Genomic DNA, 72089 nt, shown 5'->3' on the forward strand with positions numbered 1-72089 from the left:
TAAGCTATTTGAATAGTGTAATGTTAAAGCCTAGAATTAACATGTGATTGTTTTGAAGGGGTGATAAGGGAAATATCACAAATTTTGACCCCCTTCTGGGGTAAGTCTGTGGATTCATGCATAATAACTCATGTTGCTAATTGACTTGAATGCCTGGTTGTTTTTACTATTGTTTTATTGCATTGGAATCATGTTAGAAATTTAAGGTTACCTAAGATGTTCTTATGTTTTTTTAAGAATTCTGAAAGCAATAATTTGTATTTTTTGAAGATGGCTAGTAGTTAATAGTTTATGTGTAGAAATGTCTAACTATATATGTAAACTGGGATTAAACTATAGTTATTTGCTTTGAGGGAAAAGTACCTATATAACATGATAATAATTTGAGATTTCTCTGACAATCTCTAATCAATTGTTACATGAAAAGTATGGAGATGATGGGCAACCTCCTAGCCAGAAGATGTTTATTTCTTTTAAATATAGTTAATAATTAAATGGGTTCATTGTAAAAAGGCGATTCTGTTCATATATATCTATATATATATATATATATATATATATATATATATATATATGAATTAGGATTATTGTTTTCACACCTCAAGATTTGTTTATTGCATTTCAATTACAGCACTGTCCTTAGCTACATGAGCAACAATTGAATTAGGATTTTCTTTTTCCTGGATCTCTTATATCAAAATATAGCCTGGAACACTCTTGGTTCTCCTTAGTGCTCAAACCACCTGAAGCTCTGGTTATAGATAATTGCTATATTACAACATATTGATCTGCTTGACATCAGGTATGATAAAATAGAAAGCCAATATGCCAGTGAAATCATTTAGCCCTATGGGGTTTGATGTTCAGAAGTGACCTTTGAAAGAACAGCCCTAACCTCAACTAAGGTAGGATTCTTTTAAAAGTTCTCTCACCTGGCCCATTGAAAAATATTGTTTGTATGACTTCAGAAGGCAACACATCCTGGTGTCCCTCTCTCCTTTGTAATAGCAAATTGCCATCATTCCAGGTGCATCATAATTAAGTATGAGAGTGAGCCAGTGGATCAGGGTAATGCCTATTGACATATTTAACAGCTTTAAAGGAGAGATCGATTCTTCAACTAGAATTTTTGTTCATTCTAAACATGGCCAAAGCAAAATAGAAAATTTTGTTGCAAATTAAATATTTGACATGTGCAGTTTTTAAAATGCTTTTTCAGTACATTTATGTTTTTACAACTTATGTGGCATCCATCACTGAATCTGTTATATTGAAACTCATATTCTTATAAAAGGTATTTTGACACTGCCTTAGGATCATAAAGTATAATTCTTTCCCTTTATAGATGTTATACTTTTCCCCCTAATTATTGGACCTCTGTTAAATAGCCTTCTCTGTTACAATATCTCTGGTTTTTACTTGCTCAATTTTTTTACCTTGAGTTTTGTTTCTCTTAGCTCCAAGATCAGCCTCTGTAAGATGCCAATCAGCTATGCCAGCCAATCATTCCCTTTACTCTGCCTCAATGAATCCCTTGCTCTAATAGATTCATCTCCAAATGGACTCAGAATGGCCTAGAAGAATCTTGTCCAAAAATAATTTGAGGGGAGAATGATGCAGGGGAAGATGAAGAGAATTTGAATGTAACAGAAAGAATTTGGGTGGAGATGTAAATTGACTTGAAGTAGAATATTATGATTGTGACAGAAATAATTGTAATCTTGAGTAGAGACCCACCCTATTCTCAAAGTACCATTGATTACTTGTTTAATATAAAAATTGTATCCTTATCTCCTTTGGTTTTACCCTCTACCTAATTCCAGGTCTAGTTAGAAGAAGAGAAGTTCACCTTTTTCTCTCCAAAGGCAAGACATAAAAACCTGGGTTGGACCCTGGTTCAAAGTTGGTTCAGCCTTCTCTGACAATGGCCCAGCCATCACTACTTGACTATTCTTTTACTTCTCTCTTTCTCTCTCTCTCTCTAGCCCTTCCTATGAGTAACAATTAATTTTGTGGAATTGATGCTAATTTAATATGTTGCACATGGAGACCAATAAATGAAAAGAAGCAGACAAGGACTTCCTTTCTTTCTTCCTCTAGTTTTCTTCCTTTTTAAGAATTTTTTCTTTTATTTCCACACCCCCATCAAATCAATTAAATAAGCATTTATGAAGCAAATCCTCATATGCCAGGCATTAGGGATTCAAATATAGCCAAAAAGAATTACTATCTTTCCCTTCATGGAGCTTATATTTTAATACATGAAGATATCACATAAATGGGAGCTGAAAATTCTACATAGAGGGAAGCTGAAGAGGGGAGAAGTCACTCATAAGGGTGAGTCAGTAGTTAATCTGAGCTGAAAATCAAGAATGAATGTCTGGAATTCTTCAAGAATTGTAGTTTAGAGTGGAATGCATTTAGTGATAGAATGAACCAGGAAAGGAGAGGAGAAATTTATATATTGTATAAATTTCCACCACCCACTGTAGGAGAGGGTGGAAAGAAGGAGTGGGAATGAGTAACCCTGAAATGAATAAACTTTTAAGGAAATAATAGGTAGGAGATATTTGTACTTAACATAAATAATATAACAGTAGTAGTAATAGCAACAAAAATACTATAGATAATTAAATGCTTTAAATATCCATGGTACTTGAAATATTTTAAAGCTTTTTACATACATTATTAAATTTAATAAGTAGCATTTATAAAATATTTTTAAAGTTGCAGTTTTATGTATATATTTGCATTTGAACATTACCTCAGAACAACTCTTAGAGATAATTATTGTAAGTATTTTAATACCCATTTCATAGATGAATAACAAATGTTCATAGAGGTTAAGTGGATTGTCTAAGATCACACTTAATCAATGACAGAAATAAAATTTGAATACAGTTTCTATTGACACAATTCATTTCTTTAGTCTTGTACTACCTTGATTGATACTCATATAACCCTGTGAGACAGATAGGGCCAGACATTCTTCCCTAATTTAGAGATAAGGAAAATAGAACTCAGAAAGACTGAATAATTTGACCAAGACTGTACAGTAAAGGTTACAGCAAAAATAGCTCCTGTTAATATTTAAATGAAGAGTTTTTGAATGAAAAGAATTTCATTAAAAGTTCTATGTAAAGAGCTCACTTGCCTCAAATATCCATTTAAAATATTGATTTATCAATATGTATCTCTAAGTACGATGGTAAGAATTTTATGGGGGAAAGTACTATATAAACCAAAAAGTACTATATAAACCAAAATCATTGTTAATAAAAATATCTCTGAGGGAAAATGGCTCTTTTAATAAATTTTTAATGAGTAATAATTAATTTTATGGAATTGATGCTAATTTAATAGGTTGCACATGGAGACCAATAAATGAAAAGAAGCAGATAAGGACTTCCTTTCTTTCTTCCTCTAGTAGTTTTCTTCTTAAAGTATGCCATTTTCCATTAGATTCTGAAAGCTCCTCAAAAACTGGTTGAATACAAATATAGCAGAATTTTGACCAATTTAATTATCTGGTATAAGTATAGCAAGTAAAACAAAATGAATGTGCACACATCTAATTATGGGATTTACGGCCTTAGTTTTGCATAGCAGATGTGTTAGGAGAGCTGAGAGTAAGGAAGATACATACTTTTGTGTCTACTTTTTCTTCCAGAATTTTAAAAGGTTTGCCTACTATCTTCTAAAAAAGCGCTGTTCATTCCATTAGGGAACATTTGAATAATAAACAATAGGATGCTTGTTGGGCTAAATTCATTGAATAAACACAACCTTATTTAAGAAAAAAGACAACTTTTAATTTCTATCCCAAACAAATGCCAGACAGTGCTTTCTCTAGGTTGAGAACATATCCTTTAACTGTACTCATAAAGTTACACAACACAAAGGCATTCATGAAATAAAGAGTGAAATGGATGATTTCTCTTCTGTGTAGTAGGATTTACCTATTAATTGTGGAGGATAGGTCTAGGGCTGACATATATGTATGTTGGAAATTCTTTGACCAATTAAATAGATAAAGGAACAGGACTGTTCATAGAGATGGTGAAGAAAATTTGTCATTTGTTGTTTGTTCTCTAGGAAAAATGCAGAGAGAAAGGAAGGAAAGGTGAACAGAGGTGGGGAAAAAGTAAAGCACACAAAGTCATAGCCTTATTTGATTGATTATAGCAGCAGGGAAAAAAAAGGAGAAAGAGTCCTAATATTTCCAGTAAGTCCTTGCCAGTAATCAAGATCTATTTAGATCATACAAGAATCTCCTATTCAAGTATAGCTTAACTTCTCCTGAGAGTTATGAGTAAGTTCATACTTTTTGTATTCTAAAGTATCAGGAAATGTGGCTAGTATAACACTAAATTGACTTTTAAAGGAAAAATAATTCTCAAGAAGGTAAACCCTTCTATATAATCTGGAAAATGTTTGCTCCTTGATCCAGTCAATGTGCCTCATTTGAAATTACCACAACAATAAACATGGGGAAGAAAGAGTCATTATAATAACTCCCTCAGTTCTGTTCAAACTGACATTGTCAGTGTGAGATATTGCTAAATACGATTAACCAAGGATGAGTTGTCTCATTTATTTAAAGAAATTAGTAGAAAACAACATATATATATATATATATATATAGTATAATCAATCTCTTAAACATTACCATTAATTTATGAAAAATAAAGAAAACATAAGAAATGAAAATTGTTTGTTGCCATCCAGGAGATTCCCATCATTTACTGGAAAAAATGCAAACCCCAAATAAATGACCCATATTTCCAATATTTTCTTTCTTTCTTTGCCTCATTGATGTCAGGGAAATAACATTGAGTTTTCAAGGGTTAAGTTAATAGAATATAATCTCTAGTGAAACAAACCAAGATTCAGAGGTTTTATATAATGCCTGGTGACAGTCTACCTAATGACATATCTACCTAAGTTGAGAGATGCTTCCAATTGGAATGACCTCAATACAATAACCAAAAATTTCTTGGCTATATGACTTATGGAGAACTTTTTTATATGACTGTTGCAAAATTACTTATACTCATGAAAGTAAAGGGTTTTTTTTTAAATATTTAATTAAATCTAGAAGGTTTAACAAGAAGGTTTACCAGGTTGCTGCACTATCAATATATGTTTGCTGTACCAATTATGATTGAAGATATTTTTAATCAAATCACTAGACTGGAAGTTCTAATTTTTCTACATATTATCCCTTAGAGAAGATAGGTCCATGATGAAACTGACAGTAAATATTTGCTAATTTGAGCACCCTGCGTTTTCAATGTTTGAGTCTTCATGACTCCCTCATCACCAGTTGGAAAACGAATTATACAACTTCCTGATTTTTATTTATTGTCTTCTATGGGAAATAATCCCATTATATTATGTTATTTTTGTTTTATTTTTTGTGCCTGAGCTATCCATAATAAGACATCCAGGATGTCTCATTTTTGCAATTTCTTGTTCATTTCATGATTAAAGGCAGCAGGCAAAATCATGGTAAAACTAGCAGTGATGATATGGTAATAGTTCTCTTGACCTATTAACTCAGGTGCCCTTATTTCCCTTTATTTTAAGGTGTGTTCATATGAGAATCTAAGGGACAATTAAGCTATTAAAAGTACTGAAAAGTTATGTATTTTTTCATACTCAGGTACTCCTGAATCCAGGGCCGGTGCTCTATCCACTGCACCACCTAGCCGCCCTGCTAAACTGTTTTTTAACGTGCTATTTTCTTCAGCATTTTTTTGGATCTCCTTTACCAAGCTGCTGACTTCATTCTTGTGTTTTGCCTGCATCTCCCTCATTTCTTTTCCCAATTTTTCTTCTATCTCCCTTACTTGATTTTCAAAATCTTTTTTTAGCTCTGTCATAACCTGAGCCCAACTTCTATATTTCTTGGAGTCTTTACAGGCAGAAGCTTGGACTTTCTCATCTTCAGATTGAGTATTTTCATCCTCCATGGGACCAAAGTAACTGTCTATGGTCATGTTCCTTTTTTTACTGTTTACTCATTTTCCCAACTTGTATCTGCTTTTGGGGTGCTTCCTGAGCGTTTGAGGTTTATTGGGACAACCTCCACGAGGAGCTCAGTGTGTGAGACTCTGACTACTCTCCTGGTCTGTGAATGACCACATGCTCACCCCTTTGACACAGAGGCTATGGGGAGGCAGGGCTCCCTGCTCTATGGGGGTGCCTAGACTGCTACCATGGTCAGAGTGTGGTCATAGCCCCAGAGTCCTGTTCTAAGGACAGAAGACAGACCTCGGCAGTCTCCTTCCACTCATTTACCTTCCTTGGACTGAGCACTCAGGGAGAAGCTGCCTGGAGGCTCCTGCTGGGTGGCTCCACAGACCTGCTGGTATCTGGGCTGTGGCAGCTGCACTTAATGCTGCAGCTGTGCTGAGGGCTTGGGCTGCTCAGAGTGCTGAGGCTGTGTTGAGGGCCTGGGCTTTGTGCTCCCTGTGACAGAGGTCTCCCTGCTGACCTTTCAAGTTGTGCTTGGTGCTCCCTGGGGTGCAGGTTAGGACACTGCTTCTGCTGTCTGGAACCTGCACTCCCAGGTACCCTAGGACTGTTCCTAGGATGCTGAAGGTTCTTCCCTCTGACGAGGTGCCACTCTTCCAATCACATGGAATAGAATTCCCACTATTTTCCAGGTTACATTGGGCTGGAGAATTGTCTCACTGGATCTTTCTGTGGGTTCTGTCTCTCAAAAATTTAGTTAGGGTCATAATTTTAAGGTTTTTGAAATATTCTGGAGAGAGCACCTAAGAGGGGCTCTTCTTCTGCCACCATCTTGGCTTTGCCCCCCTCTTGGCTCCCCATTAAGTAATTTAAAGGAAATAACAAGTATTAGTTTTCTCTGCCTTCCATTTTCCACAACTACCTACCACTGCAGAAAACAAAACAAAACAAAAACACAAAACCTTGCAAAAAATAATTATAGTTTTGTAACACAAATTTCCGATTGATCATGTCTCCAAATGCCTGCATCATTCTTCATATTGAGTCTGCCATCTATTAAGAGGTGAGTAACATTCTTTGTTATTGATTCTCTAGACCCATGGTTGGTCATTGTATTGACTGGAATTCTTAAATCATGCCAAATTATACTTTTTTTACAACATTGTTAATATTTTATAACTTATTCTCCTGATTCTGTCACTTCCAAATATAAAGGTATATTAATAGGCAATAAAAATGACAAAAACAATATTGAATCATTCCAATCATTCAGAGGGCAAGGGGTCTAATTTAAAGGAGTCTCATTAAAGGACTGAGAAAAAGGCATTAAATATTCAGGATTCTTTCAATGATTTTTTTTCCCAAATTCAACCGTTCCCTTTCAATAGTCACTTAAACCAAAGACTTTAGGCATTTTATTGGAAAAGGGCTATCAACTTGTTATTTTTGGTAAGAATTTAAATTCCTTATTTATTTACATGTATAGTCTTTTTGCCAAATAAAATGTAAACTTTTTGATCAGGACTATTTAATTGTTATATTCATATCCCTTGAAATTATCCATTAATATAAGGCTATTAATTGATTGTCTATAAGATTGTAAGAATAAAAATGAAAAAACAAGAATTTGCAGCCATTTTTCTTATGTTACTGTGAAAAGGCTGATTCATCAATGGAACACTGGTTTGCAAATGGACATTTAAACAGTTTCTACAAGATCAATTATATTTTTAATACCCCCCCATCAAAAACTACTAAGCTTTCTGATTTCTTCTTCAAGATGAATTTTTATTCAATAATAAAGTTCTTCACCAAAAAAATCTGACTCAATTAACAGCTCTGTGAAATTTCCTATAGTTGCCTTTGTCTCCACCAACACATATTCTCACACACCATTTTGTAGTATTGTTAAGTAATGAAATATAGACAGGCACTGGCAAACTAAATAATAAATTCCCATAAAATATTTAAACTTCCTTCCAATGCTCAGTCCAACATATTGGCCTCTTAGCTAATTATTCTCCAGTTTCATATCTACATTTATTTAAGAAAGATAAGTAGATTTCCAATGGTTCAGTTTTCTCAATTGAACATTGAAAATGTTGTAATTCAAAGTGGTTGACAGTCTAGTTTCTTAGAGGTAATATTTATAATCTAAACTAATAATTATATTTAAGACTGTTAAGAGGTTACTAAGTTATTACAATTATTAAACATTTATTTTTTAAGAGCAATTACAAATGTAATGCTTAATACTTCATCCCTACTCAGTAGTATTTTCATGAGTTTCACAGATAGTTTGACACAAAACACACAAACATACACAGTCCACACACATATATACACACCAAGAAAAGAAAGAGTATCTTTAAATGCTTCAAAAAAATCCCACTAATAAACTCAAAAAACTAAAAAAGTCAGCAGTATCACAGTATCATTGTGAATCTACTCTAACCTTATTGCTTCCAAAAACATCCAGGAATGCTCTCTACAAGCTTGGGGTTATATATACATATATACATATATATATATATATATATATATATATATATATATATATATATATATATATATATATATAACAACTCTAACTCTGAAGCTTTTCTGCAAGTTGGTTTTGGATGTATTTTCTGTGAATTAATCTAACATTCCTTGAACCAAGGTTCATTTTATTTTCTTAGTGACTGATTTTTTCCCTAATTCATGACATCATCTGCAAAGTAATATTTGCCTACAATTATTCATAAATTACTTCCTTTAATTTTCAAACTCTCTTCTAGTTTTACAATACTAGGTGACTTAGTTGATCACCTTAGCCATAATCTTTACTTATAGCTCATGATAAGAAGCATTGGTGTCAATAGAAAGTGTCAAGAGAATCATAATAGCTAGCATAAATATATGTCTATATATGTCTCTCTCTCTCTCTCTCTCTCTCTCTCTCTATATATATATATATATATATATATATAGTACTTTATTATATCATTTTATCTTCACAATAATCAAGAGAAATTGGTGCTATTTTTCTTTTCATTTTACAGGTGGAAACATTGCTAGAAGATGTTAAATGACTTACCCAAGGTAACAAAACTGAGAATGCATTTGAATTCAGATCCAGGACCTTAATCATTGAACCTGGAAAGAGACAATTGACAGGAGAGAGAGAGAGAGGCAGAAGTAGGTTTCCTTTTTTTTTTTAACCTTATGTGAAATGGTTATTTGTATGAATACAGGAAAGAGGAAACCTCACAGATACTGAATCTTCACAATTGCAAAAAGGGGATAATTTTTGAACTGGAAATAACTATATACATATGCGTTATTATATTTATTTAGCCTTCACTTTATCAGAGTACTTCTAGATTTTTGTTAGTGAGGTTCTATAATGATTAGAACACTGTATCTAGAGTCAGGAAGACATGAGAGCATATCTAAACTTAAAATACCAAGTACCACTATAATTCTGGGAAAAAGTCACTTAACCTCTGTTTGCTTTATATCCTGCATCTATGAGGATCATAGGAGATCACATAATTAAAACCCTTTGAAAAAGTAGCTCTGTATAAATACTAGCAATTATTATTGTTATTATTATTAAAATAAATTAGAACAATTAGATAAATATGCATGAATAATATTTGAATTGTGCAAATAATTTTACAGAAAAATTAAAACCTACCCCACCCCAACCCAAAAAAAGACCTCACACACTCACTAGTATTTACCAATCTAGTTGCCCACGCACTACTTTCTAGATCTAGGGAAAATATTAAAGTTTATTTTTTGGAACAAGTATCCAAATTATTTAGAGAAGTAATACAGTGGGGTGGGACTAAGGAATGAATATTCCAAGAAGATTAATGACATAAAACGTTCCAAATACAACAAAATATTCATAGTGATATTCTTTGTGATAGCAAATAATGCAAACAGGATAAGCTATGATTGATGGGGTATTGGTTTTAAATGGTTCATTAATGTAATTGAATATTTCTGCATTATAAAAATAGATTTGAGAAATATAAACACAGAAAGATATAAAATGTGAAATGAACAAAGAATCCACTATACTTAAGGTAAGTTAATGTGTTCTAGGGTCATTTGGTAATATTTCCTGGATCATATTTTCTTAAAGATAATTTATATTAATAATCTCTAGATGCATTTTCATATAGTCATTCACATGGAAATTAATCTACCTCTTCATTGCTCATGTAATTTTTGAATTCTTCTGTTATTATGTTCTAATTATTTTTACATTTTCCTGCTAAGAAAACTTAGTGTTATCTGCAAATTGGAAAATGTTTTTCTGACTCAGGCTTTCAGATATTTTCACCTAAATTAATTAAGCAGTTAAATTTAAAATTAGCTTGTTTTTAAGAGACTTATCTAGCAAATAACTGGAAATTCCTCAGATAAAAACTTTTAAAACTGGAAAATATTAATTTTTGTTTTTTGTTACCAGTTTATGAACCAATATCTAATTCATTATAAAATATTCCCTCTCCTACTAATACAATGACTACTGTTTAGAATCTTCTCTGATTCTAAATGAATTATATCCTTATTGATTTTGTCCATTTCTTTTAAATTTTTGTTCATTAATTCAGTATCATTTTATTCTTCAGAACACCATAGAACATATTAAAACCAGACCATTCCTCTATAATTTCAAAAGCTCATGTTTATGGTCTTCAGAGCACACTTAAGTCATCTCATTCTCTGCCATTCTCTTCTTTTGCTATCAAGCTTTTCCAATATCAATCTTTTCCAATTAGTCCTGTCTTCTCATTATGTAACCAAAGTATTTAAACTTCAGTATATGTCTTTCCAATGTAAATTTTGAACTAAATTCTTTAAATATTAACTCATTTGTTCTTCTTAATATCCAAGGAACTCTCAAAAGTCTTCTCTGTCACAACTATTTGATAGTGCAGTTTATGTAGCGCTCAGCTTTTCTTATAATCCAACTCTCACAGCCTTATATTACTACTGAAAAATCCTAGCTTTCATTACACATACTTTAATCAATGAAGTGATGTCTCTGTTTTTAGAATGTGATCCAAATTTTCCATGACTGTATTTCCAACAAGCAAACATCTTTTAAATTTATGACTCCAGTTGTCATCGGCCGTGATCTTTGGAGAGAAGAATATCAAAATTTTATTTCTCCTTCTATTTGTCAGGAGATGATGGGACCAGTTGACAGGATCTAAATATTTTTAAAGTTAAACTGAAAGCCAACTTTTAAACTCTCCTCTTTCACTCTTATCACAAAACTTTTTAATTCTACATTTTATGCCATTAGAGTCGTATTGTTAGAAAATCCAAGACTATTGATATTTCTCCTGGCATCCTTAATTCTGACTTTTGATTCATTCATCCAAGCTTATTTTTTTTCTATACTCCTTTTAAAGAACTCATAAATTGTTAAAAATGATTTCAAAAGTACCTTGTCTTTCCTCAATGTGCAATATTTACTTAATTGTTTAATGACTATGCCACTGAAAAAAATCAAGTTTTTGAATCTACTTAATTTGTAATGTATTTATTCTTCCTGTATGAAATCTGTTTTTGGACAGGAAATCTACTAAAAATCTGTCAGTCAAATGCCTTTCATTTTTGTAAGTGTTCCAAAATTACTTGTTCTGAGACAAAAAATCATCTCTTTTGCTTGAAAACCCTATTTCCCCATTAGTATCTAAGTATTTTCATTGAAGTTTTTCACCATTGTAAATTAAGCAGTCCCTAGTTCAGTTAAAGTATCACAGAATTAAGAAATTTTAAATTTATAATGGATTCAAATGGTCCTCTATTGTGACTCAAACATCCAAAATCATTACATCTCTAACATATCCAACAAATGGTCATCACAATTGGAAGATTTCCAATCATGAGAAGAAAAGTATCCTCACCATTTAAATTCAATTTTGCCAGTTTTTGTCATGAATAGATTTTGCTTTTATTTTTGTTTGCATAAAATATAAATTTCAGTCCTTCTCATCTCAACCAAATTGCTGCTATTTCTTCCCTCTGGGGCCAGGTGCAGCAAATATAATCTTTTCACTGCATGCAAGTCTTCCATAGTATTGGAAAACATCTAATCTTTGATGACAGTCATCAAATTCCAACTTATTTTTATCAAGTGATTTACATAGTCATACGGTATACTTTTCCTAGCAAGATGCAGTTAAAAACAGGACAAAAATCAGTAAATGTATATTAAATATCTATTTTCTAACCAAAACTATTCTCTTTGGACTTTGAAGGTTCAAGAAATTATTTCTGGAGGTGAATTTTGTGAAGAGGAGAAATGGCAAGTATCTAAACAATCATAGAAAATTTATTAGTGGATGGCAAAGAGGTCAGACACAATTTTGAGTAATCCTGTCTTTCCCTTAGAAATGACAAGAATCAAGCCTCCTAACAGATCTTGGAGCAAAAAAACCCAAAAAAGAACAGAGGAAAACATCTTCCAGCAAGGGGGAGCATGGGCATGACCAAGACAGAGAAGAGAAATTGAAAGCAGTGCCTGCAGGGTAAGGTGGGGGATACCTGATATCCTCTGCAGGAGCAAAAGCCTTTCTGATGTGCAGAATGGGAAGGAAAGGAAGAGCTCCAGCTAGGCTGCTCAGGAGTATTCACCTAGCCTGACTGATCTGGACTGCTTGAACTTAGAACCCCTGGCACTCCCAAAGAAGCCCCCTCCCCTCCATTATTCTTTTGGGAAGGACTGGAATTCCCTAATACAAGCAGCACAGAAAGAGCTCCAGGTGTTTGCACCTTTCAAAAAGGACTAGGTATGGGAGATAAGTTTCTCCAGTGTTGACTATCCAAAATGAAATGGACATTTCCAGCTCTGCGGGTCTAGTCCAGTTACTGAGTTGTGTGAGGACAACCCAGATCTGGCTTCAGTTATAGGGAGTAGGCAGCTGATACCCCAAGACAGAGAATACAGAGAAAGATTCTGGCATTCCTTAGTGGTATTCCCCTGGATTTGCTGACTCCAGTAAGCGAAACCTCTAGGGTCTTCAATAGTCTATGAACAAGCCTCTCCCCCAACACAAGACCTCCCCTCCCCACCCCAGTCAAAGATAACATATTCAAGATAACAAAACTCTAGTATCCTTGGAGATTACTAATGCAAGAAAGGACAGAAGAGTAGCTAGATGTGAATCTTCAGAGAAGAATGTGATTTGACCTCCAACCCAGAAAGACTTCTTAGAAGAAATCTGAAAGGAATTAAATACAAGAGAAAATTAGCAACAAGCAAGAGAAACAGACATCTAGAGTGAAAAATGACAGAAGAAAACAAATCCTTTAAAAATTCAATAGGGCCAATACAAAAAGAAAATTATTTCTTCAAAAACACAATTGTTCAAATGGAAAAAGACAGCAACTCCTTTAAAAACAGAATTTACCAAAAGGAAAAGGAGATGCAGTAGCTAAATAAAGGAATTACCTCCCTGAAAAATGGATTGGGACTAGTAGAAGCTAATGACTTCGAGAGAAACCAAGAATCTACTAAACAGAAAATGAAAACTAGAAAAGAAAATGTAATATACTCCATTGGTAAAACAACTGACCCTGGAAAATAGATCCAGGCGAGACAATATATGAATCATAGGACTTTTTGAAAACTTTGAATAATAAAAAAAAGAAAGCCTGGACTTTATTATTCTGGATATAGTTAAAGAGAAGTGATCTGATATCCTGAAACCAGAGGAAAAAAATAGTAATTGAAAGAATTCATTGATCACCTCCTGAAAGGTATCCCAAAATGAAAATACCAAAGAAGATTGTAGTCAAACTACCAACTTATCCGATCAAGATGAAAATCCTGCAAGTGATCAGAAAGAAGCTATTCAAATACCAAGTAGTTACAGTAAGGATTACACAAGACTTGGTTGCATCAACCTTAAAGATAGAAGGGCCTGGAATATGCTATTCCAGAGAGTAAGGGAGCTTGCTATCCAATGAATCAGCTATCCAACAAAACTGAACCTTCTCTTTCAGGGGAAAAGATGGACATTTAATGAAAATGGCAACTTTCAAAATTTCCTAATGAAAAAACCTGACGTGAACAGAAAATTTGATCTTCACAGAGGAGATTTAAGAGACACATGAATGGGTAAACAGAGGAAAAGGTAAACACTGCTATCCAATATGATTAAACTGGTTACAACTCTACCTATGAGAAAGATTCTAATAACTCATTAGAATTGTTACTATTAGGGAAGAATTTATTTGGGTTGAAGGTATGAACAGTCATGGTGTGTCCATGAATTTGATGGAATTATAAAAAAAATTAGAACATTAAACAAGGAGGGGGACTGTAAAGAGATGGGAAGAAAGGGAAAGAAGAATGTGGTAAATTACATCAAATGAAAAGGTGTAAATGATTTTTTGCAAGAGAGAAAGAAGGGAAACAGTGTGAATTGCCTGAATCTTGCTTTCATCAGATTTGACTCAAAGAGGGATTAACACACACACACACACACACACACACACACACACACGCACGCGCGCACGCGCACGGACACAAAAATACACACAAAGTTGAGTTTATAGATTTATTTTTTCATTCATATATTAGGAGGGGGGAAAATGCAGAGAGGAAAGAAGAACTGATAGAACGGAGGAAAGGAAGAAGAGGATCAGGGAAAAGAAAAAGGTAAGTGAAGGCTGTGCTTAGCAGTGGGGACCACATTGAGGGAGGCAGTATTCAGAAGCAAAACACTAGGTAGGAGGGATAAGATGGGGAAAAAAAGGGGGAAAATATAAACTAAAAGGAGATATCCTGGCAGAAAATAGTCAGTAATTCTAACTGAGAATGTGAATGAAATGAATTAACCCATAAAGTGAAAGTGGTTAACTTGCAAGAAGCACATTTAAAGCAGAGAGACACACAGAGTAAAGGTAAAAGGTTGGAGCAGAATATAATATGCTTCAACTGAAGTGAAGATCAGGTATAACAATCTTTATCTCAGACAAAGCAACTGCAAAAATAGATCTCATTAAAAGGCATAAAGTAGGAAACTACATCCTCGTAAAAATACCATAGAAAACATATATACACCAAGCAGCATAGCATCTAGATTCTTAGAGGAAAAGCTAAATAAGTTACAGGAATGCATAGAAAGCAAAACTATACTGATGGGGGACCTCATACTTTTTTTTTTTGAAATTTACAATTTCCCTGCCAATTTTCCTTCCTTCTCTCACCCCCCACAGAAGGCAGTTTGATAATCTTTACATTGTTTCCATTCTATACATTGAGGAAAGTTGAATGTGTTGAGAGTGAAATCATATCCTTAAGGAAAATATATATGTACACACACACACACACACACATATATATATATATATATAAATGAGGTAGAAAAATTACATAATAAGGTACCTTTTAACAAAAAAATTCAATTAAAGGTAATAGTCTTTGGTCTTTGTTTAAACTACACAATTCTTTCACTGGATATAGATGATACTCTCTATCACAGATACCCTAAAATTGTCCCTGATTGATGCACTAATGAAATGAGAAAGTTCATTAAGGTTTATCATCACCACCATGTAGCTGTTAGGGTATACAGTGTTCTTCTGGTTCTGTGCATCTCCTTCATCATCAGTTTATGCAAATCCTTCCAGGCTTTTCTGAATTCACATCACTCCTGGTTTCTAATAGATCAATAGTGTTCCATAACATATACATACATACATATATATATATATATATATATATATATATATATGTATATATATATATGTGTGTGTGTGTGTATGTGTGTATTTATGTATGTATATGTGGTATATATACATATATGGTATACATATGTGGTATATATACATATACCACAATTTCTTCAGCTATTCCCCAATTGATGGGCATTCACTCAATTTCCAATTCATTACCACCAAAAATAGGACTACTATGAATATTTTTGTACAAGTGATATTTTTTACCTTTTCTCATAATCTCTTCAGGGTATAGACCCATAGTGGTATTGCTGGATCAAAGGGTATGCACATTTTTATTGCTCTTTGGGCTTAATTCCAAATTGCTCTCCAGAAAGGCTGGATGAGTTCACAGCTCCACCAACAATGCATTAGTGTCCCAGATTTCCCACATCCCTTCCAACATTGATCATTGTCCTTTCTGGTCATATTGGCCAGTCTGAGAGGTGTGAGGTGGTACCTCAGAGATGCTTTAATTTGCATTTCTCTAATAAGTAATGATTTAGAGAAATGTTTCATATGACTTTGGATTGCTTTAATTTCTTCATCTGTAAATTGTCTCTGCATATCCTTTGACCATTTGTCAATTGGAGAATGGCTTTTTTAAAAAATAAAATTTGACTCAGTTCTCTATATATTTTAGAAATGAGTCCTTCATCAGAAATACATGTATCCCAATTTACTATTTTTCTTTTGATCTTGGTTACAGTGGTTTTGTTTGTGCAAAAGCTTTTTAATTTAATGTAATCAAAATTATCTAGTTTGTTTTTAATGATGTTCTCTATCTCTTCTTTGGTCATTAACTGCTTCCCTTTCCATAGCTCTAAGAGGTAAACTATTTCTTGATCTTCTAGTTTGATTATAATATTATCTTTTATGTCTAAATTCTGTACACATTTTGATCTTATCTTGGTATAGGTTGTGAGATGTTGGTCTGATTCGAGTTTCTGCCATACCAACTTCCAATTTTCCCAACAGTTTTTATTTAAGAGAGAATTTTTATTCCAGATGCTCAACTCTTTAGGTTTATTCAACAAAAGCTTACTATAATCATGTCCTGCTATCTTTTTTGCACCAAATCTATTCCACTCATCCACCACTCTTATTCTTAGCCAATATCAGACAGATTTGATGCCTGATGCTTTATAATATAATTTTAGATCTGGTAGGGCTAGGTCACCTTCCTTTGCACTTCTTTTCATTAAATCCCTGGAAATTCTTGACTTTTTATTTCTCCATATCAATTTTCTTGCAATTTTTTCTAACTCAATAAAGTACTGTTTTTTTTGGTAGGACACCAAATATGTATTTTAATTTAGGTAGAATTGTCATTTTTATTGTAGTAGCTCAGCCTGTCCGTGAGCAGTTGATATTTGCTCAGTTATTTAAATCTGATTTTATTTGTGAGAGGAGTGTTTTGTAGTTGGTTTCATAGAGTTCCTAAGTTGGCTTTGACAGGTAGACTGCAAAGAATTTTATATTGTCTGTAGTTATTTTCAATGGAATTTCTCTTTCTGGCTCTTGCTGCTGTATCTTGCTTGTAATTTATAGAAATGCTGAGGATTTATGAGGGTTTATTTTTATATCCTGTGATTTTGCTAAACTGTTAATTGTTTCTAGTAATATTTAGATGATTCTTTAGGATTCTCTTGGTATACCATCATGTCATCTCCAGAGAGTGAAGGTGTTGTTTCTTCCTTCCAAATTCTAATCCTTCAATTTCTTTCTCTTCTCTTATTGCTAACATTTCTAATGCAATATTGAATAGATTGCTTATAACCGGCATTCTTGTTTCACTTCTGATCTTATTGGGAATGCCTCTAGCTTATACCCATTGCATATAATGCTTGTTGGTGGTTTCAGATATATACTGCTTATCATCCTAAGGAACACTCCATTTATTCCTATGTTCTCCAGTGTTTTTGTAGGAATAGGTGCTGTATTTCATCAAAGGCTTTTTCAATATCTATTGATATAATCCTGATTTCTGATAGGTTTATTATTGAGATAGTTAATTAAACAAATGGTTTTCCTAATACTTAACTAACTCTGCATTGCTGGAATGAATCTTGCTTGTAATGTATTATCCTAGTGAAAATTTGTTGTAATCACTTGGCTCAGATTTTATTTAAGATTTTTACAACTATATTCATTAAGGAGATATGTCTATAATTGTCTTTCTGTTTCAACTCTTCCTGGTTTGGGTATCAGGACCATATTCGTGTCTTTGAAAGAGTTAGGCACAGGGGAGGCTAGGTGGCATAGTGGATAAAGCACCAGTCTTGGAGTCAGGAGTACCTGGGTTCAACTCCAGTCTCAAACACTTAATAATTACCTAGATGTGTGGCCTTGGGCAAGCCACTTAACCCCATTTACCTCACAAAAACCTAAAAAAAAAAAGAGTTACATACAGTTCGTTCCTCACCTATTTTGCCAAAGAGTTTGTATGGAATTGGAACCATTATTCCTTAAGTGTTTGATAGAATTCACTTGTGAATCCATCTGGCCCTGGAGATGTTTTGTTAGAGAGTTCAATAATGGCTTGTTGAATTTCTTTTTCTGAGACAGGGTATTTTAAGTATTATATTTCCTTTTCATTTAAATTGGGCAATGTATATTTTTGGAAATATTCATCCATTTCATTGATTATGAAATTAATTGGCATAGAGTTGGGCAAAATAATTCTGAATTATTACTTTAATTTCCTCCTCATTGGTAGCAAGTTCATCTTTTTCATTTATTATACTGGTAATTTGGATTTCTACTTTCTATTTTTATAATCAAATTAGCCAGAAGTTTATCAATTTTATTGGATTTTTTTCCATAAAACCAACTTTTGGTTTTTTTATTCAATAGTTTTCTTGCTTTATATTTAATTAATTTCTCCTTTAATTTTTAGAATTTCTAATTTGGTATTTAATTATTTTAAATTTGTTCTTTCTCTAATTGTTTAGTTGCATGTTTAATTTATTGATTTCCTCTTTCTCCAATTTATTAATGTAAGCATTTAAAGATATAATATATATCTTGAAAACTGCCTTGGCCATATCTCATAAGTTTTAGTATGCGATCTCATTACTGCCATTATCTATGATGAAATCATTAATTCTTTCTATAATTTGTTATTTGATCTGCTCATATTTTTAAAATGAGGTTATTTAAATTCTAATTTGTTTTAGATCTATCTCTCCCTGGCCCATTATTGCATGTGATTTTTGTTGCATTATGACCTGAGAAGGATGTATTCACTGTTTCTGCCTTTCTGCATTTGACTAATAGATTTTTATACCCTAGTATATGGTGAATTTTTGTGTAAGTACCATGTCCTGAAGAAAAAAGGATATTCCTTTCTATCCCCATTCAATTTTCTCCAGAGGTCTATCACATCCTTCTTATTTATTTTACAGTTAGATTTATCTAAATCTGAGAGTGGGAGGTTGAGGTCTTCCACCAGTTGAGTTTTGCTGTCTATATCTTCCTATAACTCATTCTACATCTCCTCTAAAGACTCGGATGCTATATCACTTGGTGCATACATATTTAGTATTGAAATTGTTTCAACGTCTATGGTACCTTTTAGGAGAATATAGTTTCCTTCCTTATTTCTTTTAATGAGATCTATTTTTGCAACTGCTTTGTCTGAGATAAGGATTGGCACCCCTGCTTTTTTCACTTAAGCTGAAGCAAAATTTATTTTACTCCAACCTTTTTACTCTGTATGTATCTCTCTGTTTCAAATAGTTTTCTTATAAGCAGCATGTTGTAGGATTCTGCTTTTTAATCCAGTCTGTTATTCATTTATGTTTTATGGGAGTGTTCATCCCATTCAGATTCAAAGTTATAGTTACTGTCTCTTTATTTCTCTCCATGCTATTTTCCCTCTGTTTATACTTTTCCCTTTTTTTGACTTTATCAATATTTCCCAGCATTTTATTTCTGAGTATCACTACCTTCAGTGTATTTGCTCCCTTGTATCCAATGCCCCTTCCCTTTCTTTCTCCTTTCCCTTTGCCCATTCTTCCTTCTGTTAGTTCCTCTTTACCTCCCCCTTCCTCCTTTCCTCTTTTAATACTTGAAAGGTCAGATAAGTTTCTCAATTTAAGTGAGAGCGTGCATGTGTGTGTGTGTGTGTGTGTGTGTGTGTGTGTGTGTGTGTTAATTTTAGGCTTAATCTGATGACAGTAAAATTCAGGCAGTTCTCCACTCCTCCTTTCTTTCCCATTATTGCAATAGGTCCTTTGTACTTCTTTATGTCATGTGATTCACCACATTCAGTCTCCTCCATCCTCCAATCTCTTTACTGTCTGCCCTTTTTTAAGTAGGTACTTTTTAAAAATCATACTATCAGAGTCATGGATAAGTCATGAATGTCCATCACTTCTGTCTAAGTATATTCTCTCTAATAGAGTTACAGTTCTTGAGAGTTTTTCTCCCAGATGGGAATATAGCCAATTTCACCTTATTGGATAGCAGGGTTTTTTCTCTTTACCCTTTTTTTTTAACTTTTCAGGTGTCTCTTGAGTATCCTTTTTTTTTTAAGATTTTTGCAAGGCGAATGGGGTTAAGTGGCTTGCCCAAGGCCACACAGGTAATTATTAAGTGTCTGAGACTGGATTTGAACCCAGGTACTCCTGACTCCAGGGCCAGTGCTTTATGCACTATGCCACCTAGCCTCCCCTTGAGTATCCTTCTTGATGTCCAGATCTTCTATTTAGCTCTCTTCTTTTCATCAGGAAAAGTTGGAATGCTCCTGTTTTGTTAAATGTCCATCTTTTTACCTGTAGGAGAAGGCTGAGTTTTGTTGGATAGTGGATTCTTGGCTACATTCCAAGCTCCCTTGCTCTTTGGCATCACATTCCTGGTCCTTCTATCCCCTAATGTTGATGCAGCCAGATCCTTTGTAATGTTTATTATGGCTCCTTGATACCTAAATTGTTTCTTTCTGGTTGTTTGCAGAATTTTCTCTTTTATAAGATAGTTCTGGAATTTAAGTGCAGGTTCCTTTTCTCTTCAATGGTTTTGTGAATCCCAGTGATTCTTAGGTTGTCTCTCCTGGTTCTATTCTGCAGCTATGTGGGATAGGCCCTGAGGCTATGTAGTTAATCTCACTATTCAGCTGAGGGAGCACTGCTGTCCAGGCTTGATCCTGGAGGGGTAAGGGTTGGGGGGGGGCTGTTACTGTGTTTATTGTGGGAAAATGGCTCTGCTGAAATTATGGAGTTCATGGCCCAAGGCAAGCAGATCCAAGTCCCGCAGTACTCTGCAACTCTTTGTTCTGGAACTCTCCTTCCAGCCTAGCTGGAACTTCCAGACCTCTACTCCCACAGGCATAGTGTCTGTGGCCAATGCTGGATCTCTAGCTTCACCCCACCTCTGCCCTTGGCCTGGTTCTTTTCTTTCTCCTGGGGCACCCACAGTCCCCTGAGACAGAACTTGTTGGTATATGTTCTTCTCCTATCTTCTTTTCTGGGTTTTGGTGATTGAATTTATGTTAAGAGGTTTCTTCAATACTATTTTTGAAGGGAAACCAAGAGACCTTAGCCCAGTGCTTGCCTTCTTTCCACTGTCTTGGTTAGAAGTGCCTCTCATTTTTTATAATGATGAAATTAAAGTAATAAATTCAGAACTATTTTGCCCAAGTTTATACCAATGAATTTGATAATCTAAGTGAAATAGATTTAGTCATAAAATGGTAATATTAAAAATCAATTAGGTGGACTTCCATCTAAGATGGTAGAGAGAAGACAGGCACTGTGTAGTTACTCTCTCTTTCCACTCAGAAATAACATGAAAGAAACCTCTTGACAGAAATTCGATCAACAAAACTCAGAAAAAGAAGGTAGTAGAAGAGCACCTACCAAGAAGGTCTGTCTCAGGGGACCATGGGTGAACCAGGAGACAGGAACAGAAGATCAGTGCAGTGATGGCAGCTGGGGGAAGCCAGAGGGCCAGCCTCATTCATAGAGTTTTCAGTGAGTAGCGGGTACAAGATCCAGCTTTAGCTGCAGAGTCTTTGTGGGGGGGGGGGGGAGCTACAGGTGGGTGAGAATAATCATCTGGGCTGGGGACCTGAGCTCCATACTTTCAGCAGAGCCCTTTGCCCAGAACAAACAATAAACAACCCCTCCCCACCACAACCCCCTCAGGGCAACAGAGTTCACTCAACAGAAAGAAATCAACCCCCTCCACCAAGGCCCATCCCAGTGTTCAAGGTCAACTCAGTCCTTGCTGCTGAGGACCTCACTCCAGAGAAAGCAACCAGAAACCCCATTGGCTGGCCCTTGGGATTACTAAACCAAGTGAACAAAGCCACTAGGATCTTCAAAAGCAAAACTCTGAGAGCCAACTCCCCCCCAACACAAGATGACAAAAGGCAGAGAAAAGGGGGGGGGGTGGTCCTTGGAAAAATACTTAGAAGGGACAGATTCTAACCCAGAGAGATATAACACTGCTGAGGAGAATATAAATTGGTCTCCAGCCTGGAAAGACTTCCTTGAAGAAATCAGGAAGGAGTTTTAAAATCAATTGGAAAAGTTGGGAAAAGAAACTCAAGAGAAAATTAACATCATGCAACAAGAACACAAATCCTTGGAAAATCCAATTGAACAAATACAAAATGTGAATAACTCAGATTTTCAATTGGGCAAATGCAAAAATAAAATGAATCTCTCAAATCCTCAACTGGGAAAATTCAAAAATGATATGATTCTCTCAAAAATACATTTGGGAAAATAGAAAAGTCCTTCAAAAATAGAATGGACCAACTAGAAAAGGAGTTGCAAAAGATGAATGAAGAACAATCTTCTTCTCTAAAAAAAAATGGAATCGACAGAAACTAATGACTTCATGAGATAACAAGACTGTTTTAAACAAAACCAAAAGTTTGAAAAAATAGAAAAAAAAATTTAAGATACCTCATAAGCAAAACCACTGACCTCGAGCACTGATCTAAAAGGGAAAATCTGAGAATTATTGGCCTTCCTGTAAACACCAAAGAGAAAAAAAAAAACTGGTCTTAATATTACTGGATATAGTGATGGAAAATTGCCCTGATATCATGGAGGGTATAATAGATATTGCAAGAATCCTTTGATCCCATCCAGAAAGAGATCTTAAAATGAAAACACCATGGAATGTTGTGACCAAATTTCAGGACTATCAGATAAAAGAAAAAAAATTCTACAAGCAGCCAGAAAGAAAAAAATTAAATACCTAGGAGCCACAGTAAGCATTACATAGTACCTGCCTGCAGCAACCTTAAGGGACCAAAGGGCCTGGAATGAGATATTCCAAAGATCAAGGGATCTTGGAATGCAACCAAGAATCCACTACCCAGCAAGGCTGAGCCTTCTCTTACAGAGACAAAGATGGACATGAAATGGGAGACTTCCAAGATTTCATGATGAAAAGACCAGAGCTAAATAGAAAATTTGGACATCAAACAGGAGGTTCAAAAGACACATGAAAAGGTTAAAAAAACAAACTGCTATACAATAAGATGAAACTAGCTGTATACACCTGGGAGAAAGAGTCTCATAACTCTTGAGAATTGTAACTCTGTAGCGAGAATATACATAGCCAGAAGTGATGGATACTCACAACTTTTCTGTGACTCAGAATGATTTAAAAACAATACTTCCTTAAAAAGGGGGGCAGTAAAGAGAAGGGAGGATGGAGGGAGATTGAATGGGATAAATCTTATTACATCAAGAGGTACAAAAGACTGATTGTAATTGAGGGGAAGAAGGGAGGAGGTGAGAATCACCTGAATCTTCATCTCATCTGACTTGGCTTAAAGTTAACTTAGACAACTTAATCAAGTTAAGAAACTTATCTTACCTTTCAAGCATTAAAAGGGGAAAAGGGGAGGGAAAGAAAAAGGGGAACTAACAGAAGGAAGGGAAGAAGGGGTAAAGGGAAAGGGGAAAAAGGGGAAGGAGTTTGATATAAGAGGCCAAACACCCTGAAGGCAGTGGTATTCAGAAACAAAACACTGGGTAATATGGATAAAGGGGGAAAAGGGCTGAAATACAAATAGAAGGAAGATTGCATGGAGGGCAATAAAGAGTTGAATGTGAATAAAGAGTTGGAATGTGAATGGGATGAACTCTCCCTCAAACATAATTAGAAAGCAGAGTGAATTATAAACCAGAATCCTACAATATACTGCTAACAAGAAACTCATTTGAAGCAGAGAGATACATATAGAGTAAAGGTAAAAGGTTGTAGAAAAATATATTTTGCTTCAGCTAAAGAGAAAGAAAGCAGGAATAGCAGTCTTTATCTCAGACAAAGCAGGTTGAAAAAATAGTGTTAAAAGGGAAAAGGAAGGAGACTATATCCTCTTAAAAGGTACCATAGACAATAAAGTAATTTCAATAGTAAATATGTATGCACCCAATAGGACAGCATCGAAATTCTTAGAGGAGAAGTTGAAAGAACTACAGAATGACATAGACAGCAAAACTCTACTAGTGGGAGACCTCAACCTCCCACCCTTACCTTTAGATAAATCTAATCATAAAATAAACAAGAAGGAAGTTAAGGAGGTAAATAGATTGCTAGAAAACCTAGATATGATAGACCTATAGAGGTTATTGAATGGGGATAGAAAGGACTATACTTTTTTTTCTGCAGTACATCATACTTAAAAACTGACCATGTAGTAGTATATAAAAACCTAATGATCAATTGCAGAAATCGTGAATAAATCTTTCTCAGATCTTAATGTAAGAGAAATCATATGCAATACTAGGCCAGGGAGCTACAGACCCAGAACAAATTGGAAATGAAATAACCTCATTTTAAAGAATGAATCCATTATTTCATCCTAGATAATGATAATAATTATACAACATACCAAAACCTGATGGATGCATTCAAGGTGGTTGCCAAGGGATACATTATATCTTTAAATGCTTACATGAATAAATTAGAGAAAGAAGAAATCCATGAACTAAATATGCAACTAAAATATTAGAGAAAGAACAAATTAAAAACTCCCAATTAAATACCAAATTAGAAATTCTAAAAATTAAAGGAGAAATTAATCAAATCAAAAGCAAGAGAATTATTGAACTAGTAAATAAAGCTGAAAGCTGTTTTTTAAAAAAAAACAATAAAATTGATAACCTTCTGGTCAATTTGATTAAAAAAAGAAAGAAGAAAATCAAATTGCTAGTATCATAAATTAATTATATATTACTATATTATATATTAATTATATCAATAACATACCTATCAGAAATCATATAGTAATATCAATAGATGCTGAAAAAACTTTTGACAAAATACAGCACACATTCTTAATAAAAAAATTAGAGAATATTGGAATGAATGGCTTCTTCCTTAGAATAATAAGCAATATCTATTTGAAACCATCAACAAGTATTACATGCAATGAGGATAGGCTTGAGGCTTTCCCAATGAAATCAGGGGTGAAACAAGGATGCCAATTATCACCATTACTATTCAATATTGTATTAGAAATATTAACCTCAGCAATAAGAGAAGATAAAGAAATTAAAGGAATTAGAATAGGGAAAGAGGAGACAAAATTCTCACTCTTTGAAGATGACTTGATAGTATACCTAGAGAATCCCAAAAAGTCATCTAAAAAACTACTAGAAATAATTAGCAACTTTAGCTGCAAAAATAAACCCTCATAAATCCTCAACATTTCTATATATGACTAGCAAGATACAGCAGAAAGAGCTAGAAAGAAATCCCATTCAAAGTAACCTCAGACAAAATAAAATAACTGGGAATTTACTTGCCAAGGCAGATTCAAATACTTTTTGAAAACAATTACAAAACTCTTCTCATGTAAATAAATTCAGATTTAAATACATCAACTGTTCATTGATAGGTCAAGCTAATATAATAAAAATGACAATTCTACCAAAACTAAAACATTTGTTTAGTGCCCTCCCAATAAAAATTCCAAAAACATTACTTTAATGAGTAAGAAAAAAGTTGTAAGTAAATTTATATGGAGAAATAAAAAGTCAAGAATTTCCAGGGATTCAATGAAAAAAACATGCAAAAGAAGGTGGCTTAACCTTACCAGATCTAAAATTATATTATAAAGCAGTATTTCTCAAATCTGTCTGGTACTGGCTAAGAAATAGTCATGGAGGGTGGCTAGGTGGCATAGTGGCTAAAGCATCGGCCCTGGAGTCAAAAGCACCTGAGTTCAAATCTGGTCTCAGACACTTAATAATTACCTAGCTGTGTGGCCTTGGGCAAGCCACTTAACCCTGTTTGCCTTGCAAAAACCTAAAAAAAAAAGAAATAGTCATGGATCAGTGGAATAGACTAGGTACAAAAGCATGAAATGATTATGGTAATCTGTTGTTTGATAAACCGAAAGAGTACAGTTTTTGGCATAAAAACTCTCTCTGATAAAAAGTGTAGGGAAAATTGTAGGGTAGTGTGGAAGAAACTTAGATTAGTCCAACACTTCACACCCTATACCAAGATAAGATCCAAATGGATAGACATAAAAAAAAAATACCACAAGCAAACTAGAAGATCACTAGAAGATCATGTCGTAGTTTACCTGTCAGGTCTATGGAAAGGGAAACTGATTATGACTACAGAGCAGAGAGAACTTCATTCAAAACAAACTAGATAATTTTCATTACATTAAATTAAAAGCTTTGGCACTGACAAAACCACTGTAACCAAGCTTAAAAGAAAGCTAGTAAATTGGGAAACAATTTTTGCAACTACTATTTCTGACAAAAGACTCATTTCTCAAATATATGGAGAACTGAGTCAAATTTTCAAAAAAAAACCTGAAGCCATTCCCCTATTGACAAATGGTCAAAGGATATGCAGGGACAATTTACAGATGAAGAAATCAAAGCAATCCATAGTCATATGAAAAATTGCTCCAAATCATTACTTATTAGAGAAATGCAAATTTGCAAAATGCAAAGTATCTCTGAGATACCATCTTATACCTCTCAGACTGGCCAATATGACCAGAAAGGACAATGATCAATGTTGGAAGGGATGTGGGAGATCTAGAACACTAACACATTGTTGGGGGAGTTGTGTACTCATCCAACCTTTCTGGAGAGCAATTTGGGAACAACAATGTCCATACCCTTTGACCCAGCAATACCACTACTGGGTCTATACCCTGATGAAATTATGAAAAAGGGTAAAACATCACTTATGTAAAAATATTTAAAGCAGCCCGGTTTGTGGTAGCAAAAAATTGGAAATTAAGTGAATGTCCTTCAATTGGGGAATGGCTTAACAAACTGTGGTTTATGTATATCATGGAACACTATTATTCTATTAAAAACCAAGAGGGATGGGAATTCAGGGAAGTCTGGAAATACTTGCATGAACTGATGCTGAGCAAGATGAGCAGAACCAGAAAATACTGAAAAACAGAAAAACATCCTAACAGCAACATGAGGGTGATGACCAAACTTGATGGACCTGCTCATCCCTTCAGTGTAACAACCAGGGACAATTTGGGGCTATCTGCAATGGAGAATGCCATCCGTATTCAGAGCAAGAATTATGGACTTTCAACAAAGACCAATGACTATTACTGTCAAATTAGAAAAAATATGTTATATTATTATGTAATTTTACTATCTCATACTTTATTTTTCTTAATGAAATGATTTCTCTTTAATCATATTCTACTGTGATCAATGTATACCATGGAACCCATGTGAAGAATAACAGAATGCCTTCTGTGGGGAATGGGGAGAACAAAGCAAGGATGGTGGGGAAAATTGTAAATGTCAAAATAAATAAAATCTTTTTTAAAATTATGTCAATTAGGTGAACAAGGAATAGTCTAGCTGTCAGATGAATGGAAAGGGGAGCAATTTCTGAGCAAAGAAGTGATGATAGCATTATAAAAATGCAAACTGAATTATTTTGATTACATTAAATTGAAAAGTTTTTGCAAAAGCAAGATTAAGATGCATGTAGTACATTGGGAAACAATTTTTACAAATCAGATATCTTACATACAACTCTTTTTCAAAATATAAAGAGAATTGAAGGAAATGAGCAAAAAATAAAGCAACCAAGTCATTCACCAATTGATAAATAATCAAATGATATGGAAAGGCAATTCTCAGACAAAGAAATAAAGCTATCTAAAGTCAAATGAAAAGTACTCTAAATCATTGTTTAGTAAAGAAATGAAAATTAAAACATCTTTGAGATACCACCTCACACCTGTAAGATTGTCCAAAATCACTAGAAAGACAACTGAAACTGGGACATTAATTGATGGAGTAGTGAACTGATTTAATCTCTCTGAACAGTAATATGGAATTATGGTCAAAGGGCAATAAAAATGTGCCTACCCATTGATTCAGCAATGCCACTACTGTACTCTGAAGAGATCATGAAATAGGGTAAAAATCCCACATGTACAAAAATATTCATAGCAGTACATTTTGTCGTGGCAAAAAGTTGGAAATTGAGGGAATACCCATCAATTGGGGAATGGCTAAAGAAATTGTGGTACGTGTTTGTGATGGAACACTATTGTTTTATAAGAAATCATGAGGTTTGGAATTTCAGAAAAGTTTGGAAAGACTTGTATGAATTGATGCAGATGGAAGTGAGCAGAATCAGAAGAATATTAAACACTAAAAACAACAGGGGCTGATGATCAGTTATGATGGATTTGTTCATTTTGGTAGTACAATAATCAGACAATTTTAAAAGGCTTATGTTGGAAAATATTATTCATATACAGAGAATGAATAATGAAGTTTAAAGGAAGACCAAAGATTATTATCTTTAATTTTAAAAATTTATCTTATATATCATGTCATATTTTCTCTTTAATGGTTTCTTCTGTTTGGATTTGATTCTTCTTTTGTAATATTATCAATATGGACTTATTGCTTAGCATGGCAATTTATATGTAGGGCCTATATCAGATTGTTTTCTGTCAGGGGAGGGGGAGGAAAAGGATGGAGGGAGAAAAATGTTAAACTCAAGACCTTGTAAAAATAATTGGTAAAAACTGCTGTTGCAGGTATCTGGAGAAACAGATAAAATATTAAAAAAAGTGATGACTATACAGGAGCTCTTGTAAAAATATAAGTGGAGTGCAAAAGAAGAAAACATTTTTTAAAAAAGAAAAAATAATAAAGAGTGAGAAAAGAAGGAAGATGAACATATGTTAGATAATTCAAATATTGTCTTTGAATTCTCTAAGTTCAAAGCCAAATAAAAGTTTTTAACATTTTTCCATTGTACCCGAAAATGTTCTGGACTTGTGGCTTCACCTGTAAACATGACTACATTTGCTCTCAGTGACTACACTCTCTTTACAAATGGCATTTGAGCAAGTGTTCCACAACTTAAAGGGAGTTGCACCAAAGACTTAATAACATTACAGAGACAATCTGTATCAGAACTAGAAATTGAAATGAGGAATTTTTTACTCCAAGGCTTACTTTGTATCCAATATTACCAGGTTATATCTTACTTTTATGTCAAAAATTGAGTAAAATTTTAAAATTCATTGGTGAACAATGGAGTACTCTACAGAGGCAAGTAGAAAGAAATGCTTTAAAGTAAGTGAAATTATATTTCTTTATCTATATATACTTGTATGTATATATTATGCATACATATATATTGCATATACACAGATATTATTCACACACACACACACACACACACACACACACACACATATATATATTTATATATGTGCATGCAACTCATTCATATTGCTAAAAATTAAAACAAAAGCCATTTGATCTTCCTGGAAAATACCTTTTATTCTGAAGAAATGCATGTGAATTAATCATCTTCAAGAGTCACGTAGGGTAAGATGTGAATGGATTTTGATCTGTTCTGAAGAAACCCTCTAACAAGAGAATATCCATCCATTCAAGTACTGATGAATAATGAAGTACTTAAGGTTATAAGCAATAGCATCACCACTTTATTAGGGTAGAAAAATTTCAAATATAAGTCAATCAATTGCTGATTGTGAATAGTGAGAAATCTATTAAAATAACCAACACCTTTCTGTGTTCTATTTAGTAGATCATTGGGTTTTTTTTTTTTTGCTATTATATGTTTAGAGCATCTTCCAGAGGTCATTTTAAACTTTAGCCTGAAGATTTGAAAATTAAATGTGAATTTTTTAAAAAATTCAACACATTTTGTTAATTATATCAATTTTAAAGGATGCTTAATTATCAAGATTTTTCATTAGATGTATTGTGACAATAGTAAAATATTCACTGCTTTAATTTATATCATCTATTTCTGATATTATTGCTTAGTACATTCTTCAAACATCTATGGAGATGACATGAGGGTCACAAGGTCTTAGAAATCATTTGAAATAATGTTAATGACTAATCATTGCTTCGCCAATACTAGCACCAATGCTAATTCTTTATTTTAAAATATTTTTCTTTTTTCAAGTATGTGGCATTTCATTTTATTTATCTAAAACTATCATTTAAATTTTAAAAAACTGATCATATTCTGAAATTATTAGCATTTAATTCTTTTAATCTTATAAACACTTATAATGTTTATACATGTTCACAGGCATACACTATATATTAACATATAAATATGTATGCACATATATTTATATATCTTTATATACATACATTAAATATTTTAGAGTACAGAAAACTGACACAAGGAAAACTCGCACAATCTTTCCATCATTATTCCTTTTATTGTTAAATGAAACAATTGACAATTATAGCACCTAATCCCATAACAAAGAAAATTTCACATGAAAGTCTGACAGCATATTCCAACTTCCATTTATTACTAAAACATCAGCAAGTGGATCTGAAAAGCCAATGCTTCTTTGCTAAGTTACAGCAGAAGGAAATTGATTTAAGTGAAGAATCTTACATACCACTGTTCTTTTCACGCATTGTTTAATACATACTAAAACTGTGCAGAGAATCATACTCAGACAATATCTAATTCTAAACAGCATCCTCTCCATAAAAATGTGACTTCTCTGTCAACACAGAACAGACCTCCTATGGCAGCGTTTGAAAAGCCTGTGTAGAGAGCTGCAAATATTTCATTTTAACTTCCACACCATCCCATGCTGTGATGTTTTCCTTGTTCCTTATGTGCAGGTCATTCTGCATATTTCCCACAGAATTCCCGCAGAGGACCTTTGACATGTTCATGAAGTTATAAAAACATTTGGATGAGCCAGTGTACAAAAATGGATAAACATTCAAAAACTTTACCACAAAAGAAATATGAAAATATCCATGAATGGAAAGCAGGTTTCCTTAGTCAGAATATGCTTTTTCAATTTGACTATCATGAAGACATTTAGTGGTATTCTGCCAAGTAGTAGTGGTATCTCCAATAAGTAATTTATAATGAAAATGTCAACACTGTGCTTATAGGCAGATTCAGGGCATTAAATCTATTTTCCTTGACTCCTGGTGTCCCAAAGATAATCTAGTGAGCCAGAAAGGACCGTTACCTTTTTTACTCCGTCTTTTACTAGTTTTTGAGTGTAATAGCATATTGTCAGTAATATATGTGTGAAAGGAGACATTATTCTTCAAAAACACTGATTGGAACAGAATTTGGTACAGACCAAATTGAAAAGAAGTTGTGTTTTCATTGGTAGAATGATCAGATTGATATATTTGAAGCAGGCACTTCAAGAATGATAAAGATAAATATAATTTGTCAAAAGCTAAGACTGAAATGTCAGAATAACTAAGAAGTTTATTCCTAATGAAGATACCTACTTATCTCTGACTCAACTTTAGAATTACATTAGAAAAGTGCATTAATAATGAAAAATGTGAAGTAAGGTGATTTAGCAGTACCAGATTTCAAACTATATTACAAAATGATCATCATCAAAATAATCTGGTATTGACTAGAGTGATGAATCAGTGGAATCAATTAGGTCATTTCAATGATGTCTGACTCTTTATGACCCATTTAGGGTTTTCTTGGCAAAGATTCTTGAGTAGTTTGCATTTCCTTCTGCAGCGAAATTTATAGGTTTTAAGTGATTACCTAGAGTCAAAGCAGCTTGTAAACATCTATTACATATTTGAATTCAGGTCTTCCTGACTCCAAGGTCATCCTCTATCCACTGTGCTACCTAGCTGCTCTTAAATCCATAATTCACAAAAGTAAATGACCACAGTAATCTAGCATTTGATGAATCCTAAGATTTAAGCTATGGGTTAAAAATGTATCATTTGATAAAAATTGCTGGGAAGACAAGAAAGGAAATTGGCAAGATTCTAAGTATAGATATGAAGTATAGACACTACACATAAGGATTCAAAATGAATATATGATGTGTATATATATATATATATATATATATATATATATATATATATATATATATATATATATATATATATATATATGTTGTGGCATCTTAAGTTTATTAGGAAAGCATGAGAAAATGTACCTCTCAGTTCTAGGGATAAGGGAAGAATTTATGAGCAAGGAATAGATAGAAAGGATCGTGTGATATAAAATGGATAGTTTGGATTACAGGAAATAAAAAAAAATTACCCAAACAAAAACAAGTACATCAAAAATTAGAAAGAAAAATGGCAACTGGGGGAAAATTATAGAAAAAAAAGTATAGAAAATGCTAGCTTTCCCTTTCTATCATTAGAGAAAGTTAAATTACTCTTCAGATGGGTGTTTAGTTTTGAAATTTATTTGAACAATTTGAATTAGAATTCTATAGCAATTGCAATTTTATTGATTTTTGCCAGGACCTAGTATATTATAGTAGCCACTATATACAAGTTCATAAAGGTTCACATAGGTACTCCTTTATCTCTTTTTATGTCTTGCCCATTTGTCTTAGAGTTATACTTTTCCCCTCCATTTCACTTTTCCATATAGTCAACCACAATGAAAATTTTTATGGCAAGTATTCTTCCTAGAAATCAAGGAATGTAATATACATATATACATATACAGATATATATATATATATATATATATATATATATATATACATATACAGATATATATAGATATATATATATATGAGGTGTTTCAAATACCTTTTACTATCTATTCAAAAGATTATACTTCCAATCAAACATTTTATTCCAAAGAGTTAAATTGGTTGAAATTCTCTCTCTCTCTCTCTCTCTCTCTCTCTCTCTCTCTCTATATATATATATATATATATATATATATATATATATATATATTCTCTTAATACTTTTGCATGTAATTGTTGCTTTCCCAGGTATCTCTATGAGAGGAAGGATTACTTCATTCTTTGAATTTTTATCTCTATCACTTAACACAATAATAAGAAGTTAATGGATGCCTATTGATTCATTTATCTTTGTTGATATAAATTATCCTAAGAAAGGTCCATGGTCTTTGATTTGACCAGGAAAATTGGCTTCTCCTGGACTGGAAGGAAATCCCTCAAGTTCAAGTGAATTGAGTTAAAATGAATAAGCCTCCATTCTAAATTATGAGCAAACAGGGAAGATATACCAGGAAACAAACAAACAATGACCTTATTAATGCCTTTATCTCTTTACTACAAAGAAGAAAATATGCATATATATATGCATATATTGCAGATAATTTCCAGATACATAAGGATTTATTGCACTGAAGTCTGTGGAATTTCTTCTGCCAATATATATAGAAACCCAACTCTTATTTGGTAGATGAGAAGTTACAAATTTAAAGTAAATTGAATATTGTATTATTATTATTATATTAGTAAATTAAATATAATTGATAAAATTAGATGTTTGTAACTTTTTAGCAGTGTATGACACATTGTAAGTACAAAATAAATATTGTATTCCCATTCCCCACTCTCATAACTTCTGATTTAAAGTATCTCAGGAAATCTTAGGATACATCATTTATCTTCCTTGTAATATATTAGCAACATTCAATGAGTTCAAATATCATAAACTCTAAATCTAAATTCTAAAAGTTTTGGGAAAACTTTTTATGCCCATCTAAATGCTACTTTGAGTGTATAATGAGTTCAGTGGCTTATATTATATCATTTCCGAATATTATTTTATTGCAATTATTATAAACTGAAGTTATTCCAAACTCATCTGCAAGGCTATCCATAAAAGAAAATTATTTCAATTTCCCAAATTCTCTTTAAATTTGGACTATCTTTCATTGCATTCTAAATTATCTACAGTAGGATATTCCTAGTCTATAAATCTAAGTATATTTTTAAATTACCGTTAATATAAAATTTAATTTGTCAGTTTCTTTGTAATTTATAATTTGTTAAAAACATGTATTTCTTCTATTGTACACAAATGACCAAGACAAAATAAAACTACAGCAAGGCATATTTTTTCATTTTTAAAACAACCTTTATTGATATCTTTTTAAAAATTTCACCCTTAATTCCTGATATTTCTCTTCCCATCCAGTTATCCCTACTATCAAGAATAACAAAAAAGGAAAAGAAAATAGTTCAGGAAACTTCAGTTAATCAATATAACAAGTTTGACAATTCAGAATTCCAAACTTAGTCTCTCATTTGTGCAGAGATTCATTCTCATAGTTCATTGAGGTAAGCTAAGGAAAAACTTTAGAACATTGTTTTAATCATTCTGCTGCTGTTGTTGTACCTGTTTACATTTTCTGGTTATTTTACATGCTATAGTCATAGTTCTGCTCACTTTACTTGGCAACAATTTATATAATATAACTCATGCTACTCAATATTTATCATTCCTCACAGTAATAATCCTTTTGATCTGTGTTCCGAAGATTATTCAGTCAATGTCCTGCCAATGGATATCCATTTTAATCCTTTCAATTTTGGTCCTAAAAATAGGGGCAGATAATTTTTGAAAAATGTCTTAAGAATAATTAGCAATGTTTAAAATATACAAGAAACTGAAAAAATGCCCACTTTTTCTTATAAATATTTATTTCCAAAATACACTGTAGAAAAACTCCCTCAACTACACCCCAGAGGAGCCATCAATTTCTTCATCACTTTCTTAGTCTCACAATAGGGAAGTAAATATTTAGAGAGAGTCAGGGACAAAGTTATTCTGGGAGAGGTCTTGAAAGATGATGTTTAAATGCAATGAAAAGGATGAATGGAACCTTTATAATTGCATCCCCATGACCTAATCAAAATTTTCATTTCTCTACTTAATGGAAAGAGGAAAGGGTGGCACATTCATAGTCATGTCCTTTATAATAAACTTTTCATAGATGATGCAATCATATCATATCCTATTTCTGTGTTATATAAGAAGAAATGTGCCAAGAAGTGTGCTGAATATGAGGAGATCAACATAACTGAAGTTTTGTGCTAGCAGAAAACCTAGCAGATTGCTTGGTTTAGGAAACTTTCCATGTGAAACTTTTGGGAAGCTACTTTCTGATGAGTCTGGAAGACAGAATGGAAGTGCTTTACAGGGATTGTGGAGCACCTGTAAGTGTTCTCTCAATGCTTCTATCTACTACACATTTGTTAAAAAGTAGAATTTTGGATCAACAATGGAGAAATACAAAAGCTTGTCAGTTTCAGCTATTTTTTTAATTTAGTGGCAACTTTAGCTCCTGTATCTAATAAGAGACTGTGTAAAAGGGGAAAGCCATGGAGTATTCTCTCTTCTGAAGATATATATAGTCCTGAAAAGAAGAGGAGGCTTGGATCTTGACTTTTTTGTTTGTTCTTTTCTGTTCCAGGTGGAGATTTTATAGTGTCCAACATTAGAGTTTTCTAGAGGTCTTTAGATCCCTCTGGCATCTTAGCATTTCAGTCTGAACTCTAGAAGTAATGTAGCACTGATGCTCCTAGAAACAAGGAATTATTTTCATGAATGATTTTTGGAACCAGAGATTATTGGTAGCTGAGACAGATAAGCATCTGGCAAAGATGCCACCTTTCATTATTAACTTGATGGGAGGCAAATACTATGTAAAAAATGAGCTACATGTGAGTCTAATCCTATTTGCCACCCTTAAGTTTGAGCTACAGTGGGGACGATATGGCCATGATATATTGAAGAAATGTATTTTTTCTTGATATATCTTTGAAAAAGATGTATTCTTTGTCAAAGTTAATTTTCTAATTGGTTAAATGGTTTGGGATGCGAATCATTGGCCCCTAACAACAGGAAAGAACACCGCCCATGTAGGCTGTAGTCAATGAGAGTAAAGAACATGAATTACATTCCTTCAGGTTCATTTCCTGGTTGAGGGCAGGGTGGTGGTGGGGAGATGGAACAGGTCTACCTTTTAGAGAAGACAGTGTTTATATGATATAGAATACAAAGGTAAAGACAGCTTCTTCCCCCAAGGAGTTTATTTTCTAATGGGAGAGATGGCACACTTATAATGAAGTAGGCAAAGAGGATTACTTTGGCCCATGAAGTTACAAGGAAAGTTAGTGGAGTATTAGGGGATTAGACTGTTATATCATAGCTAGACAGTTTCTCAGAACCTCTATGTTAAGGAAAGTGCCCAAATCAATGCTATCTTCCTTTCTTTATCTTATCCTTAACTCTTATTTCTCCAGAAAATATTTTTTCCTATCCTTTTTTAAAGATTTCTTTTATGGGTTGTTTTAGAATGTAAGATCCTCCAAGGACAGGAAATATATATATACATATAAATATTTTAGTTACTTATATCTGTATTCCCAGCTTTTAGTCGAATATCCATCATCTTCTGTTATTGATACATTTCTCCTAAGTCTTACATTTTATGAAAATGTTCAGGCTTCCTTTAATTTACTTCCTGACTCTCTGCCTTCTAGATTTCAAAACCACATAGCTTCATTCCCTCTCCTACCCCACCTATTCAGTTCTTTTGAGTGTTGATTCTTCCTTCCTCTTAGAACAGGAAAACTGAGAGCAGAAGCCCAAGGTAAAAGTCAATGGTTATGGAGAACTGTCTATCTTCTGATAAATCAAAGAAAAACTATATTTACATACTCCCAAACATGAAAACATATAGATACTTTGAGTTAAACAAAAATTGTCTTTCTTTCTTAGGTTCAAACTTTATTAATTCTCCACATACACCAAATATCTGTTTGAGACTAAAGCGTGCTCTTCAAGAACTCTATTAAACCTTTGGTAATAACCTATATTTCTGATTTAGACCTTTCCCTTCCCCTAGACTCTTTTTAACTCAGTATCACTGGTACTCAATAAATGATTGTTGAATGAATGAAAGAACCAAACAATCTATGAATTGATGCTTCAATCTCTAACTCTCCTTGATTGCTATTGCACTTTTGAAATATTTTAAGCAGAAACTCTCTGACCATAAGGATTTCCCAATCATTCTCATAAAACCTTCCACTCTATCCCTTAAGGACACAGTAACATAAGAACAAATAATTTTATAAATGTAACAGTTCACAGTGACATATATATATATATATACATATACTTCTATGTATAGTATCCTGCTTATTTCTTGATCAAGCAGTTGGCAAGAATTTATACAGTGACAGTGCCCACATGACATTATGCTATGAATTGACACAGAGACAAAAATAAATCTAATCCTGACCAAAAGGAGTGTGCATTCTATTTGTCTGTAGTGTTTATGTTTGTGATATTTACATATATATTATACAAGACTCCAGAATACCATAAAATATTTATTAGAATTAATTCTATAATACACAATCCTGAAATTTCCCATAAAAAAATTTTTGTAAATCCATGAGAAATTCCTTGGGAATGTATTTTTTTGATGATTCTTTTTTCAAGGGGGAGGGGAAGTTTTAAGTGAAGCAGAAAGTAAACATCATATTTTTTTTTGGAATGAAGGGTGAAAGGTCTTCATTAAAAAATAAATATCACAGACAAATGGGATGAATTTTGTTGAGGTTATTTAAAAACAAAAGTGTGCATAATTCCATTCACATAGTTTTTGCATCAATTCAGGACTTTCAAGAGTTTGGTTTTCATAATGCTTTTATTTTATCTTCTAAGCTTTTCTGGACTTTAAAATAAGTTACTAGACATAGGCCTTAAATGTCAATATTTAGTTAATCCAAAAATATGCATCTATATTAACAAGACCTAAAGTTGCAATGTTTATCATTTAGTCCATTCCGAAGTTTCATATTTGACTTGGAATCATTTTAGGAAGGAACTTTGAAAGCTGAAGAGCAGAGGAAGGTAAACAAGATAATGGAAGATATCAAAATCTTACTCTAGAAGTAAGTTTCTTTTGAAGGAAAAAGGATGTGTGCCATAGAGAAAAATCACAGAAGAAAAAGGATTAAACTTTTTTTGTGTCTGCATGGAAATAGAGAATGAAACCAGAAATAAAGGAACAAAATTCCAAAGAAGGAAAATGTAGGCTATAGTTTGGATTAAACCTTCAGACAAAGTTTTCCACCAAGTTTGGTATCTAATAACTTCAATTCCAGATATTAGAAGACTTAGGACTGGGATAGTTTTCTGACATTACATCAAATGTGGATTACATAGAATATAATTTAGAATGTTCCTTTGAGCCTAGGATAGTTTCATTTTTTTATCTCTGTGCCTAGTTCCTGGCAGAGTGTCTGGCATACACTATCACTGTAAAATTGAATGTCAACTGCTTGATCATGAAATCAGTGGGATACTGTATATTGAACAAAACATTTATATAAATTTACACTTACATAGTCACACATATATACACATATATAGGTGTGCAAATATTGTGTGTATATATATATATATATATAAAATATGTCTAATTCACTGTGCAATGCTATAATTATAAAACTATTTGTTCTCATGTCAATATGCACTTCAGTTTGCATGTTGTGGTGGAGTGAAAGGGTTTATGTTAATGACTAGGAAATATTTAAGAGTCAGAGATTTTCTGGTTAAAATGAAGGATGAACCCCTTGGAGGATTAGTGAGGCCCCTAGTAGATATCAATGAGGGAATAACTAGCCTAGTTAAGAAATCAATCAATTCAAAGCCCATATGTTTATCTGTAGACTAGGTCTATGAGTAGTAGGTAGGCTCTTTGTCCATCCTGTGGAAGGGAGAGAGAGAGAGAGAGAGAGAGAGAGAGAGAGAGAGAGAGAGAGAGAGAGAAACAGAGACAGAGACAGAGAGATCAGTAGACAGTTCCAAAATTATCTCATTCTTTAGCTATGTAATGGGTTTCCTATAGTTCTGGGAGTACTGGATAGTACAGCAGGTAGAGCTCTGAACCTGAAATCAGGAAGGCCTAAGTTTAAATCCAGAGTCAGATAATAACTCTGTGACTCTGGGAAAATCCCTTAACTACTGTTTTCTTCAGTTTCTTTATCTGTAAAATGGCAAAACTAATAGCACCTACCACTTAGGCTGTTGTGAAGATCAAATGAGAAAATAATTGTAAAACACTTAACCCAGTGCTTGGGAGATAGACAAGTGTAATAATATTATTATAGGTTTATCACTTTCCTAGTATGTTGTAAAAGGGATTCATTTTATGGTATGGACTCCATTAGAAGGTCACTGAAGTTCATTTCAACTCAAATTCCATTATTCTGTGAACATGTAGGACTAGCCTGAGGCAAAATTATAGTTTGAGGGAAGTTTGTTTTCTTTATTTCTTGGTCCTTCTTTCCCTCTTGGCATTCTCATATTTAAGTGCTCAGTGCCATATTTCTATTTCTTCATTTCTCTAGTTTCCTACTTTTCTATGGTAATGATTCTTACCTGCTTCCATCACTTTCTCCCCAAATGAGAGCTTTCTTTGTACTGCCCACACTTCCTTGAATGTTCTACTGTTTTTGGAGGCAGATCCTTTTAATAGAACCATCTAGATCAAGTAACAAATAACTTTTGAACTAGTTGAGGTGGCAATCCCTTCCAGAAAACACAATGCTTTTTCGGTTTTATTCTTTTTTTTTGTAGGGCAAAGGGGTTAAGTGTCTTGCCCAAGGCCATACAGCTAGGTAATTATGAAATGTCTGAAGCCAGATTTGAACTCAGGTATTCCTGACTTCAGGGCCAGTGCTCTATCCACTGCACCACCCAGCCGACCCCCTATGGATTTATTCTCTGAAGAACTTAAGAGAGTTGTATTGTTGGACATCTGAGAACAAAGTAGAAGTTACCTTAGAGTAATAGTGTCTGAAAACATACTGAAAAGTGCTCTCTCTCTCTCTCTCTCTCTCTCTCTCTCTCTCTCTCTGTCTCTCTCGTTTGTGTTTGTGCTTGTTATTTCAGGTTTCAAAGTACTTTGCATGTTAACACAATTTGATTCTCATAACCATCCCATGGAGAATCAATGCTGCTGCACACTGAAGACATAATTAGTAAGAACTTAGACCAATTATTAACTTAGGGTTGTACTGTCCCATAATTTTCCATGTCTATATATTAAAGAGCAATTGATAGTCTCCATTGTTAAGCAGAAAGTCCTCACTGAAAGCATCTATATCAATCGCATCATATATCAATTTTTTTTTGTGAGGCAATTGAAATTAAGTGACTTGCCTGGGGTTACACAACTACTAAGAGTCTGAGGTCCGATTTGAATTCAAGTCCTCATGACTCCAAGGCTGTTGCTCATTTCACTGCACCACTTTGTTGCCCATGTTTATATTTAAAGTTTTAAATGACAAATGAGACAATATCAATAAATTGAAATTATTCCCTAATGGTTACAAAAACTAGTAAGTGCTAGAGATGGAATTTGAAAATATATTTCTTTTGAAATTAGGCTTAATATTTTTTCTACCATTACAAATAATTACAATAAAACCAAACCCAAACTTATTGTGTATCTATTCTATGCATAGCATTGCATCATGCACTGAGTCTCCAAATAAAATAATTTAAAGGAATTTACATCTTAAGAAAATCATTTCCTATTGGGATTCCAGGGATATATATTGTAAAATTTTAAGTATGTGCATCATTTTTTAAAAAATTAATTTTTATTCATTTTTGCTGCTTCTTTTTTCTGGTTTATCTATTTTATATTATTACAATAATCTTGTAAGAATAAACATAACCCCATCCCCCACAAAAAAGATAGAGAAATCTCAAGAAACCTCAAAAAGTATACTTCAGTCTGTGTTCAGATTCCAATGGCTCTGTCACTGGGATGAGTTGCTTTCTTTATCACAACTCCACCTGAGAAACTGCTTCAATATTTTACCCACAGTTGCTATTACTAACAGTATTTCCTTCCACTCTATTCCTCCCCACACTCATGTATTCTACTCTCTCTCTCTCTCTCTCTCTCTCTCTCTCTCTCTGTCCTTTTACCCTGACTATGCTCAGAAGTGTGTTGTATCAGAGTATCCTCACCCAAGATCTTCCCTCTCTTCTCTTACCTATGTTCCCCTTCCTTCCCCCCATTCCCCTTTTATCCCCTCCCTTTCCTCTGATTTTCCTCTAGGGTAAGATCAATTTCTGTACCTTATTACGTATGTATGTTATTTCCTTTCTGAGCCATTTCTGAAGAAAAATGAAGGCTCACTCATTCATCCTTACCTTCCCCCATTCCACTCCATTGAAACAGCTTTTTTCTCAACTCTTTTATGTGAAATATCTTAACCCCTTCTTCCTCTCCTTTCCCTTTCTCTTCTCACCCATTGACTCCATATTTTTACTATATTGTGCCATTATATTCCTCTCCTTCCTGTATATTTTCTATATAAGCTTCTAACTGATCTTATAAATGAGAAGATTCATATGAGTTATTAGTATCTTCTTCCCATGTAGGAATACAAACAGTTCAGCATCATTAACGTCCTCATAATTAGTCCTTCTTGTTCACCCCATCTATGCTTCACCTGAATTCTATACTTGGAGATCAAACTTTCTGTTCAGCTCTGGTCATTTCAATAGTAAAATTTGAAAGTCCCCTCTTTCATTGAAAATGGATCTTTTCTCCTGAAAGAGGATGTTCAGTTGATTCTCAGCTGTAATCCTAGCTCTTTTGCCTTCTGTAATATCATATTCCAAGCCCTACAAGCCTTTAATGTTGACACTGCCAAATCCTGTGTAATCCTGATTATAGAGCCACAGTACTTGAATTGTTTGTTTCTGGTAGTCTTTAGTATTTTCTCTTTGAAAAGAGAAAAACTTTGAAAATTTTGGGAGTTTTGGAATTTGGCTATAATATACCTGTGAGTTTTTCTTTTTGGATCTCTTTTTTAGGAGGTGATAGGTGAATTCCCTCAATTTCTATTTTACCCTCTGCTTCTAGGATCTCAGGTCAATTTCACTGTTTATTTCTCGAAAAATGAAGTATAGGCTCTTTTCCTGGTCATGACTTTCAGTAGCCCAATAATTTTCAAATGATCTCTCCTGGATCCATTATCAAGGTCAGTAGTTTTCCCAATGAGATATTTAATATTTTCATCTAATTTTTGGTTCTTTTGGTATAGCTTTATTTCTTCCTGATTTCTCACAAAGTCATCAGCTTCCTTTAGTTCCATTCTATATTTGAAGGAGGCATTTTCTTCAAAGAGCTTTTTTATTCCTTTTCCAGCTGGTCAATTCTGTATTTTAATACATTTTTCTCCTCATTTGCCTTTTGTATTGCTTTTTTTTTCCATTTGTCCTAAACTGGTTTTTAACATTTTATTTTCTTCATTTTTCTATTTCTTTTACCAAGCTGCTGTCTTTGTTCTCATGATTTATCTGCATTGCTCTCATTTCTCCTCCCAACTTTTCCTCTACCTCCTTTAATTGCTTTTCAAAGTCTTTCGTTGAACTCATCCATAACCTGAACCCATTTTTCATTTCTCTTGGAGGTTTTGGATATAGAAGCTTCAACTTTGATATCTTCTTAGTATGTATTTTAATCCTTCATGGAACTAAAGTAATTTTTGATGGTCAGATAATTATTTTTCTGTTGTTCATTCATTTCTTCAGCCTATGACTGATTTACTGCACCTCCAAGGATCTGGGCGTTTGGGGAACACCCCACAGGTACCTTAATTCCTCCAAGGTTTTATGAGTGGCCTTATGAGCCTATGAGAGGCTCTGACTATTCTCTTGCCTGTGCTCTGTTATGTGGATGATCAAAGGCTACATGCCCTAGAGCTGTGTGGGGGGGTGTCACTGTTTGGCTAAAATAGTATAGGAGGCCAAACTGCAACTTGGATGTGTGTGTGGGCATACAGAAGAGGACTGTCCCAGGGAGAGAAGAAAGACCTCTGCAGTCTCCTCCGACCCCCTTAAAGTCCCTCTCTTCTCTTACCTATGTTCCCCTTCATCCAAGGTCTTATGAGCAGCCTTATAAGCCTATGAGAGGCTCTGACTTTTCTCTTGCCTGTGCTCTGTTATGTGGATGACCAAATTCTACATGCCCTACAGCTATGAGGGGGGGGTCACTGGTCTGGGTGCTTCACCCATTCCTGCTGCAGATTCTCAGCACAGGGCTTCTCTGAGGCCAGTACTCCACTCTACAACTCTCTCTTGGTGCAGCAGTGTTCTCTCACTACCCCTTCAAGTTGTCACCAGTGATCCCTGGGACAAGATGTCTGGAAGCCACACCTTCTGCCACAGACCCAGGTGCCCCCGGGAACCCAGGCACCCCATAGGTCATTCCCAGAATGCTGGAGGTAGTTTGCTCTGGGCTGGCTGTACTGTGCTGCCTCTCTTTCCAACCCCTGGTCCCAGTGAAAACAGACCTTACCTGCAGAAATTCTAAGTTGAATTGGACTGGGAAATTGTATCACTTAGTCTTTATGTGGGTTATGCCCCTCTAAATTTTGGCTAGAGTCATAATTTGACAGCATTTGGAGTTTTGTGGGGAATGAGTTTCTGGAAATTCCTACTTTCATGCTGCTATTTTGGCTCTGCCCCTATGTGTATCATTTTTTTGAAGAAGGACAATGCAATGATAACAAAAGAGATGAAGTAAAGCATCCTGAAAGACATTGTCCATGAGCTAGACCATGAAAAAATACTAAGAATTTCAAGAGATGGAGATGAGGAAGGTCTGTGTCTAGATGAGAGATGCTTATAAAGGAATCAAGAGGAGAAATGACAAATTTAAGGAATATCAAGTTCAAAAGCTAAAAGATAAAATACATAAAGAGGATTAATGGGAACTATATCTTTAAGTTGGAAAATGATTGTGAAGTTCCTTAAATGCTGAAGAGTTAGCATTCTATCCTAGAGGCAAGATCTACTATTGCTTCTGGAGCAGGAGGATGATATCTCTTCCTTCCTTCTGGTCACAAAAGAGGCCTCCTTACTCCTCAGTAGGTCTAATCCGCTGATCCATGCCTATGATATACTGCTTATGCCATAGAAGAACCTTATATTTCTCAAGTACCATAAAAGTCTCCCTGATTCCCCTCACTATTCTTTTTTTGGCAACATAGATGTATTTTTAAATTGTATGCACTATAACTGTTTATTTTAGCATCCTGATGCTATACTGTAACTATTATGAGGATTAAATTATTTTTCTTCAGCATTTAGTACAGTGCTTCATACATAAAAATATCTAGTAAGTTTTTTTATTAATATTATTAAAGTGATGTGTGCTACACTTAGAATTGGGAAGACCCATAATCAAAACTCATCTCTAAAATTGGATGTGCAACCAAGGCAAGTCATTTAACTTTTTAAGTTTCAGTTTCCTTATTGACAAAATGTAAAAGTTTAGATAGATGTCCTACATTGTCTATTCTACCTTTAGATGCACAATATTTTGATCATAATGTAAATGAGAAACTAGGATCTGGAGATGCCCAAGGACCACAAGTTCAACACAATCTCCCCAGAATCTGAACCCTGTTCATAAAGCTTTGTTGAGAGAAAAAGGTAATGAATTTCCCCATCATTCATAACTCATCCTTGGAATTAGTAGCTTTGGCTGCCATTGTTTTCTCTGATTTCTAACTTTTATGAAAACTTCTATTGTTGAAGCACATTACTTTGTTCTAGCAATAGTGAAGCTAGAGACCAGCTGATCATATGTAATCATTTGTGTACTTGAAGACAGTTATTAAATCACTCTTCATTACTCTCCTTCTCAGGTTAAAGAAGCTAACTAACATTAATGTTTCCTTAAAGGTTCCATTTTTCCACCCCATTAATCATTTCCATTGCTTTTCTCTGGACATTCTCCAAATCTTTCTTAAACTCTGTAGTGTAAAAGTTGACATGCTCTTCTTTCAAATAGAGAATTGGTCATTGCAAAATATGGGAGGATTACATTATAATCACACCAGGAGTCTGTTTCTGTAAGGTGACTTCCAGTATCATATGTCCTGCCATTAAAAAAAAAAATCCATCATGTAGGTTCTAATTTAATTCCTGATATCATTCCCTGTCTCTTCTATGCCATTTATTTTTCCTTGCTAAGATTACTACTTTGTACTTGACCTCAGTGATTTATATTGTTTTAAATATATCCTATTCTCCACGGGACCAATCATACCCATCTAATCACTCTTTAGGCCCTCCTTAAAATATAAAATTGTGTATAGCTCAAGACCAAGTCTAGGGCACAGTATCTGGTAGATTACTTAAAGTAAAAGTATCAATTTGAAGGATGTTAATGATTGGGGACCAAATTTAATAGAACATGGCATCAATAAAACCAGATTCATGTGTTAAATCCCCAGATAGTCCTTTTAGCTTTATTAAATTTTGTAAATAAATTGATGTACAATTTTTCTACATGTAATGTAACTATGTCGTCATTTTTAACATGAACTCATAAATGCCAGGAAAACAGCATTCAAATGGTGGAGAGGCAGTACCATCATATTGGAATCTGAAGGTTGGTCTTACATCTAGATGTTCTTTGTACTTAAAATATAAAAATCTCCAATGCAAAAGTCTACAAAAAGAATAGTAATGACAGTCGTGAGACCATTGATCAGATTCCTATATGGTCAGCAAAATTTAAGATTGGGTAGAATGAGTAAGAGGGACAATAAAAAGAAAATGTGACTTGGCATGGTAGAGTTTTTGGCTCAGTTCAGAAATAGGTTCAAATCCCAACACAGATACTTACCATATTTTTAATCCTACACAAGTAAATTATCACTTCCCACGTTCAATTTTCAATATGCCTTCTTTTATAAACTTTTGAATTCCATATTTTTCTACTACCCTCCCTTCCCTCCCTCCTCCCCATGGCAGCAAATGATTTGATGTAAGTTGTACAGGTCATGTTTAACATCACGATTAACACATTTCCATAGTAGTTATGTTCTGAAAAGGGAATTAGAACTAAAGGGAAAAACCATGACAAAGAAGGAAAAAGCATAAAAGAAGTTTTAAAAGTTGAACATAAAATCTTTTGCTCTACACTTAGACTCCAATTGTTTATTTCTGGTTGTTGTTTGTATTTCTCATAATAGGTCTCTCAAGATTGTCCTTAATCATTGAAATGCTGAGAGGAACTGTATCCATCATAGTTCATCATCTCACAATGTTGTTATTTATGTTCTCATGTTTCTGCTCTTTTCCCTTAGCATCAGTTCATGCAAGTATTTCCAAGCTTTTTCAAAATCTGGCCACTCATAATTTCTGATAAAATTGTACTTCATAACATTCTTGTAACAAAACTTGTTCAGCTATTTGAAAATTCAATTTCAAATTCTTTGCCACTACAAAAAAAGACCATGTTTAGTTTTCTTATTGATAAAATGAAATAATTAGCATAATTTCTCCTGTTCCTTTGAGCCCTAAATTTATCATCTTAACCTTTCCTCTCATTCTTTCAACCTTGTAATCACAATATATTGTGGTTTTGTTCTTCAGAAAGTGATGTTACTTAACAAATCTTTAAATTACAAAGGACTTCTGAAGATATCTACCCTAATATCTATCTTGTCAAGAATTTTTTTTATATCATTTCCATGAAATTGGCATACAGTGATCATTTGGATACAACAGAGAAAGGGAACATGTTATCTTTTTACGCATCCATATCATTTAAAAACAGTTTAGTCAGTTTTTCCTGATACTGAGCTGAAATCTGTCTCTCAACAACTTCAACATATTTCTTTTAAGTCTGTCCTTCTGAACTCAAGCAGGAGAAGTCTCTGCTCACTTTTTAGAATTGTCAAAGTCATCCAGCTAATATATTTTGGATCAATCATTTTATATATTTGTTATCTCTCCCCTGCTTTTTACTTAATAACTTGACAAGTAGACACCTAAACCTTCATCCTAATCTCTGATAAAAATATTGAATATCCCAAATTCAAGAAAAGGTTACCTGAGACAATCACACTAGAGCCTTTGAAACAAATCATTAAAGATTATTTATTGGGCCTGATTATTTCCCAGTTCTAAGTTCACCTAACTGTATAGTCATTCTGAAATCTAAATACATATCTACTATATTTCCTTGATCTATATATATTTCCTTGATCTATGAACCTAATTGCATTGTCAAAAAAGGAAATGAAGTCAATTTGTCATAACTGATTTTAGTGGTTATGATGAAATTTATTCGATATTTCCTCTTCTATGAACCTAGTACATGCTTATTCAGAGTGTATATTTTTATAGTCCTTATGCTAGAAGGAAGATTGAATTCATCTATACAGACTATTTTTAAGTTAAGGAAAATGAAACACAAGAAGAGGAAATGATTATCTGATTGACAGAGCAAAAATTTGATCTCAGATTCTTTGTCTCCAAATCTAACAATTTTGACACTATAGCATGGTACTTAACTTGGAAGTAGATCCCTTGTGAAATGTTCTTGTGATTTTTCCTTTGTTCTATGACATAAATTATTTCTTAAATGCCTTGAATAAAAATACTTTGCAGATGAACTAAGCATAATAGTGTCCACCTGTAACATCTGATACTAGATAGACTGAACTTGATGAATAGCTTGAACTCAGGAGCTCTAAGTTTCATTGTGCTCAGCCAATTAGCTACCAGTACTGTCTGACATCCATAGGATGAATTCTTGGGTGTGGAGAGATCCTTGGCAGCCCTAGGGAGGAGTAAACCAGATCAATTTAACAATGAAGCATGCCCAAAGCTACAATACTGATAAGTGAAGAGAGGAAAGACAGAGTTAGAGACAGAGAGACAGAGAGACAGAGAGACAGAGACACAAGACATAAAGAATAGAGAAACAGAGTTAGAGATTTAGATAAATAGAGATAGAGAATCAGAAAGCAAAAAAATACAGAGAAACAGAAAAAATACAGAGAAAGAGAGGGAGAGAGGAGGGAAAGAAAGGAAACAAAGAAGGAAAGAAGAATGAAAGAGAAACAAAGAGAAAGAGAAAAAAGAAAAAATGCCTCATATTGGAAAGATGCCAATGAAATTAATTAAATCACTGGGTAATTAATAATTTAATTAATGAAAGAAAAAATAGTGTAGTATATTTGCAATCACCAAAAATATTGCAATATATTTATACTCTCCATTATCCTTCTGAAACTGTGGTGATTCCAGATTTTTAGCAATTTAGCAATGTGTAAAGAATATTCATATTATTGGAAAATAATTTTTCATCACTGTTCAGTTTCAGATCATTAAGAATACTATCTTTTCTCTCAGAACTATTCCAGTAAAACCTCATTGTTTCACCCAATTCTTGACTGATTTTTTTTTATTTGTTACTCCACATAAATATAACTTCACTGTCTGTCTAATTCATTGGATTGACCATATAGACACTAGATCTCTATGATGGTCTGAGAATAACTATTCTTTTCAATCACTTTTGCAATGAGAATAATTAGGTTTGGCTATTCTTTTCATTACTCTGAATCTTGTAAAATGTTATAATCTTCTCAGTCTACAATAAATTAATAAAACATTATCTAAGAATAGCAATATTCCATGAATGTCACTACAAATCAGAGTTATTCTTGTTGGGAAACAGCTCAGGAAATTATCCAACACTAAGACAAAGTTTTTAGATTAGTATAAATCGCCCAGTTTTATATCTCAAATTGGTATCTTTTAGAGAGTATTGTAAAATTTTGATGTGTTCATGGAAGACATTTTTTTGTTTTTGTTTTTAAAGTAGAACTTTCAAGGCTACATTTTGCTCTACACCATCAAATGCTTAGGAAGAAATTAGAAAACTGACTGATTTTTTAAATGTTCTTTATACCTCTTATATAGTCATATGATTATAGATATACCGGTTTGCTCCCACATCTGTGCAAAGGTCCACACTCAATGTAAAAGTTAATAAATGCCCCCAAGGATATTATGAAAGATGCTCACTTGTGCTCTTAGTGTCTGTTGCCTTCCTATATCAATCCTTTATTATAGTAATTTCTAATCCAGTGTTCTTTTCCTACCTAACCTATACTTTGCTTCAGTCTTCTTTAAACTCGTTAATATTAGTACCACTCCTGGTGCTATTCTTGTTCAATAAAACAGTAGTTAACTATCAATCAAACTCATATATAACACATAAAAAAGCATTCTTCCACTTGCTCATGTTATCAGATACCTCCTCACTTGCTTCCCTAGCTTTATGCTATACTGCACCAACTAACTCTTCTTTTCTATGGAAAACCACATCAGGGACTCTGAAATGCACAAAGAATAATCTCTCCAGAGGCACTTACACCATTTATGTTAGGTACTACTCTAATGTCTTGGAATGAAAAGGCAAAATGATTGGTCCATGCTACAAAAAGGTTTATATTCTACTAGAGAGAATAAAATATGTGTTTATAATTATATACAGGATACATACACACAAACTTTTATACACACACACACACACACACATACACACTCATATAGAAAGTGATATTTGAACTGTCTCTCAATGGAAATTAGGGATTATGAGAGGTAAAATTAGCACAAGAGTTCAAAGTTGGTAAAATTCTTATCTATTGCTCTATCTCAATCAAACTGTGTCTATTTTGTGAATTAATTATGGAAGCCCAAAGGCTACATGTTACTGATAATTCTAAAGTTGAATGCCTAATTGTTATGCTAGTTTTTCTACACTGTTAAAGGCTCATCTGTTTTATATTCAGCAGCATTACTTTCAATAACTTGAAGTTCCAACAGCCTGAAAATATTTTATGTATTTTTATTCTTTTTGAAATAAGCATCTCTTAGATGTCCACTAACAGAAGGTATGACAAAATCTAATGATTCATCGTTCTGCTCACAGAACACAGTAAAAGCATACTCTGCATTTCCCCTGAAAATTACCTTAAGAGACTTGAGTAATTGAAATGAGCAATGTCACCAAATGATTAGTAGCATAATTAATTCTACAGCAAAGCATACTAAAATGAACGAATATGAATTCCTTTGGGATCAGTGATAGAATGAAATGGGAATATTCCATCTGTGAAGGTGATGCTTTTCCAGCAAAATCTGAAGAATGCTATCACACCTGAGGCTTAATGGGATATTGATTATGAGATACATTACAACACCTTCAGAGTAGAATGGCTTGTAATCTATCTACATATTATTCACATAAGTGGATGTGTCCACCTTTCTACCTATTTTATTCATAACTTCTATAGAAACTGAGACTGAAATTTCAGTTCTAAATTGTTGACTCCCCCCACACTCCCCAATTGTTCTTTTTGTAAAGATTTCTTTGTATGCTCATTATATCATGGGTTATGAGTTACTGAAAGATGTGTCAGCAAAAGATAATTCCTGATAGGTCTTATCAGGCTGGTAGAGCTTCAATTAGAGGTCTGATGACATAATCTCAAGTGAAATCATTTGAAAAAGAAGGTGGAACCAAGATGGCAGAGTGACTGCAAATTCTCCCTTGAGCTCTGCCCCAAAACCTTCCAAATACCTTTAAACAATGACACAAAACAAATTCTACAAAAAAAAACGCAAAAATTTGAAATGAAACAAGTTTACAGTCCCAAGATAACTTGTAGGATCAGCAGGACAGGTCCACTGCACCAGGGTGATATAGGAACACAGAGCACAACAGACCATACTAGCAGGGACCAGATCTGGCAATGCAGGAACAGGCAGTGAGGTCACTGCATCTGTGTTAGTAATGACAATTTCCAAAACTCTCAGGCAAGAGACTGACAAGGACAACTACAATGAAGGGATGTGAAAATGAAAGATCTGCAGGCAGTCTGTCTCACTAGCTGAGAATGGAACACAGTCTAGACAGCCTCAGCAGCTCCATCCTGACCCCAACAGAACAGGAGTAGTTCTTGGGAACCACTGAATCTGCAATTCTAGGAGTAGCTGCTTCCAGAGCTCTGGATCCAGAGATGATTAAACATCAGAAAATTTCAGAGATCTCTGCTAGCACTGAGGCCAAACTCTGATACTTTGCCCATATTTGGATCTGGGTCACAGTCCTGGATTGCTTTTCCAAGAAGAAGAGGATCAAGAATAACTGTCGCAGAATTTTAGAGAGAAAGGAGAGATTATGATCCATCAGACTAGAATACAGTCCAGGAGAGTAAGAAAAACTTCTCTTTAGATCATTCCATCTTGGAAGAATTGAAACACTGCAGATTTCTAGAAAACAACTGCAACAAACGCCAAAAGTTTGTGACAATGCTCTCTCTACACTGGAAACAGAGTGTAACCTTAACCAAAAGTCAAAAATCAAGTGATAGGCTTGAACAAGCAACAGAAGAAAAAAATCTGACCATAGAAAGCTACAATGGTGACAAGAAATGTCACACTCACTCAGTAGAAGGTAGCAAAGTCAAAGCTCCCACATCTAAGACCTCCAAGAAAATTATGAATTTGTCTCATGTCATAGAAGAGCTCAAAAAGGATTTTGAAAATCAAGTAAGGGAGGCAGAGGAAAAACTGGAAAGATTAATGAAAGTGATGTGGAGAAATCCTGAAAAATGATTTAGTAGCTTGGTGAAGGAGAAACAAAAATGCTGAAGAAATAGCATGTTTCAAAACCAGATTGGGGTGCAGTGGGTAGAACACCAGCCCCTGAATCAGGGGAGCATGAGTTCAAATCTGGTCTCAGATACTTAAACACTCACTTAGCTGTGTGACCTTGGGAAAGTCACTTGAACCCCATTGCCTTACAAAAGCCAAAAACAAATAAACAGATATACACTGGGACAAATAGAAAAAGAGGAATAGAAAGGTCAATGAAGAGAAGAATGCCTGAAAAAGCAGTACTGACAAATGGAAAAGGAGATACAAAAAGGCTCACTAAAGAAAATAATTTCTAAAAATATAGAACTGAGCAAAGGGAAACTGATGACTTTGTGAGAAATCAATAAAACAAATACAAAATAGTGGAAAACTTGAAAAAACTGTGAAATATTTCTTTGAAAAAAATAAGTGACGTAGAAAATAGATGTAGGAGAGATAATATAAAAATCATTAGACAACCTAAAACCATGATCAAAAAAGATTCTCATCTTTATTTTTCAAGAAATTAAGGAAGTAGAGGAAAAATAGGAATGAGAAATGAGAGCTATGCCAGTAAAAACATGAAAACCAAGTTAGCATCTTGGTGAAAGAAATACAAAAATATACTGGAGAAAATAAAATGTTAAAAAGCAGTTTAGATGGGGTGACTAGGTGGTGCAATGGATAAATCACTGGCCCTGGAGTCAGGAGTACCTGGGTTCAAATCCAGTCTCAGACACTTAATAATTACCTAGCTGTCTGGTCTTGGGCAAGCCACTTAACCCCACTTGCCTTGCAAAAACCTTAAAAAAAACAGTTTAGGCCAAATGCAAAAAAGAGAAAACAACCCAAAAGACAAATGAGAAGAATGACTTCAAAAGCAGAACTGGTTAGCTGGGAAAGGAGATTAAAAAAAAAAGTTCTCTGAAGAAAATAATTCCTTCAAATGTAGAATGGAGCTAAAGGAAGCTGATGATTACGAGAAATCAAACAACAATAAAACAATACAAAAAGAACAAAAAATTATAAGGAAATGTGAAATATCTCATAGGAAAAATAACTGACCTAGAAAACATATGGGAGAGAGATAATTTAAAAATGGTTGGACTACCTGAAAGTCATGATCAGGAAAAGAACCTAGACTTCATTTTTTTCAAGAAATAATGCAGCAGGGGGGCTAGGTGGTGCAGTGGATAAAGCACTGGCCCTGGAGTTAGGAGTACCTGGGTGCAAATCTGGTCTCATACACTTAATAATTACCTAGCTGTGTGGTCTCAGGCAAGCTACTTAACCCCATTTGCCTTGCAAAAACCTAAAAAAAGAGAAAAGAAATAATGTAGCAAAATTGCCCTGAGATCTTAAAAGAAGAGGGTAAAATAGAAATTGTGGGAATTCACTGATCACCTCCAGAAGGAGATTCGCAAAAGGAAAATTCCCAGAAATATCATAGCCAAATTCCCAAACTCTGAAGTCAAAGAGAAAATACTACAAGCTAACAGAAACAAACAATTCAACTATTGTGGCTCTATAGTCAGTATTACACAGAATTTGGCAGTGTTTACATCAAGGGCTCCTAGGGCTTAGAATATGATATTCCAAAAGTCAAAAGAGCTTGGATTACAACCAAGAATCAACTATCCAGCAAACTGAATGTTCACTTTTCAGGGGAAACGATGAACATTCATTGAAACAGGGTACTTCAGACTTTCCTGTTGAAATGACTAGAGCTGAACAGAATATTTGATATCCATGTACAGGACTCAGGTAAAGTACAGAGAGTGTGGAAAAGAAGTACTAATTATAAGGAGCTTAATGATGCTAAACAGCATGTATTCTTGCATGGGAAGAAGATACGAATTACTCATATGAACCTTCTCATTTATGAGAGCAGTTAGAAGGAACAGATATGAGGCACAGGAGGCAATTGAATACAATAGTTTAATATAGTATAAAGATGGAGATAGTGTTTGATAAAGGAAAGTACTGGGAGGAAGGGAAAGGAATGGTGGAATGGGTTAAGTTATTTCCCATAAAAGAGTCAAATAAAAGCTTTTGCAATGCAGCAGAATGGGTGAATGGAGAATGATTGAACCTTCATTCTCATCAGAAATGTCTCAGAGAGGAAATAATATGCACACTTAGGGTGTAAATAGGGTATAGAAATCTATTTTACCCTAGAGAAAAATGAGAGGAAAAGGATAGGATGAGGGGATTGGGCAATAGGAGCGGAAAGTAGGTGATAGAATAGAAGGAAGATCATTGGAGAGTGTAATCACAACACACTTCTGAGCAGAGACAGGTTGAAAGGAGAGAGATTGAATAAATGAGAGTGGGAAGGAATAAAATGAAGGGAAATAAAGCTAGTAATAGTGACTCTAGGAAAAATATTGAAGTAACTTCTCTGGTGAACTAATTATAAAGAAGACAAGTCATCCCAGAGGCAGAGATATTGGAATCTGAATGCAGATTGAAGTACACTTTTTCTCTCTCTCTCTCACTTTTTTTGAGGTTTCTCTATCTTTTTTGGGGGGGAAGGGGGTTTACATTTACTTTCACAATAAGGTTATTGTAATAATATTAAATAAATAAACCCTAAAATTAAAAAAAAAAGAAAAAAGAAATGATCAAGTCCACCACAGTTGATCATCACCCATGTTGCTGTTATTATGTATAATGTTCTTCTGGTCCTGCTTACTTTACTCAACACCAGTTCTTTTCTTTTAATATTTTATTTATTTGTTTTTCCAATCACATGCAACAGTAGCTATTATCAATCTTTTTTGCAAGGTGTTGAGTTTTATCTTTTATAATATATTATGCATAATGTTCTTCTGGTTCTGTTCTTTTCACTCAGCATCAGTTCTTGAAAGTCTTTCCAGACTGCTCTTAAAGTCCCATTCATCATGACTACTAATGGAACAATAGTATTGTATCACATTCATATTTTTTTCAGTCATTCTCCACTTGAATAGCATCCCTTCAATTTCCAATTCTTTCCTACTACTAAGAGAGCTGTTATAAATATTTTTGTATATCTGGGCTTTTTACCCTTTTTCATGAACTAATAGTGGTATTGCTAGATTAAAAAGAATGCATGGATTGATTGCCCTTTAGTCATAATTACAAATTCATCTCTAGAAAGATTTCATCAATTTACAACTCCACCATCAATGACCCAATTTTCTGACATTTACTATCATTTCTTTTGCAGCTAATCTATTCCACTGATCCACAACTCTATTTCTTAGCCAGTACCCAACAGTTTTGATGACTGATATTTGATAAAATAATTTTAGATCTGATATGCTTAGGTCACTTTCCTTTGCATTTTTTTTCATTAATTCACTTGAAAATCTTGACCTTTTATACCTCCATATGATTTAGTTACTATTTTTCTCACTATATAATTTTTTTGGAAGATTTATTGTTATTACAATGAATAAGTAACTTAATTTACATAGAATTGTCTTGGTTAATATGTTGGCTTGGCCTACCCATGAACAATTAATTGATATTTGTACAGTTATTTATATCTGATTTTGTTTGCATGAAAAGTGTTTCATAATTGTTTTCATTTACTTTCTGACGCTGCCTTGGCAGGTTGACTCCCAAGTATTTTATGTTGCCTGCAGTTACTTTAAATGAATTTTTCTTTCTATTTCTTGCTGTTGTATCTTGTTAGCAATATATAGAAATGCTGAGGATCTTGTGGATTTATTTATATCCCACAACTTTGCTGAAGTTGCTAATTGCTTCAAGTAATTTTTAGATGAATTTCTAAGATTCTTTAGGTATACCATCAAATTATCTGCAAAGAGTGAGAATTTTTTTTCTTCTTTATCTGTTATAATTCCTTCAATTTCTTTTTCTTCTCTTATTGCTAAAAAAACCTCTAATACTTGAATAGTAGTGGTGACAACTGGCATCCTTTTTTCACTCCTGATCTTATACAGAATGCTTCTAGCTTATCCCTATTACTTATAATGCTTGTTGATAATTTTAGATATATACTGCTTATCATTTTAAGGAGCACTGAATTTATTTCTATGTTCTCTGGTGTTTATAAAAGGAAATGGATGCTGTATTTTGTCAAAATATTTTTCAACACCTTTTAAACCAAACATGATTTCTCTTAGGTTAGCTTTTAGTATGGTCAATTATGCTGATCGTTTTCCTAATATTGAAACAACCCTGCATTTCTGGTATTAATCCTCCTTGATCATAGTGTACTATCCTAGTGATAACTTACTATAATTGCTTTGTTAATATTTTATATAAAATTGTTGCATCTATATTCATTAGTGCTCCTAGTACATAATATTCTTTCTCTGTTTTGAGTCTTCCTGGTTTTGGTATCAGCACCATGTTGGAGTCTTAGAAAGAATTTTTCAGAACTCCTTCTTTACCTGGAACTCAAGGTTTTAAAAGTAAATGTTGAAATTTGTTTATGTATGTAACTGGGAAAAAAATAGAAGTAAAAAATTTTCAAAAATAAGATCCATTATTCATTTTATAAATGATTAAAAATATGAAAAATTTTAGGATGAGGCTAACAGTTATATTTTGGTCATTCAAACTCAGTATTGATTGGAGAAATGAAAATTAGAACAATTCTGTATTGGCTAATAGGACAAAAAGGGAAAATGACGAAAATTGGAAGAAATGTAGGTAAAATGAGATATTGATGTACTCTTGTAGGAATTGTCAAATTATACAGCCATTTTGTACAACAATTTGGAACTTTTCCCAAAGGACTATAAAAACATGTTTACCCTTTGATCTAGCAATGCTATTTCTATATCTGTATTACAGAACAGAGGAAAAACAGGAAGGAAACGGATTTATATAAGAATATTTATAGCAGCTTCATTCTGGTGGCAAAGAATTGGAAAATGAGTGAATGCCTATTGGTTGGGGAATGACTGAATAAATTGTAGTGTGTCTCTTTTGGAATACTATTCTGCTATAAGAAATGATGAGCAGGAAGCTCTCAGTAAAGCTGGAAATAATAACATGAGCACATGCAATGTGAAATATACGGTATACAAAGTAACAGCAATATTGTTGGATGATCAGGTAAAAATGATTTAGCTTTTCTCAGCAGTGCTGTGACCGAGGTCAGTGCTGAAGGACCCATGATAAAGACTACTATGCATACCCAGAAAGAGAACTGATGATATGTATTTGAAGCTTACTTTTTTTTGTACTTTATTTTTTTGTTTTCTTTTTTTTTTGAGGGGAAGACTGTTTTCTTTCACAACATGACAAGGAAATGTTTTGCATGGCTAACATTTTTAATATATCAAATTACTTGCTTTCTCAATGAAGGGTGGTGGGAAGAAGAAAGAGAATTCGGAACTCAAAGTTTTAATAAATGAGTGTTGCAACAACTTATTTTTACGCATATCCAGGGAAAATAAAATAAAAATTGAATATCAATCAAAAAATATAGCAAAAATAGAATAATACTAGAAAGAACAATGTATTAGTAAAGATCAGCTTTTTATAAAGCAAAAGTCTTCAAAATTATATGCTATTGATTATAAAATCATAAAGTAGAAAAAGAAACAGACTGGATGAATAAGAGAAATAACAGGAAGCAGAGATCAATATTTGACCAATGAAAGAGCCTAAATTTCTATTGAAATGGCTTTCTCTAAAAATAATTTTAAACAAAATTGGAAAAATATTTAGAAATTAGAGTTAGAGCAGATGCTATATGCCATCATTAAGTTCAAAACCTATATACTACTTGAATATAAAAGCTCACAATATAAAAATTTAAGAGGGCAAAATCATAGGACTATCACAAATAACAGGAGAAATTTGAAAATAAATGAAAGATAGAAATAATAAAAATGGAAAATTTTGACTAAATTAAAATGTTATTAACTAAATAGATGATATTGGCATTAGAAGAAAAATAGTACCATGGGGAAATGTTTTTAATTCCATAACTGAATAAGTATGATATTTAAAATATAATTCTTAGAATTATTTTTCAAAATGCAATTTATCAAAGAATGTGGTCAATTTTCAAGTACTTGCATACTGTAAATGACCACATACTTAAATTACTGAGTAAAATATGACAATAAAAAGAATCTCAGTTTTTATTTAATACAATTAAAATTAATGGGGAGGGGGCGGAGCCAAGATGGCGGCAAGAAAGGATCCTGTCTTAGGCGTTCTATCATAAAACTCATAAGCTAAGGACTCTAACTAAACTTTTGAGAAACAGAACCCACAGAGGGACCCAGTGAGGCAGTTCTCCTATTCACGAAAACCTGGAAAAGAGCAGAAAGGCTCTGATCCCCGGGGTCGGAGGGGTGGCCCGCCAGAGGGTTTGCCTGCCAGAGCAAAAGAACTTGAGCCTCTGGGAGACAGTGCCAAGGCTCTGGGAGCCACTGCTCACAGCAGTGGGGGAGTCTCCTGAGCTACACCCTGGAAAGCACCAGGCACAAAGTGGAGGAACAGCGGGGGACCTCTGCCAGATTGAGCACGTGGAGCCCAGACTTCAGGACACACAGCGAGGTATTTCTGCAGCCCTGATCCAGGAACAGAAGAAGGCGGAGCCGGTAAGCAGGAGCCTCCAGTGCATGAGCCCATTGAACCTAGGGAGGGGCGTGAAGAGAGAGAGAGAGAGACTGCAGAGCTCTGTCCTCTGTCCCTGGAAAAGGATTCTGGAGCTCTGACCACATTCAGATCCTGATGGCAGTCTAGGCCCCCCCATAGAACAGCAGGACCCCCAACTCAGCCCCTTGGCAGAGGGGGGCACATTCACAGACCAGGAGGGAGGACAGACTTTCACACACTGAAACCCTTGTGGGAGTGTCCCAAAAGCTCAGGAAGCACCCCCAAAACAGGCACGGGCTGGGAAAATGAGCAAGCAGAGAAATAAGAGGAACACCATTGAGATATATTTTGCAAATGAGAACAACAAGTATCAAAAATACTCAGTCTGAAGATGAGGAAGCACAAGCTCCTGCATCTAAAGACTCCAAGAAAAACAGAAATTGGGCTCAGGCTGACAGAGCTCAAAAAAGACTTTGAAAATCAAATGAGGGATTTAGAAGAAAAACTGGGAAAAGAAAGGAGAGAGATGCAGGAAAAACATGAAAATGAAGTCAGCAGCCTAGTCAAGGAAATACAAAAAAATGCTGAAGAAAATAGCATGCTAAAAACCAGCTTAGGTAAAGTGGTTAAAAGCAGTTCAAAAAGTTATTGAGGAGAAGAATGTTTTAAAAAGCAAAATTGGCCAGATGGAAAAAGAGATAAGAAAACTCTCTGAGGAGAACAAATTCTTCATACAAAGAATAGAATTCAGGGAGATTGATAAATTTACCAGAAATCAGGAATCAATACTTCAAAACCAAAAAAAATGAAAAATTACAAGAAAATGTGAAATAGTGAAATATCTCATTGAAAAAATAACTGACATGGAAAACAGACTTAGGAAAGATAAATTTAAAAATTATTGGAATACCTGAAAGTCATGATCAGGAAAAGAGCCTTGACATCATTTTCAAAGAAAACTACAGGAAAATTGCCCTGATATTCTAGAAGCAGAGGGCAAAATAGAAATGGAGAGAATCCACCGATCCCCCCGAGAAAGAGATCCCAAAAAAACTAACCCCAAGGAATATTATAGCCAAGTTCCAGAACTCCCAAGTCAAAGAGAAAATATTGCAAGCAGCCAGAAGGACACAGTTCAAATTTTGTGGAGCTCCAGTCAGGATCACACAGGACTTAGCAGCAACTACATTGGAAGCTGATAGGGCTTGGAATATAATATACCGGAAGGCAAAAGAGCTTGGAATGCAGCCAAGAATGAACTACCCAGCAAGGTTGAATGTCCTCTTCCAGAAAAAAAGATGGACTTTCAAAGAACCAGGGGAATTTCAAATGTTCTTGTTGGAATGGCCAGAGCTGAACAGAAGGTTTGATCAGATACAGGACTCGGGTGAAGAATAGAGATTGAAGGAGAGGGAAAATATGAGGGACTTGATGATGAACTGCATGTATTCCTGCATAGAAAAATGACCCTGATAATACTCATATGAACCTTCTCAGTTGATAGAGCATGTAGAGGGAGCTTTTATAGTTGAAGTACAGGAGAAAGCTGATTTAGAAGATAAAATATGGTGTAAAAATGGAGTCAATAGAAAAAAAGGGGAATATAATGGGAGAAAGAAAAAGGAGAGGGGGAATAGGCCAAGATATTTCATATAATAAGATTTTTCTTTATTACAATGAGCTATTGCAATGATATGGAAGGGCGGGAGGCAAGGGGAAATGAGGGAATCTTTGCTCTCATCAGAGGTGGCTAGGAGAGGAAACAGCATATATACTCAATGGGGTATAGACATCGTGAGTAAGAAGAAAAGGGGGGGACAGGGGGAAGCGGGGGATATGAGTGATGGAGGAGAGGATGGAACATGGGGAGAGAGAGTGGTCATATATAACACATTTTCTTTTTTACTTCTTGCAAGGGGCTGGGATTGGAGGGCCTCTCCAGCACCATAGGGCCAGGTGGATGCTGGGCCTAAAGGGTGGTATAGGGGCTCAGGGCGTCTTGGCCAAAGGACCAGGGATCTGTCTGCTGTGCCACTCAGCTACCCTACAGCAGAGTCAGAGTGAAAGGAGAGAGAAAATATAGTATGTGGTTGTGGAAAAATACGAAAGGAGGAATTTGCAATCAGCAATGGTAAAGGTGGAAAAATATGGAAGTAACTTTTGTGATGGACTTACCATAAAGAATGTGATCCACCCACAACAGAGTTGTTGGTGTTGGAACAAAGACTGAAGCACACTTATTTTTATTATTTTTTATGGGGGGGGGGTGCAGGGCAATTGGGGCTGGGTGGCCTCTCTGGAGCCGCATAGCAGGGTGATTGTTGGTTGTCTGAGGCCAGATTTGGACCCGAGTGCTCCTGGATAAAGGGCTCTGTCTGTCAGCCAGCAACCCCTACTATTATTACTATTTTATTTTATTTTGGGCCTTTTTTCTCTTTTTTTTTTGTTTTTTGCAGAGCAGTGGGGTTCGGGTGGCTTGCATGTCAGATGGCTGGGTGATTGTTGGGTCTATGGGTCCAGATGTGGGCTGTGGTGCTCATGGCTCCAGGGCTGGTGCTCCATTCATTGCGCCACCTGGCCATACCTACAATTATTCCTATTATTTTTTAATTATAATTTTTTCTCTTTCCCCTTTACTTTATTGCTCAAGCGAGTCTATATTTATGGGGGGAGGGGGTATTTCATTTATTCTTTAACAAGAATATTTTATTAATGTAAAAAAATTATTTGTACAAAATAAGCATAAATATTAAAGACTGATTAAAAAATTAATGGGGAAAAGGATAGAAATAACAATGTTAAAGAAGTTGTGAGAAGTTATCACATTAATTCACTGATGTGGTCCAACTATTTTGGATATCTATTGGGAATTATTCTAAAATACTAGCTAAGCTGCTTATACCTATTAATTCAGATATCACTTTTTGGTTTGTAGAACAAGGAAGTCAAGTACAGGAAAAAATGAATAACAAACAGTTATTTCAAAATGTTTTTGAGGTTTAAAGAACTGGAAAAAATTTAGGTTCCTAGTGATTTGACAATGAGTAGTATATGACTAGTATGTGACTATATTACAAATTTTTTATACTTTAGGAAAAAGAAAATATAAGAAATTCAGAGACTCATTAGAAGATATTTATATAAGAATGCTTAGCATACTGAAAAGAATTATGACTTTTAACTCTGAAAAATCAAGTACCAGAAAGGTCAGAGAAGTTATATACAAAAAACATCTTTATTTATTCCATTGGAGGATGGAAAACTACACACTCACTGGAAATCTGGTCTAGGACCAATAGAACCCAAGACAGAGAGACCAAGTTATGAGGCATATAGATATGGCAAAAACCATAGAATCCAAAGAATTTACTTAATGAAGCATATCTCACCCTAAACAAGAGGCTGAAGACAGAAGAACTTGTTGGGGGCGGGGGGAAGAGGCTTGGCGGTCGCTTAGAGGGGGAAACATAATCACCTTATAAGGGAATGTTACAGAACTCGGCCCCTCATTGAGTAAGAGTTCATGGGAGGGAGGACAGAGGGGATAAAAGGGTCTGCTGAGAGGTGGGGGGGAAGCGGGAATGTGATCACAGAAGAATAAAGACTCATGACCCACCTCAGGCGCTCTGTCTGGTTCTTCCCCCATCAAAGAGTGGGGGCCAGAGGTACCCCGAAGACTCACCATGCGTTGGACTGGTGAGTAAGAGGACGGACTAGCATTAAGAAGCCGGCGTTGTAAATAAAAACCCGGCAGAACTGAATATTATATTGTGTGTATTGTCAGATATAGTAACTGTATTGGAGTTTTTCTTTATTCATTGTTTTGTCACTACTGTTTCATCTGGATGAAGAAGAGATATTGAAATCATTATAAAGGCTAACTTTTCTATAGTGCAATGATTGTGATTTAAAAAAATCAATTTTCACCACAATCCTGGAAGATAGCTGCATTTATTTCTAATTTTAGAGATTAAGAATCGGAGGCAAAGACAGATTAAGTGACTTGCCTAGGGTCATGCAACTAGGAAGTGTCTGAGGCTAAATTTCAACTCAGGTCTTCATGACTACAGGTTCAGAATTCTATCCCCTATATCACCTAGCTGAACCTATGATATGGTAAAGACCATCAACATTTAAAATAAAATCTCAAGAAGGAACTAGATGTGATGAGTAATACATCATATTATTAAAAAGGAAACTGTCTTAACACAATGAACTTTGGATTAAAAACATAGTAGTCATTTCAGAATTAAATATCTGTGCTCATTCATAATTTACTAGTTAGAATAAACATCAATATAAATAGCAAATCAATCAGTCAATTAATGAGCATTTATTGTGTACCTCTTTTGTATCAGACACTGTGGGAGATATATAGAAAGCCATTTGGTGGGACTGGGATAGGGTGTACCAGTAGAAAAGCTATCCTTGCTTTTTTAGGTGATTTTTCTATCAGGAGGAAATACATATGTGTATATACAAATGCATGTCTATATCTATAGTTATATTTATACACATATAATTGTCTGTATGTATATAAGTATATTATATATGCATATATATATAATATGTATGTGATCTTGTGTGTGTAGTAATACAAAGTAAATATAAGGTCAATTGGGAAAGAGACTGTAGTCAGATGAGTTTGTGATTAACTTTGAAGAGGCCTTGGAACTTTCAGAAAAACTAGTGAGAAATAGTAAATTGGAGACATGAAGAAATATTTTTACAGAACACTGGAGAGGGAGAGTTGCTTTTGAGAGGAAATAACTAGGACTGTTTGCTTGAATCTGGAGTCCATGAAGGAGAAAACTATGTTCTGCACCTTTTTAAAAACTTTTTTTACTTGTTTTTTTGCAATGCAATGGGGTTAAGTGACTTGCCTAAAGTCACACAGCTAGGTAATTGTTAAGTGTGTAAGGCTGGATTTGAACTCAGGTCCTGACTCCAGGGCTGGTGCTCAATCCACTGTGCAAACTAGCTATCCTGTTCTGAACTTTTAAAGTGTTCATTTTTGGTACAGGTGCTATGTACTTCAGAGAAAAAGGTATATTTCTTTCTATCGTTATTCGGTTCTATCCCTATCAGTTCAAGATGGACCTATACAGAGGTCTACCATATCTAAGTTTTCTAAAATTCTTTTCACCTTCTTGATTTCCTTTGTGACTTGATTTATCTAATTCTGAAAAAGAGAAGTTGAAGTCCCCTCACTATAGTTTTTCCATCTATTTCTGCCTGTAATTCATTTAGATTCTCCTGTAAGAATTTGAATGCTGTACCATTTGGTCCACATCTTCTAACTTGAATCTCAGCATTCTATATTCTGCTTCTGTCTGTATCATTTCACTAACATTGTAAAGCATTTGAAATAACCCTTCTGAGAGAAGAGTGTGCAGAAAATGAATGAAAACTGATTTTATCCTCTTATATAGATCTAATTATGAGGTAATAGTAATGGAATGCCTATATTATTATTCCATCACTGAAGTAACCACCATTTCTATGCCAAAAATGGAAATGGCTCCTTCCCCCATCTCCCCACAAACTTTGCAGGTTTTTAGTCTTCCTTTCATGTGTTGTCTTCTCAATCAGAATGTAAGCTCCTTCAAAGCAGAGACTGTATTTCTTTTTGATTTGTATCCTTAGCTCTTAGCAAAGGGCTTGGTAAATAGTAAGTGCTAGAATTAAATTCTTCTTGACTGTATGAGTTAAAGATAACCATTGCTCCTTATTAAATAAATACAGAAGAAATCTGTGTTAGAGATGACACAATTTAAAAATGACTTGGGATATATATTTTCAAAAATATAACAGAGTAGTTATTATTCAAATCTAATGGAAATGTATATAAGAATGCTTATCTGAAGAAGAAATCGAGTAGGTATTAGCTATAAAACATATTGTTGACTTCTTAGTTTTAGAAAACCTTTGTGATAACTTTCTCTGCATTCACTTAGGGTATAATCAATTAGAATAGGAGGAAGAAATAAGAAAGCAAACATGATTTTCTTTCTTTTTGGTGAAGTTATGCTTATTTTTATATTTTTAATTTTTAATTTTTTAAACCTAAACACAAAATAAAAAAAAGTTTTGTCAAGAACATAGCATACATAAAAGGATTCATAATATTAAGCAAACATTTCCATTTTAAGAAAAAATATAAAATAAATACTATATATTTTGTTTAAAATTATCCATTTTTTCTATTCTCTACTGTGCACTATTTACTTTATCCCTCTCCCCCCAGAAAGGTTATAATTAAATATGAATATATAAACACACATATATGTACCTGTATATATATGCACACTTGTGTACATATGTGTATATATATATATATATACACAGATAGTTGTATATACATAGATAATTACACATTTTAATAAGTGTGCCTATACATACCCAAATGCATGTAAATATATACATAGGTAAATATACACTGAATTTGTATATAATTGGTTTGCATTTATCTCTCAATTTTATAACATTTTCTGAAAGCAAAAACCCCTCCTCATTACTTCTACTTGCTACTTTGCTTTCCTGTTCCTTAACCTACTACCCTTCTAAGAATCCCTCCCTTATATACCCTCTAGATAAACACTAAGTACTAAGTTTCAAGTAGCCTCCACATATGCTTATATGCATGTATGCATGTATTTTATGTATGTATGAATGCACACATTCATGCATGTATTATATAGATTTTCCCCTCTTTATCCTATTCCTGATGAAAGTAGTTTTCCAAAATTACCAACTTTTCCTTCGCCATCTGATTCCTTTATATCAATATTTACTCTCACATTTCATGTGCATTAAATGATAACTCATTTTTTCTTTTCCTACACTTTTACTTTTTAGAATTCATACTACTCTACCCCAATCTATGCTTTGAACTACCCAATTACTAATAACAATTTTTCATATAGAGTTTACATTTCCATGTATAATTAATAAAAAATTTATCATTATTAAGACTTTTGTAAATAGTTTTTGATGTTTACTGTATGTTTCTCTTGGATGTTTCTATTAAGTTCAATTCCTTTTGCAACAAGATGTGAAAGTCTGCAAATTCACTGCCAGATCATCTCCACTAGTGCTATTTCCTATAAATCAGGCAATGGGATGGAACAATTCTGATAAATACAAGTGAGAAGGATGCCTTATACAACATAACCCTCACTATAATAAACCTAATCATATAAATTATGCCCTCACTCATTTGTTTGGTTGGTGTTGTGCTCTTTGATACCAGAGAACTGGTAGTCATCTGATCGATTTTGTAAATTTTCTTTGGGATTTGTTTTGCATATTGGATGTTTTACTGACATAGTATTTCACATTCTCTTTTGTTTTTTTCATTCTTTATATTTTGTTTTATTATTTTTTGGTCTCTAATAACTCCACTGGCTGCTCATTGTTTAATTCTGATTTTCAGGGAGCAATTTCCTTCATTAATTTTCTGGATCACCTTTTCTAGTTGGTTAACTTCCTTTTCATAATTTTCTTGTTTTTCTTGGATTGTTTGTCTTTTCTTTTTTTTAGTTCTTTTGTCAAGCTCTCTTACTTATTTTTTAAATAATTTTTGAATTCTCCTAGGAATTATTTTTAAAAAGATAGCCATTTAACCTTACTCTTTGGTTTAGAAGAAGATGTTTTTGCTTCATATCTTCTTCTGAAATCAGACCCTTGTCTCAATTCCCAAAGTAGTGGACTATGCTTGCAATCTTTTTTCCCTTTTCATGTTTATGGATTATTATTATTATTCTCACCATTATCATTATTATTATAGGTTATTATTATTATCATCATTCTCATTGTTATCATCATTATCATCATCATCTTCAAATTTGATTTTAGCAAATGGTTGTTATAATTCATCTCTAGTCTTGGGGCATGGAGAGTGGTACCCAGGGTCTCAAAATCTTTGTCCTGGGGTAGAACTCTCCATTCCTTTTGCCCCTCCAAACCACAGTTGGGGCTCTTAGCACACTATACTGAAAATGATCTCACTTCCTGAGAACCCTCCAATGTATAAACTTCAAGTTTCCTATCTGGAACCAAGACCCAGAAATCACATCTCCTGTTAGTGTCCATAGCCAACAACAACCAGAGCCACAGCTTCTGCACTCATTAAACATGTACTGGTTCCTTCTTGCCCAGGACCAAGTCAGCAACACAATTAGATCTGAAGTCCCTTATAATCAAAGATTTTCTCTCTTTCCCCATTCAGACCTGGACTCCCCACACTGTCCAGGAGTTGAGAATTCCTGTTGTGCTCCTGGGGTTTGCTTCTTGCTGTTTCAAGTAGCAAACCTCAAGGTGTTTACCCTTCCCTCAGCTGAACATCAGTCCTGTTTTCCCAGAAGATCACTGTTCTGCCCCAACTCTTACTTATTTTAATCTATGTTTACCCTGAGGTGCTTTTTTGACTTGTATGTGGAGGAAATCTAGAAAACTTGGAATTTTCTTTTTTTAATTCTCTCTCTCTCTCTCTCTCTCTCTCTCTCTCTCTCTCTCTCTCTCTCTATATATATATATATATATATATATATATATATACTTTATTTTTCTAAATGCATGCAAAAATAGTTTAGAACAATCATTTTTGTAAAGTTTTGAGTGGCACATTTTCCTAACATCTTCCTTCCCTTCCCTCTCCCCAAGATAGAAATCAATCTAATATGCCTTATACATTTATAACTATGTTAAATATATATTTATATTAATCATGTTGTGAAAGAAGAATCAAATCAAAATGGGGAAAAGCATGATAGGGAAAACATCATAAATAAAAGAAATTGTAAAAATGGAACATTTTAGGCTTTGGTCTACATTCAGACTCCATCATTCCTTATTTTCCATCACATATCCTTTAGAATTGTGATGCTGAGAGCATTGTATGCTGAGAGCAAGTTCATCAAAGTTGATCATCACACAATGTTGCAGTTAGTTTGTACAATGTTCTTCTGGTTCTGCTCACTTAATTCAGCATCAGTTAATATAAGCCTTTCCAGGTTTTCTGAAGTTTCTTACTCCATAATTTCCTTTTTTTAAATTTGATTTCATTTTCCCATTACATAAAAGGTAGTTTTCAACATTCATCCATTTGCAAGTTTATGAGTTCCATGTTTTGCTACCCTTATTCCAAGAGCAGCAAACAATCTGAGTAAAGTTTTACATGTACACTCATCTTTTACATTTTTATATTAATCATGGTGTAAAATAGGAATTTGAACTAAGGAATAAAAAACTCATGAACAAGAAAAATAATATCCCTTTCACATTTACAATAATGGTTAATAACCATTAACCTCCATGTTATCTTCCCCTAGTTATATTTTTCTCTTTCCTTTCCCCTATCCCTTCTCATCAATGCTTTGCTTTTTACCACCGCTTCTCAATCAGCCTTTATTTGTACACCTCTTTTTCCTTTCCTTCTTACTTTCCCCTTTTGCATTTCTCTTTAACTTTTATTTAAGCTTTCACTTTATCTTTATTTTTACTTTTGCCCTCCCTTTTATCAATCCTTTCTTCCCCTTCATTTCTCCTTGTCCCCTTCCCACACATTTCCTTGTTGTATAGGATAAATTTTTAAACCCAATTGGGATTGTTTGTTATTCCCTCTTTGGGTCAAATCTGTAGAAAGTAGGATTTATTCGGTGCTCATACCCTCACTTTTTCTCTCTACTTTAATAGGTCTTTATCCCCCTTCATGCCATGTTATTTATCCTCTAATGCCTTGCTTTCTCCCAGATTATTCCTTATTATCATATTTTGATGGTTTTAAATCTGTGATATCTATAACATCTCTCAAGATATACTCCTTTTATGTGACTGATAGAAGCACAATTTTCAGTGGTTGAATGATTGATTGATTGATATATAAGCAATATTCTTATAATCACTTCATACCCACAACCTCTGTTGAAGTACACTTCCTGCAACTGTGCCATTAGAAATACAGTTCTCAAGATCCATATATATCATCAAATTTTACTCAATTACATACCACTCCCTCTTTCCAAGTACTCTCTATGAGCTAAAACTATAGCTAAAGTTAAATTTACTGTGTAATACAAAATCACTCAAGTTTGATTTATCTTACCCCCAAAGGATAATAAGAGAGGAAAAGGAAGGAAGACAAGGGTAAGGGGAGCTAAGGAGTAAAGGGAGGAATTAAATGGGAGTGGTGAGGAATAGGATGGAGGAAAATACAACTAGTAATAGTAACTGTGGGAAAAATATTGAAGCAATTTCTCTGATGGACTTATGTTAAAGAATGCTATCTATCCCAAAGAACTGAAGCACACTTTTGTTTCCTCACTTTACTGTTCCTGAGTTTTCTCTTTCAATGGGGGAGGAATTTTTTTTACTTTTACAGCATTGCTATTGTAGTAATATATTTCAAGGCTGCAAATTTTTTTACCTATACCAAGTAACTTCTTTTCTCAATAGGGGGAGTGTAGTGGAAGTAAGAGAGAGAATTTGAAACTCAAGGTTTTGGAAGTAAATGTTGAAACTTGCTTGAGGAAAAACAATTAAAACTAAAAAAAATTAAATTAAATTAAAATAAAGAAAACATGAAGGGAAGATTTTAGAAAAAGTCTAGAAAGATTGAAATGAGTAGAACCAGAACATTACACACATTAACAACATGGGGTCATGATCAATCATGATGGACTGGTTCATTTCATAGTGTAGTAATCAAAGACATTTTTCAAGGACTTGCGATGAAAAATACCATCCATGGCCAGAGAAGAAACTGTGCAGTTTGAATGAGACCAGGGCTTGTTGTCTTCAGTTTTGGAAACTTGTCTTCTGTATTATCTCTTTGTCTTTCTTTCTAATGTTTTCGTTCTTCTGTTTGCATTAGATTCTTCTCTCACAACATGTTCAATATCTATTTATGCTTAGTATGGTAATAAATATAGAACTTAGATTACTTTCTGTTGGGGGGAAGGAGAGGGAAGGGAGAGAGGGAGAAAAATTGTAAAATTTAAAACCTTGTAGAGGAAAAATGATTGGTAAAAACTATCAGTGTAAGTAGTTGGAAAAAAATAGACTATTTAAAAAAAGAACTTAAAGATTGTTCATGTCACAGTCAACTTATAACCACAATCTTTGTCTAAATATGTTCCTTTCAATTGTGCTGAAATACAGTTCTTGAGAGTTAACTAATATTCTCCCCCTCTGCAGTTTACCTTTTACACATCTTTTGAGTCTTATATTTGTAGATGAAATTTTCTTTTCAGTTTTTGTTTTTTTATCAAGTAAGTTTGAAAGTTCTCTATTTCATTTAAAAAAAAACATCTTTTTCTCTGAAAGAATATGGTGTATTTTGCAGTGTGATTGATACTTGACTATAATTCAAACTCTTTTACCATCTGAAATAAGATGCTTTGATTCTTTAATGTTGAAACTGAGAAGTTTTGTATCTCAGAATTTTGGTATCTCAGAAAATCATTCATTTCTATTTGTCCAGTTCTAGTTTCAAGATTTTGTTTTCTTCAGTTAGCATTTTGTTTCCTTTTCCAGTTGGTTAGTTTTATTTTCTAGCTGGTTAATTTTACTTTTAAAATTATTGTTTTCATCAGTTAATTTTTGATAATTCACCTCTATGTTTCTCATTTCCTTTTTCCATTTTTCTTCTTCCTCTCTTCATTGGTCTTTAAAATTCTTTTGGAGCTCTTCTAAGACCTCACTTTGGAATTGATACAAGTTTATCAATCCTTTAGAGGCTTCAAATACAAGCATTTTGTCACATATAGGTATCTCTTTTCTAAGGTGGTGTTTTCATCAATCCTTTCAGGATAGTAGTTTTTAGAAAAGTAGCACTTTTTTCCTGGTCCTTTTATCAGTTGAGCTCTGTTTCTGTTATAGGATGGAAGGTCTCAAGCTTTTTTTCCTGGGGTCATTTTATTTTTTTCCCTGGCTTTCCACTCTGAAATTTCTGGTGTTCCTTGTTTATTCCCTGCCCTAGAGCAACTCAATGTTGCACTAGTGTTTCAGAGCTTGAAACCTTATTTTACGAGCTGGGGTTGGGACCTTTTGGCAGAGCTGTTGATGGGACTTTAGCTGCACTAAGGCTAAAAGCCCCTAGCTAGCTTCCCAGTTCTCCCCATATACACTGGTCTGTATTCCTTTTCTTCCCATGGACGAAACTTTTCCTGAAGTTCCTCCAAGGTATCTCATTGAAAAGTTATTTCATTTTGCTCTCTTGGTGGATGATATTGCTTTAGGATATATTTAAAGGCTTTGTTCAAAGTTGTTTCATAAAATGCTCTAAGAACTTCTTAGCTTTGTGGCACCATTTTGCCTCTGCCCTGGAAGTTCCTGAGCTTGAAATTTTCAGTTCTGCCAAGAATCCTCTTTCTATGACTTCATCTTTGTAGTCATACAACTAAAATAATTGTATGATAATAAAGATTAGGAGAGCCTAAATCTCTAGATAGGTTTTTAGATGGACTTAATATGCTGAATTGAGAAGTAGAAGGAAAATGTGAATCAGTGAATAAACATTCATTTTGTTTATACTATAAGGCAGAGCCTCTACTAGGGATAAAAAGCAACACAAAAGAAAGTCCTTGCCCTCAAGTAGCTCACAGTCTAATGGAATTACAATTTAGGACAAGAAGATGAAAGCATAATGAATTGAAAACCAAGTAGAAAATGAAGAGATGGATATCATAGGTATCCTTCTTAAATAAGGGTCCTGTTGTCTCTGTTGTCTACTGTCTACTGTCTACTCTCTTTAATGAGAAAATTAGAGGGACCCTAGGGGTAGGGAGTAAGAGGAACAATGAGTCTCCAAAAGAAGTTCTAAGTAAATTTCCCTTGGAAAAAGAGAATGATTGAATTTGGAGGCACATAAATTCAGCTTTGAGCTTATGGTATTCTTTTGAAATGTTATTATTGGGAAAGTACAACTGTGGTTTATCTAGAGTATCACATTTAGAGGACCATGGAAGCAATTACAGGTTATCACTGGAGCAGAAACAGTTAACTATATTTCTTCCTGCAACAGCTCACTCCTAGGGATACTTACATAACAAGATCTCATTGTTTTTGCCACTCAAGAATAAGATAATTAAGACTAGAATTAAAAAGCTGGATATTTCCTTAAATTGTTATAGGTTTTTATTGGGAAAGTTCTTCAACTTTTTTTTAAATTTCTGACAAGTGACTCAGCCAAGAAAGGTTTCATCTGAAAAATATTTCTCCAATCTCTATCTCATTCTCCCTGCCAATTCCTTGCACCTTCATCAAGACATCAGTATGATTTGCTATAACTATCCTGTATTTCTGCTGAAGCAACTTTTTTGAGTCAACAAAGAGCTTGACTTAGATAAGCAACTAATCAGATTTATTCACTTTCCTTTACTTTCACCACAATCAATTTTTTTGTTCTGTTGAGAAAATGTATTTTATTACATATAGATTGGAATATGTCATTTGTGCTTTAAAAAAGCTTCCAAGCCTTTCTGTTAAAAACCTTGAATCAATTAAAGTAAAATTAGTTCTCAAAGTTTCAACACCTCTTTGAACATTCAAAGTCCACTTTTAACATGAGTCATCTTACCTTTCTAACTTTATTCTCATACTACTACCCACTATGTACACTTTTGCAAATACCAAGTTGGTAAAAATTTAACAACTGGATGTAGAATACACTATTAATTTTGATCTGAATTATTAAAATTTTCTCCATCCCATTCCCAACAGGAAATAAAATCTTAATTTTATCATTTATCAGTTTTGAAGGTATAAAATGTTCCTCCTAAATACATTAATAAAAAACTTTCTTGAATTGGCTTATAAAGACATATGTATATAAGTATTCATGTATGTGGATATATGTTTCTAAATGAAGGAGTGGGACAAGTGACAGAATTTATATTTATAGACACATATACATATATGTTTATATAGACATTGTCATATGTCATGTGCCTCTGGGTATATATTGTCATATGTCTCTGGGCACTCATGTATAAAAAT

Source organism: Macrotis lagotis, chromosome 5 (genome assembly GCF_037893015.1).
Source record: "Macrotis lagotis isolate mMagLag1 chromosome 5, bilby.v1.9.chrom.fasta, whole genome shotgun sequence".
In the NCBI taxonomy this organism is placed as follows: Eukaryota; Metazoa; Chordata; class Mammalia; order Peramelemorphia; family Peramelidae; genus Macrotis; species Macrotis lagotis.